We start from the raw sequence: 72089 nt of genomic DNA on the forward strand, positions 1-72089 counted from the left end.
CAGATGTTTTTTTTTTTTTTTTATGTTTCATTTTTTTCAACCAAACATTAAAACCTATGTGCCCTTTGTGTTGATATATCCAATAAAATACAAATAAACTGGATTGAAGTTTGTTTCTTTATTGTGACAAAATAAGAAAACGTTTAAGGGGCAGGAATACTTATGCAAAGCAGAGTAGATGTGCCAGCTAAGTCCAACAAAGATCCTCGGATTGGGACGGACAGACAGTTTTACCAAGCTGTGGTTCTGAGGCAACACTGCTGCAGGATGCGGTAAAGGGAATGTTTAATCCTGAGAAATCTCTGCCAGTGTCTACAAAATTCTTTGCAGCAAGTAATGCTATTTGTGTTTGGGCTTCCCTTGAGGCTTCTTGTCTTTTTATGACCCATTTATTAAATGTAATTATAGTAAAATAAGAAATGAGCAGCCAGAAGTTGCAATAGCAGAGATTTAAGTTAGTTTGTCCTCATTGATAAACACACGTGTGCATTTCAACCAGTTTTTCCTGCAAATTGGGTAAAGTGGAAATTTTTTCCCATCATATCTGTTCAGTGGCATGTCCTCTGAGAATTCCCACGATGACACAAAAACAAATAAATCCTTAAGGAGCTGTGAAATATGAAATGATGGCTGTGGTTGCTGACAGTGTTGGACAAACAAATGGTTTCAATACTGTAAAACGCTATTTAACTAGGTGACAAGCTATTTTAAGCAGTGAAATTAAACTATAAAAGACATAGTAGCAGGATTTCTGTAGGATTTTTATAAAAACCATATATTTAAACAGCATGCACATATGCTAAGTGGTGTTTTCTTTTAATACTTCCTTGCAAAACTCTGTAAATGTACCTTGACTTTTTAAAATGTAAAGAGTGTTTTGAAACAAACCCACTAGATGGCAGTAATGTACAGGAGTAAGTTCTAATAAGGACAGCCTTTATTTGGAAACGCATTAAGTAACACTTTAGGTAAAAAAAAATATTTTTAAAGCATTGTTCAGGTAAAAAAAAACAAAAACAAAGTGCTTGACAAAAGCTAAACAATATGAAGCAGAGAAAAAAACAAGCATAACTCAGTTAACTGTAAGTGCAAGTTGGTTTTAAAAACGTATCTTATATGTAATAAAGACATGTTATTCACTGGCTTTAGGTTGAAATCCAAGCACTTCAAGGCACCCTCACAAATTTGTTGCTTTTGAAAAATCTCCTAAAATTGTAATTTAAAGCAACCACAAGCCTAAGTAAATCTATCTGTAAATGCTAAGTAAATGCTTTTCTCATAGAGAAACAGTAACACATTTTGACAGCAGGAGCCCAAGTGGAGGTGCTCAGCACTTTTCTCTTTTTCTATCCCTTCTCTCCCTCTAATAAGTTCACTCATCGACGTGGCACTGCATCCTCAAGGTCTAGGAAAGAAGAACAGGAGAAGGGGACAAGAAGGAGGGCCGAGAAGAGAAGGAGGGAGGGGAGGGCTTGAAGAATGGATTCAGGTTCCTCCGGTTCACGCCGCAAATGTCCAGAAGGGAAGAAGCTTTGGCAAGGGCAGATTGCTCACCAGCACCTCCCTATGGTCCAGCAGGACCCCGACCTGCATCACAACACCTCCTCTACCTGCAGATATCTTCTATTTCTTGTTTACACTATGTTTTTTTTTGCTTGTGTCTTCAAACAGCCTTTGTTTCATTGACTCATCTTAAGATCAGATCACTTAGCATATGTATGCACACTTTTAAGAATACAGTACCTGCAAGCATAGCTGTTTTAATAGTCATCTGATGTGCATGTGTACAGGAACCACTCCCATGAGTCTGAATCCATGTGCTGCTTTAAGCTGTTTGGCAGATTGTTGTATTTGTTTGTCTGCTGCTGTATCCTTTGAAGGGTGCCCTCTAAAATGTATCCATATTCAAACTGCAGATATAAGAATTGCATGAAAAAGCCTGTTGCACTGATTGATGGAGCTTCATTTTGTGAAGCTTGATCCAAAACCGCTGTCCCATTAATCAATCCCTAACTCTCTGCTTGGAGGCATATCACACAGCTAATTGGTGCTACTTGAGGTGAAATTCCTAGCATTAATATCTGTGGTACAGCTTCTTCTCTTTGCCTTAAAACACAAATTATGCAGCTGAAAATACAAAATCCGAGCCCTTTTTTAATTCTTTTGGTCTGATCCTGACCACAAAAAGAATTGGAATGCAAAAAAAGTGGAGCAGGAACAGGATATTAAACCACACCCTACATGTGATCCAAGCCAGACAAACATTTAGAGGATCTGAGCTTTAGTAGGATTCAGCTGTTGCTTGCTTTCTTTTATTAAAAGCTTACATCCTTCAGTGCTTCAAAGGCTCAAAAATATGAAGGAACAAAGTTATTCTATTGTTCACAATTTCATATCAGTTTAACTCATACATTAAAGATTTCTTAAACTACATGAAGCGTTGAGGTGTTTCAGGTGTCTAGAAAAATAGCTATGTGCTGTACTGCAAAAGTAAAACTCCAAACATGTCCATGTGGCTCTTTTTCTCTCATGTGCACATGCACACACACACACACACACACACACACACACACACACACACACACACACACACACAATCTCTCTCTCTTTCTCCTGCAATATAGTGACTTGAACACCTCCAACTGACTGCATTTATCCTCCTAGACCAAAGAAAGAATCCTATATCTTATCTAACTTATACCTATATCAAGTCCAAGCTTAGCATTGACCTTATGTCTAAACTCTGTCTAAACCCTGCTCCAATGTCACCTTACATTGATCTTAAAGTGCCCTAAAAGGGTTTAAAACTACTTCTCACAGTTAAAGTGCTTTACCCAGAGTGACAGAGAGGTGGCGCTTGTGTTAGGCAAGCACAGAAGATGAGAAGCAGAAAGGCTGGAGGAAATAGGGAGGGAAGAGTGTTAGGGAGGAGGGGATTGAGAGAGAAACCATGGGAGCCAGAGGGACCTCAGACAAACCAGCCTATCAGTGCACCTCACATGCAGATGTAGGGTTGCACAGTTTGCAAACTTTTGCATTAGTTTGCACACTAAAATATAAACAGAATGTCTTGCTGTGTATACATAAGTTCTAAATGTACAAAGTAAGCACTGTACAGCTTGCACACACTTTGTGCACAAATGGTAATCCATGAGTGGGAAAATGCACAATGTGTTCAAGAATTCAGAGAAATTCGGTCAACACTAGATATTTGATCACGTTATACTGAATCTCCTAAATACAACTGAGTGCCTCTGACAGCTTTCAGAGGTCACCTAATTAATTAATTAATTCCACATTTTGTCATTTCATATCAGAATAAATGCTGATGTTTTGTAAAAGTCAGAGAACAACAGTGAACAAAGAGCATCATGAAGAACAAGGGAAACACCAGATAGGTCGGACATTATGTTTTGGAGAGGTTTAAAGCAAGGGTTAGGATGGAGAGTGAATGGCACAACAACAAACCTAAAAAAACAACTTCCAGATGAAGCAGAGACAGCATTAATCAGAAAGAGGCCAATGGTACCGCTGGAGGAGATACAGAGATCCCCAGCCCAGGTGGGAGAATATGAGTCATGCACTGTAAAAGTATGGCCTTTCCAGAAGAGTGGGAAGATGAAAACTGTGGAGCTAAATGTAGGGCAACCCTGGAAGAAAACATGTTAGAGGCTGCAAAAGACTTAAGGTTGGGGCAGAGGTATACCTTCCAGCAGAACAATGACTCTAAACATACAGCTACAATGGAATGGTTTAGATCAATAGATATTCATATGAGTGCCCCAGTCAAATGACAGACCTTAATCATTTTCAGAATTTGTGGCAAAGCCTGAAAAGTCAAGTTCACAGACATTCTCCATTCAACCTCATGGAGCTTGAGCTATTTTGCAAAGGTGAATGGGCAAAAATGTCAGTTTTAGGTGTGCAAAGCTGATAGAGACATGTTGCAAAAGACTTGTAGCTCTTATTGCAGGTAGAGGTAGGTAAAGGTCATTTTACACTGCACTTTTCTGATTTGCATTTGAAAAACATTTAAAAACTTTTTTTTCTTCCATTTTACAATTGTGCATTAAACAATGAAATGCCTTGACATTTGAGGTTGTCCTGTGATTCAATGTGAAAAAGTTACAGGGGTATGAACACTTGCGAGGCATTAATTTGTAATACTAAACAGTTTTCCATTTTCCTAATGAAAATTCCCCTCTGATGTTTTTTTCTTTCATTTTATAACTTCCTTATTATAGATCAATGACTACTTCTTTAAAAACTTATTTGAAAGGAAAAAAACATCTGAGGCTTCAGAGAACGGTCATATATAAAGGCACGACGTTTTTATTCTATTTTTCTTGAAAGAGCAAAAGCACAACAGTTTGAGCGTCCAAGTCAGGAATATTGCTTGGACACGTTCAAAGGTTTTTCTCACCAACTAGAAACAAAGACTGACGGTTCAGTTTATATAATTGGCAGCTTCAAGCTTCCTAAAATTAAATCTGATGGCTGTTTAAAATTAGGTCAATACTTTTTTATATTCCAGCATTTCCTGCTGCAAGCCATTTGTTTGAGGCTGTTGGGATTTACGAATAGCAATTACTGCTTATGGAAAGAGCAGGCCATGGGTCATAGCTATATGATCACAGTAAAAACTCTGCTGATCTTCTCTTATGCTTCTCTAATGTAGATATTTATTAAAATCTTTAAGTTGTTTAGTGGTTCTAAACAGGTATTATGTTGCTGGACTAAGGGCAAAAATAGCTCTTTAGTTTGTAAAGCTTGCAGACCCCTGATCTAGAGGTAGCATGGTGACTCCTGATTTTTCAGGTCAAAAATCAAAGTTTGACACACATTCTATTTGATGCATATGTTGATATAGATAGACGGAAAGAGGGTGGATCCTTAAGTCAGACCCAGAACTTACTGCAGGGACTAGGCACCCCTTCTGGCCTGGGGTCTATTTAGAAACCCCAGAAGGAGCTGAAGAGTGTTGCTGGGCTGAGGGCTGCCTGGGTTTCCATCCTGGACCTGTAAACCCGACAACCTAAACCCTTATAAGCAAAAGACAATACAGTATATAATTAGATGGATGATTTCTTTTTTCAAAGGTAGAAGTCAGAAAATTAAACTTCCAAACACAATTCAAATACTATAAGAAATATTGAAGTTCATTACTTCATTACAACTTTAATCACAGCCCCCCTAATAAAAGCGTCGTCACAACCTCATGACTGATCTTACAGTAAAGGTAAGTTATCTTCTCTGTCACCGTCAACACGTCTAGATTAAAATGTAGCAGTAATGAAAGCAATTTGGGTGGCAGTTAAGTTGAAAAGAAAATTCTCAACACAAAACAAATAATAAATGACACTTATTTTCAGTGGTAGTACAATATGTTGTCTAAATGTCTCCTGTTAGGATCATCTAACCATAGATTTATGCTGCTTTAGCTTCCATATCTCTAATGATTATTTGTTCCTCTATTTGGGCCTTGTATAATTTCTTTTTATACCTTTGTTTGCCTTTTTGGAACAGTGACCCATACTTAACTCAGCCCAGTAATTTCTTGCATTTATAAGGGCACCTATCCTTTTATTAGATTAGCTATTCTTAGTAAGCTCAAATTATCTTCCTGTAAGTGTTTTGTTATTTTTTCTGTGTGTATTTTAATGTTGCTTATTGTTGGTTAAACTGTAGAGACTGTTCTAACACAGTGCAGACATTACAGTTGCACTGACTAGCATCAAATGATTTAGGTAAAGCAGGGTTTTTCTATTTACATAAAATGCGTAGGCTATTTAGAGCTAGTTGTACATAATACTAGTGTGTCTTTGCACAGCTCAAATATTTGTCATGAAGTGAAAGAGTTGTTTGTTGATTCCACTGATCATTTTGTCTTTGAGTCAAAGGTTAAGCTTTCCTATTATCTTTCAGAAAATTATAGGATTTTCTCCGGGAGGTTGGAGAATCCCTAAAGCTTACAGGCTTTCTCCAAAAGTGGATGAAAACAGTTCAAAACCAGACAGGGTTTAGCAGAATTTCATTTGGTGCTTGTGATCTTTTTATAGCGTTCATTAATGAGCCAACATTTAGCAAGTCCATTTTTGTAATCCTCGAACAGTATTTCACCATCTCTACATGTCTGATTGACTTAGTATAGCCTGGTCCAATATCATTTTACAGGTCATTTGTCATTACAGTGTTATTGACTTTCTTGCTTAATACATATTTAACCATCTGTCTCCATGAGCATAAAACACACAAGATCTATAAACAGGGTCAAACTTTAGGAAGGACGTCCCCTGCTTCCTTACCTTCTGTGTTTTGTTTCTAACCATTAATCACAGTCTAGACAGAGTAACAGAAGGCAAATCGGGTCACTAATAAGTAAACATTGTTTAAGGAAACTAATAATAGTAGACAGGGAAGGACATGTGGGTGGCAGCTTCCTGTGGTCTGAATGTTATTAAGCAAGCAGAAAATAAGGCAGGCAAAGCTGAGTCATTAAAGGGAATCAAGGGAATTACCTTCTTAGAACTCTGCAAATCCACTTAGAAGAATTTTTAAGTTCAATCACCTCACTATCTTCATACAGTTGTGACCTGATTGCCTCAAACCTTTTACTGTACCCCCTTGAGTTAAACCTTCGTGGAACTACAGCTGCTTATTTTGTATTCTGGGGCACATTTTTACCAGCTTTGCACATGTAGAAACTAAAGTTTCTGTTTTTACAAGTCAGACTCAAGAGTATCAAATAGGTATTTGAGACTGGTCTGTACGTAGTGTGTTTTGACCCAAATAATTAGATTTTCGCCCTGGCTGTATGTTTAGAGTTGTCTGAAGGTGAACCTCCACCCCAGCTGCAAGTCTTCTGCAGCATCTAACAGGTTTACTATCCATCTTTCTATCAATTAAGACTGTCCTATCTATCCCTGCTGAAGTGAAGCCAAACCATAGCATGATGCTGCCACCACCATGTTTCTTGGTGGGGATGGTGTGTTCAAGGGTATATTCTTCCAATAGAAACAGTGTTCTGCAGGCAGGAACAACTATTCATTTTGATCTCATCTGTCTGGATCACCATTTTCCAGATGTGTGCTGTGTTTGGGCAAAGTGCAAACAAGACATCTTATGCATTCCTAAAACAACAGGCCATCCACTTGTTGCCATGTTTCATTTCTTTGAATCAGGATCTGAAGTGAGACTAATTTAAGATCCTGTCATCTGATTACATAAACAAGGTAGTTGAATAGTTTTCAGTAATTAATTCAACCCTTTGTAATGCTGCACTCTGATACCTAATTGTATTCCTTTTGCAAGTCTATATTTACGAGAGCATTGAGTAAATTAATGCTTTGACTCAATTTTAAAGACAGAGTCTGAGCCAAATTTCATAGCAAACCTTCCAATATTGGTTTTGACATTTGACGAAAGCCCTAAGGTCATAATTTTCAAATTCAGTTGCTTTTATGCTTAGGAAAACATGAACAGATGTGTAAAATTGCATGGCAATCCATCCATTAATTCTGTATTTTTATGTAAATATGACACCTAAAAATTACAGAGTTTAAAGTAGGTTTAAAAGTAGTCTTACTGTCCTTGTGGTGGTGATAAATGTTAACACACACCATGTTTTACCTTGATTTATGGTAAGAAAAATTGAAAGCAAGAAATCTGTCCTCATCTATGATGGCTCAGCTGCTTGCAAGTATATAAAGTTCACTTTTTATCTACCAGTTGAAGCTGTAAAATTGAAAGACTTGCCTTTGTCCAATGAAGCAGTAAGCACAATATTTTAATTTACAGTAATGGTTCCAGCTCCTTCTATTAAAATGTCCTGGGTAGTTTCACATTTATGACATTTTATATGACTCAAATAGAAGTGTTGAAATGAGATCCTTAAGTTTACCACAGATCTTTGAACAGTGCCGTGACTTATGTTGTCCCTCTCTTCATGGCCTTGCAGTAAAGTCTTCAATACAAAAAGAACAAAACATCTGATTTAATGAGATAATGCTAATATGCAACGTAAATTTACATTTATTCATGGGAATGTTTCATAAATAAGATCAAAAAGAAATCATCTCATTCGGCTTCACTCATTTCATAATTGCTTCTGATGAGAAACTTCATTACCAGTATAAATATCATAATATGGCATTTTAAAAGTTACTAAAATAGTAAACACAGCCACCTGATTAAAAAAATCCCCCTGACTCCAGCTTGTGCTGATCTTTTCAAGAAAAGGATTCTGAGCAGCACATGTTTATGCCAAGAATTGGGAAACACTCAGCAGTTGCCAAACATTTTCTGTTGTACAACTAGTCTGTATCACTAAATGTTTTTCAAATCTGACATTACATTGCATGTTCTTTGTGAGAGTGTCAGTCCCATTTAACATCTACCCCCCCCCCCCCATTTTTTTCAGCAGTCAGTATTTTATGTGCAGATTTCTGACATTATTGCATGTTCTTGCTGTGAGGCAACGCTAGCATTAAACAGTATTTACATAGAAGTCAACAAAGATATGCACTGGTGACATTGTTCGTTAAGAGTAAAGTTTAATACGAAAGAAATAAATTAAGAAAATAAAACTGGTCTCACTCTGACTAGTCATTGACTCAATGGTCCATTACAAGCTTCCACCAGCCTTTCTGCCTCAGGTTAGATGCTAAGTATGGAAATTACCTTCACTCTTAATGCCTTTCTGTATAAATATTTTTTAACTTATGTGACAGTTGGGAAATATATAATTAGCTATTTTAGGAATTCTTGAAGTGTAGGCTAAATGTTACACTGTTAAGCCAACAACTATCCATACCCCTTGCAGATTTAGATTTAAAACAACTTCCATTTAACCTTTACCTTTTTTTTTGTGATTGGAAACAAGATAGGCATCACTTAAAAGATAATAAAACAGTCTAAAGATTATTAGTTTAAAAAAATAAATGTTGTTTTATTTACATTTATATCCTTAATACCCCTTAATCAATGAAAAAAAAACACATCTAACAAAAAGTACAGCAATTAAATCCCCTCCTATAATTGCTGACCAGCTGTTGCATGATTCCACTGGGATTTCCACGCTGTAATACATATATAAAACGTTTGCATCTATACAACCATGAGCTCAAGGTGAAGATAGGCAGTGGTGGGCTGTTGTCTCCTGCCCCCATTTCTCTGGAAAATCGTGAGCTTCTTTGTAAACAACCATCCAATGTGAATATGGCAATGGTTCAAAGGTTAAAAAAATTGTAAAGAACTAACATGACATCTTTAAGATTGTAGATTGAGATTGAGATTGTTGTTTGAAGATAGTGGGACCCTGCTCTGGCCTTGACCCTTGTTAGACTAGCAATTAGCTTCAGCTAATTTAACTAATTTTGATTTATACTAAATGTAGACAGTAGGAGAGTTATCTGCAGCTGGTAAGATATTAACTGTTTTCATCCTTAAAGTTGCCATTATATTTGTAATTATTACTGCAAACTGTAAAGTCAACAAACCATCCAAAGGACCATACATATAGTGCAACCAATGCTATCGTTTTTTTCACTTCTCATCTAAGTAAATAATACTTCTAAAAGGAAAATATTGACTTGTTAACTTCAGAATAAATATGCACACTCATTGTTCATGGGTCTTTAACTTCCCAGGCTTCTTTTCTACTTCTGTTATGTGTCAGACTGTCTTTTTGAGGTTAAAACCTCTTGTGCAATTGCAAATGTCCTTTTTTGTCAAAACAGGATGTTCTCTGACTCAGCCTCACTGCCTTCCATAACCTTAAGTCTGTGGTCAAGAATTCCCATAATCCAGACGTCTGAGTAAGGACAGCTGCCAAAACTGTAGAATCCATAACATGGGAGGAAAAATTTACTAGTTCAAGAATTCTGCTTGCAAAACGAACTTACACTGGACATTGGGTTAGCGCTGCCAGGGGTGCTAATGTAATTTCAGGCTGGAAAACTGGTTGTGAGCGCACCTCTGTTCCAGTCTGGTCATTTTTCCCCATCAGCTGCAGACCTCAGTCTGCAGAGCAACACAATCCCGGAAAAGAAAATGTGAGGTATGTGGAAAGAATGGGGGCAGACTTTAAAGTAAACTCAGATTGATCCAAGCGCAACTGAAGAATCGTCTAGTTTGCCGGTGTTCAAAACCCGAAATATCTAGAAACTATTGAGTTCCTGATATAAGATCTCAATACTGGCTTCTAATCCTCCTGATTCTCTGCCATATAGAGGTTTTGAATGAGTGACCAATCCAGGAATATCTGATTTCACCTTATGAGAAGATACACACGATGCTTTACAAAATTTTGGAGAGCTTACAGCACTCTGAAAAGCTTCATGAGTACACTGTAGAAACATTTGACTGCATCTTATCCGTTCCTTGCAAAGCAGGTCTGCCTTTAACCACAAATAAACCATTGAGAGTCTGGGAGAGAGAAAATATGGCCAACACCTAATAGGCTCCAACAACAGTCTCCTGCTGTGCCAGTCCCTTTTTCTTGCTTGTTCTGCAAAATCCTTCAAGAAGCAAAATTATTTACAAACTGCCTTAGAAAAAAAGCATATTTTTTTTAAAACTATAAATATTTTGACTTGTTGCACAATAAAAATCTATTGAGATAAGCTATTGCGTTATAGCACAGGGCATGGTAAGCATTAAAACATTGAGTAAATATCGTACAAAGGGAGAATTTCCCAGCTTGTGTTGCATATTTTGAGTTAGGAGCTGGACCAAAGCGCTGACGGAAACATGGAAGCAGCATGATGTGATGAAGGGTATAATAATATAAAAAATCCAACAAAAACTTACAGCACAGGGATAAGAGGACATGGAGCATAGACTGGGAAACAAGCAGGACCCAGAGATGAATAATGGGAACCAGTAAGCCTATATACTGAGAAAAGAGTGGAAAATGACATTGAATGCAGAGGAACATCTAAAAGTTGCAGGTTACTGGCCCTCGAGGACTGGAGTTTGACACCTGTGCCCTAGACTTATTCAGTGTACTAACATAACAAAAGAAAAACTTTTTTAAAGGTGTGTGTCCCATCATTTCTGGCTGAAAAATAAAGGTATTTCAGAAAATTAACATCCTACTCACATTCAAACATTGTGGTGGTAGTGTGATGGTTTGGGATCTCTTTGCTGCTTCAGGCCATCCGTTTGTAACCCACCTCTATGCAGCAGGACAATAATATCAAGCACTCCAGCGATCTACCTCTGAAGGGCTCAAAAAAGCAAAATAGAGGTTTTGGAGTGCCCTAGTTAGTCTGAACACAAATCCAATTGAGATGCTGCGGCATGACCTTAAACATACTGTTCATGCTAGAAAACCCTAAGTGTGGTTGAATTAAAACAATTCTGCAAAGAAAAGTGAATCTAAAATGTCCACAGTGATGTGCAAGGCTTAGTACCAGTGGTCACAAATGCTTAATGGCAGTTATTGCCTCCAAGGATGGGGCAACTAATCATTGTAGGTTCAGCTGGCAATTGTTTATTCACATAGGGCCAGGTTGCCATATTTTTTCCTTAAAAAATCAAATCATTATTTGAAAAGTGTTTTTAACCAGTTTGTCTTTATCTGATAATACAATTAATTTCATTATTTGAAATATTTAAGTTTGGCAAAAAGCAAAAGTAGGAAGAGATCTTTGAGAGTGTAAATAACAGCACTGTATACAAACATATCGATCGGATACGGCAGGAAAAGAATTTGGCTAATATGTTTTTTGTAGAAGCAGCATGCAAAGGTTTTAGTACAAGCACACAGGTTTCCTTCACAAGCACAGATGAAATAAATTTAAAAGCTAAAAAGGGATACAGGACCACAATTATTTTGGGGTGACCAAATGTCAACAGTGCATGAAGTGTGAAAACCTTTCAGACTGGAAAACACTTCTCTAACTTATACAAAGGAAGCGTTTTGTCTGATCTTAAAACTCATCTGGTTGCCACTGTGAGGAAAACAATGCTGACTCTTTGTTTATTAAAAGCCCTGACACATGTTGCTCCTGCCAAAACAGGGTGTGCACACTGTCACAATTTATGAGGGAATATATTGCCCAGATTTTACCCAACTTGTGCTCAAATTGTATTTTTTCCAATACTTCTGAGCAGAATAAGCCTGTTCTGATATGGCGGTATAACACCTCAAGAAGTCGGGGATAGTTTTCCATTAGGTGTGCTGAAAATGTTGCCGAAATGTTTTGCAGACATTGCAGCAAGCTCTTTTAATACGACGTGATTACAATTTCCATTAACGTATGTAAGTATAGTAAAATCTTCACTTGTAATCTGTTACTGTAACATTTGGTAAAGGTTTAGCTGGTCTGCAGTGGATCCCTCCAACAAATTTGAAGTTGGGAAGTAAAGGACGAGGAAAATCAAAATCCCAGTAGGTTCTCAGCAACCAGATATCAGCATTACCCATCATCTTACAGGCACTGGTGGGTGTTCCTGTTACAGTCGAGACATGATAAAATGCAAACATATTGAAACATTTACGCTAATTTAGAAACATTTGAATACTCATAATTATTGCTTAGCTTGGTGTAATGCACCTGTCTCATTTGACTGGAATTACTAATGGGTTACTTACCTCTGATTTCAGAGTAATATCTATCGACCTCTTTCCACATAAACTGTTCCAGCAAAACGTCCTGCAGAGCATAGAAGAGGAAGTTCCCCAGTCTCTCTGAGAAGTTCATCTTGTCTGTGAGTTTGCTCATAGCACCGGGGACAAAGGAAGGTGGAGCAGGTAGTTGACCACACATCCTCTCAACATTATGAGCTATGGAGAAACGCAAAGTAAATACAAGAGGGATGCCCAAAATATCTGCAGTCGGGGATAGTTTTCCATTAGGTGTGCTGAAAATGTTGCCGAAATGTTTTGCAGGATACTTTGTCTTGTCACATCTAATCTCAGCAGTTCACTCTGGTCTTGTTTCTTACACACAGATACTGCAGTTTAATTGTGCTACATAAAAAGCAAAGTTGACCATTAGTGAGCAAAAAGCATAGGGTAGTCCTGATACAATGCCATGTATTGGTTCAGTGTCCAGATCACGCATTTTCAAATGATCAGTATCGGCATCCTTAACTAAACAGCATTCCCAATACCTCTCTCTTTCCTGTCTGATTTTGTCAGCAAAACGTACAGCTGCATTTTGTATAGTCAATTAAAAAAATTTAATCATTGTCTGTTTTCATGTGCATGAGCCCTCCTGTCCCACTTATTTTTTTGGTTTTTTTTTTTTTAAATGCACTCTACAACACCCATTAACACTACATTTGAGCGGGCGGAGGTAGGCTTGGGGTCTTTCCACACCACCATTCGCTGTTTGACGCTGTCTAATATGGCGTAGGTCATCAGATTACAGCAAGCTCTTTTAATACGACGTGATTACAATTTCCATTAACGTATGTAAGTATAGTAAAATGTTCACTTGTAATCTGTTACTGTAACATATACGTAAAATATGGTACATTTTTTAGAAAGCTTCATGGAAGTAAATAGCTTTGATATTTGTGGATGTTTTTGTTTATTCTGATCTGTAATGAAGTATTATAATGATCTATTAAGTAAACAGACCTAAAACATTGACCAAACAGTTTTTACTCACTTTGAGTATTTCAGATTAGAAGCAAAGATGGGCAAAGGCAGGAAAAAAAACAATATCCCAGGTTTTACTAGAAAACAAGATGCTTTATTATGAAGCCAAGCCCTATGAGATAAACAAGACATCAGCAATATTAATAATAATGCCCATCTTGGTTACTTATAAAGGGCCTGCTTGTTTCTTTCCCCCACTATAACACTATTATAATTTACCGATAGTACAGACATGCAAACATAAAACAAACTGTAGGAAAAAAACATAATTACCTAATATAAATCAGTAAGAGAGTTTAAATGAAAAGAACAAAATATTTTGTTTGATTTTTTTAATAATTTAATTAACTGTTCTGTGATAGTAAAGCAATGGAAATATGCATGTCCAAGAAGTGATTATTTACAATCACAGATTAAACATGTTGAATCTATGATTGATAGAAGTGCAAAAGTAACTTCACTTTACATGTCTGAAATGTATTTATACAGCTTTTTTAAAGCTTTATCTTGATGTGCATCACAGAACCATAGCAAAGCTTACAGATGCATTAAAAAACTGAAATTCAATTTACAAAAAACTATTAATCTCATTGTATAAATGACATGATAAATAAAAGTAGCATTTAATAAATGTTCAGACATTGCAGAGAGCCAACTTGTGAGAAAGAAAGACTTTTTACAGACTGTGAAGACTCTGACTTTTTATAAGAAGGTACTTCAGAAACTGTTTGCTCTCAAGAGGCATTCTAGATTGGGCACCACAGTGCCACAGTGAAGCACGGTGGTGGCAATATTGATTATGGTTTTGTTTAGCTGGGCCTGAAAAGTTGGTCACAATTTGAGAAATGTATGGAGCAAAACACAAATATACTAAAAAAAATAAACTTGAATACCTAATTTGTTTGTGTTTTCTTTGCTGAGTTTTTTTATAATTTAAAATGTGTACATTTCAAAACTGTGCAGTGCTATTAACACCATAAAATACATTTTTAGTTAGTTGGAAAGCACCTCAATTATAAATGTCACTTCAGTCTGTTACTCAGCCTTTCTCTTTGTTGTTCTACTTTTTCTGCTGCAGCATCTCTGGAAACAGAAGCTGCAGGTCTTGATGAGGATGAAGATGAGAAACAGATCTACAATGATGAAAAAGGTTAGGACATCCAGACTGTGATACTGGTACCAGGTGAGGTTGTGGGCCTGGACCCTAAGGTGCTTGGCTCCTTTGTTTCTCATGGTGAACTCGATCCAGAAAACTGCTTCGTCTCGAGGGCTCATGGGTCTGTCATGATGGATTCTGGACAGTCGCATTGCATTTTCTTTATAGCTGTGGATGGATAAAGGGAAAAGTAAAGGACTTCCTATATTTTTCCAAGTTTAATAAATGGTTACTTCCAAGTCTGCGTTTAGTAAATGATGCTCACTATCTGATCCAATAACTATAAAATGTATAAGAAAGCAGCACAATGTGGTTGTGGAAAGGCAAATACTTTGTGTTGTACCTAAGGTTTTATTTGCACTTTTTTCAAAGGTCTCAAATCAGGGAAAATCGTGCCCTAAAAATAAAAGACAAAGTGTCTATTCACACCACCCGCCTGACCTGGAAGGCCAAATTTGTACCGTTACCGAATTTTGGATGGACTAAATCATTTTAAAAGGTCACAAATGGCCCACGGACCCCTGTTTATATATAGTACATATAAATGCTTTACACCATAACCCCATGGCCATTCTTGCATTCACCCCACTTTCACTATTCAAAACTTGCAGCACAGGAACTATAAATTGTTTTATTACCAAAACATTGTGAGGCCATATGAGAAAAGAAAACAACTTACGATTTGTTGTTGATGACCGTGTTCACGGCATCTCTGAGGCTCTCAGCTGTCATGACGTTCAGGCTCACAGTGACTGCAGCTCCTTTAGCCTCCACATGCACCAAGTTGTCTGGCTGGTCACCGAATAAGGGGATTCCCAACATGGGAACACCGTGGTAGATTGCTTCATAGATCCCATTTGTTCCACCGTGAGTGATGAAAGCTTTTGTTTTAGCGTGACCTGATAGAAACCAAAGTTATCGAGCATATCAGCTTGGTTTTCATGTAATTATGCTGGACAAAATCAAACTAAATGCCAGTTCCGGATGTATGAAACAGGTTTCTTATTAACTGCAAAATACGTGTATTTACAGTTTTTCCTAGCTACTTATTTTTATGCTTGAAAATGATGAATCTTGGCAAACTAAACCAAGTTAAGATCCGTTTGTGGAGCAAACATAGAACTTTCAATACATGTGCAGAATCCTCTTGAAGAAATGTAGTACTTAAGGCCAAATAACTATTTTCAGTTGGACCATTTGGAAAAGAATAAAGTTAGCAGTGTCACAATTAGAGTTGCAGTGTGGTGTTTGTGTATATCCCATTTAGCATAATATAAAAAAAAAAACAATGATCCTAAAATGTGATGGGTGCTCTTTGTTACCCACCTAGCAAGTCATTTTGTGGGATCCACTCATATATTCTGGTATTAGAACCCAAAGTTTTGGGTTTTTCTCCACCATATCTCCACAGCACCTACAAATAGTTAAAACTGTTTTTTTAATAATGTGATTTGATGGATCATCTTTTTGCATCTTTTTAACAATGTATGTGTAAGGCATACAGATTTTGATGTCTGGAATAGACCTTTGGCTATATAAACTACTTTGTTTAAACTCATGGACTTTTATCTAGATTTTTCTGACCTTTTGTGGAATCTGAGCAAGACCTGAAGCTATCATGTTTGCCTTCTCTGTGGTCAGGTTCTTCACCATAGATCCCAAAGAGAAGACCACGATCCCAGCATCTCCAGAGCTTTGGACAAATTTTTCCATTTCCTGCAAAACAGCATCAGTTTCAGGGTCGGTGAGGCAGTTAGTTGGCGTTTATTCGGAAATTGTTTGGCTAATTATTTGTTTTATCCCAGTCATATAACAACTTTTGAAACTGTGGATTATAAGCCCACATTTGGTAAAGGTTTAGCTGGTCTGCAGTGGATCCCTCCAACAAATTTGAAGTTGGGAAGTAAAGGACGAGGAAAATCAAAATCCCAGTAGGTTCTCAGCAACCAGATATCAGCATTACCCATCATCTTACAGGCACTGGTGGGTGTTCCTGTTACAGTCGAGACATGATAAAATGCAAACATATTAAAACATTTACGCTAATTTAGAAACATTTGAATACTCATAATTATTGCTTAGCTTGGTGTAATGCACCTGTCTCATTTGACTGGAATTACTAATGGGTTACTTACCTCTGATTTCAGAGTAATATCTATCGACCTCTTTCCACATAAACTGTTCCAGCAAAACGTCCTGCAGAGCATAGAAGAGGAAGTTCCCCAGTCTCTCTGAGAAGTTCATCTTGTCTGTGAGTTTGCTCATAGCACCGGGGACAAAGGAAGGTGGAGCAGGTAGTTGACTACACATCCTCTCAACATTATGAGCTATGGAGAAACGCAAAGTAAATACAAGAGGGATGCCCAAAATATCTGCAGTCAGGTCACTTCCGGGGTATATTGGATCAGCATATAGCAGGTCATAGTTTCCCTCCTTCAGCTTCTTCATCAGGGTTTCTGATTTCACCACGCCATCCAAGTACTTGAGAGAAATCTTCATATTAGTCTCCATTAAATCAAAAAATCTATTCAAAATCTGATAGGGGTTCATTTGATCCATCTCATACAGGGAGAAGTGAAGAACTTCTTCAAAAGCTTTTTGTAGATATTTCACTGAGACGGAGACGTTAAAGGGTTCGTACAGGAAGCGGGAGGGTTCGCTGCTGTTCATGAACAGTGATGCGCTCGGGACCAGGACTGTCACCTGATGTCCTTTATCGACCAGTTCCTCCAGTACCGGCTTCATGTTGATCCAGTGGCTCGCCTCAGTGTACCACACCAAAATCTTTCCTCCATTTGAACTTTTTGTGGCACAAAGTAGCAGAAAAAGGCAGACAGAGTGACACAGCTCCATGGTGCCGGTTTGACTGCAGGAAAACCAGCTCTAATCTTTTTACGCCTGCATTGTAAAGTTACTGAATAACTAAATTAACTTTGACCTGCTGCTCTTTGCACTTAGTAATGCATGATAACTGGCTCACCCCATGGAAACTGTAAGTAATGGAAAGATAATAAGTGTGTGTGTTTAATTTGTCCCAGAAAATCCTGAAACAATATATAAAGTGAAACTAAACCCGATGTAAAAGCATACCCTCGCCCCCCAGAGAAACTTCAAAAAATGGCAACAAAGTGGGCGGTGCCAAGAGATACTGAGGGACAGGGCCAAGTTTAGGGAAGAGCAGAGGAGGTTAAGTGGGGGTGTGGTCAGGAGGAAAAGAGTAAGCAGCAGCGTAGCCAAGTCCGCTTGTTATAAGCGACTGTGAGCTTGTTTGTCTCTAAAGTCGCTTGCAAATCTGGTGAGTTGAGAGTTACCTTTCTCTGGGCTTGTTTTTGAACGTGAAGTTGCTTATTTGGGCTTGGCTTTCTTTCCAAGTGAAACCCCTTGATTATCTCCCAGCTACATACAAAAAAGCAAAACATGAGCGGTAGGTAGTTTGTCTCTTCCACGCCCCCGTTTCCTGGTTATTGCGCACGTTGACTCGGCACACCTCAAACACACTCAGAGCCCAGAGTGACAGGGAAACGAGTGACTAGACAGCTTGAAAATGAGTTGCAGTATGTGGGGAAAATACCCGAAAAATATAAAATAGGTGTCTTTTCTTTTAAACAGTTTTAAAAAGGTTTTTCGTTGACTGTGTTTACTGTCATTTTGCTAAGCATATAAAATGCACATTTGTTTTGATCAGAGTTTAACTATTCAAGTTATTTGAACAATTTAAGTTATTCAAAATCTGTATAGTTTAAGCGATTAGCATACTTTTGCTGTTGCTTATGTATAATGCCATAATAAATGTATACATTTGTGCTGTTTACAAGTGGTCTCTGTTTTAATCAGTGTGGTGGGTTGCCCGTTGGGCATTTTTGGGCTTGTTTTCATAGAGCTGGTTGTTTCTCTCGCAAAATCTGGTAGCACTACCTCACACTCGCTATTGCATATTTTTACAGAGAAACCCTATATACACAAGCGCGCTCACAATTACACTCACAGGTGTTTGGATTCAGGTGTTAACAGATGCACAAATGTTATATATTGAGCCATAGTTACATCTAAATACATCTTGCATTCATTAGTACCGCATAGGTTTCGGTAACGTTGTTGTTATGTGTTTTTGCAGGCATAGAAGCACTCTTCTAGGGTGTTCGCTTGTATTCTCTTCATCCTATTGGCCTTCTATTCTTTTCTTTTCTCCCCTTTACCTTTCTGCCCCACCTCGCTCTCTTTCTTGTTTTTTTTTTCCCCTTTCGTTTCCGTCTCCGTGTCTATTGCAATTAAAATAATCCCAAAGCAATTTCTAATAAAGTTGTTTTATATAAATCAATCGGAGCATTATGACGTTAGTAGTAATGCATAGGATGACCAGGTACAGGAGCACACACAGGTGTGAGACATGGGCAGGATAACAGGAGCGTGGAATGAAAGGACATGTAGCCATGCGGCAAACAGGGTAATAACCAAGAGGAACTGGTGGAGAGTAATGACAATTAGAGAGTATAAATGCTGAGGAGGAGTGGAGAATGAACCAAGGGAGTTAATCAGAAGGGAATGAGAAGCAGTTGGTGCAAGAGGGACTTCAGGGAACTGAGGGAGAGTAACAGAAAACATCTAAGTGAACTGAAATAAGTAAACAATGAAACTGCCAAAAGAACAGGCAGGAACCAGATCTAAAAGGAAATACAAAACTAAAACATCTAACATAGGAATCCAGGGAAGTAACAAAAACCTAAACACCAGAATGAATCTAATAAACGTGAATGAACTGAAATAAAGCATGTTAAGAACATGTCAGTGCAGAGAAAATAAACAGAAAACAAACTCAAAACCAAACACGGGCAAGTTATGACAAGGACACGTTTAAAAAGTTTCTTTAAATTCATCTATTTAATGTATTTTATTGGGATTTAATAGAATAGAAACAGGTGTGCCCAACTGCAGTCATCAAGAGCTCCTCCCCTTCTCCAACACACTGAATCAAATGAATGGCTCGTTACAAGGCCTCTGCAGAGCTAAATGACATGCTGATGAGGGAATTCAGCCATTTTGACAGACATAAAGTAGTTCAGTAGTTGAGTAGTTCTGCCTTCTGATGTCCTCTAATTAGTCAATAGAGTTCAGCTGTGTGTAATTCAATCTTAGTATAAATTCAGCTGTTCTGTGGAGGCCTCAGAGGTTTATTAATGAACAAACAGCATCACGAATACGAAGTAACACAGCAGGGAGAAAGGTGTGGAGAATTTTCCTTTTGGTTTAAACATCTCAGGGAACTGTTCAATTCTAAAATGAAAAGTTGGTGGCAAGCAAGAGAAGCCCACCAAGACATGACAAGGCATTTAAAGTGACAAGGCAGGACAAAAATACACTGTTTTTCTAATCCCGTTGTGTTAAATGGTTGATGGTTTATTTATAATCCACTCACTGATCATGCAATGTTGTAGGGTCTTTATCTTACGTAATGGCGTTTTTCCAAATACTTTGGATATTTTACATTTAAAGAAACTAATTACAGGACCCCAAAATCAGCAGCTGGACAGGAAGTATCTCAGTTGGATTGTAACATTCGATATTGCTTAATATGTCTCTCAGTGGGTGTGTATGTGTGTCTCAACATCTGTTTATCTTGTTGTTTAGCAGCTGTGTTTTTTCCAGTTGGATGCAGGCTCTTTTAGTTTTTAATGTAATTTAATGCTCTTTGTTGTCACAGAGATCTCGCTCTTTACCAAGTTCCATCCCTATATAAACATTTTCTTTTCATCTGTAAAGTTTTTAAGAAGAGCTGATATGGAAATGTGTAGCTCTGATGCAGTCAGAAACAAACTAGCAGTCTTCTTTGCCATGCTGATCTAACAGCACAGTGACAGGGTTGTCTTGGTAATATCTTTCCCAGGCAGACACTTTCTGCTTTAAATCAACTGAATAACCGCCAAGGAGCCCTGAACTGCCTGGTGAAGACATTAGCCATTTTATGGTGCCTTTTTCACCACTGGATTGAAAACTGTGAAACTCTGAATTCACTGTGAATAAACACTGCAATATAAAGTCTCAATTACATGGAAGAAAATGTTAGGATTGGAGTTGAATGTAAGAAAACGACAAAAAGTATGCTGGCCATACCTTTTTGAACCATTAGTTAAAGATGTGTAAAAAGCCTGAAAAAAACCTCATCTTTTATTGCACTGGCATGATCTCAAACTAAAAATGTTAGAAAATTCCTTTGATATACTGTAAATGTAAGTGAATCATTATTAATTTAACTTTTACATAGATCAGGGTTGTCTGGCAATACAAGTTTTTATTTCCATGGTGTATAAATATGGTATGACAAAGAGGCCTACTTCTCTTAGGCACTCTTCAGAATGGGAGAGAGATCATGCCACCAGAAGTGTGAGAAACAAGGCTAGAAAAGGATCCGGGTTTTTCGAGCCACGACATATTGTAAAGAGAATGGAAAGGGAGGTAAAAATAGACATGTCCAAAGCTTGCAGTCACCTTGGGGTCACCAAGTCTTCATAATAAGCATTATATACCACCTAATCAGCTGTTTGGAAGTGGTGTGGGATATATGACTTACAAGAGCCATGTTAGCCTCATTAGACTGCATAAATCAGGCAGCAAAATATGTAGCCTAATTAACAATTTTCATGCATGTTTTAGCTGCAGACTAACTAATTAAATTGCTAATCCACATCCTCAGTATGTAATAGAGTTCTGCAGAAGCCTGAACCCTGATGAAATAAGCTTTCATTTGATTTAAGGCATGCTAAAACATTTCTTAACATAGATTTTTTTTATGCTCTCAAAATAAAAGTTGGCTTTATGTAATTCAGTGTTAGATTATGCTACAGAAGTAAAATCTGAATTTCAAAGCCTTTCATACACCTCTAGCAAAAGCAACAATAAATGTGGCCAGCACTGTCAATGTGAAATATGACTGAGTGCACAGGAGGTGATATAAATAGGTATAGATAACCAACTTCTGCACCACAGACCAATATTCACTTAAAGAGGCACACCTGTGAATAATACCATAAATCATTGCATCTGTAAAGTGTGATTAATCCCAGATTCCTCTTCTTTTGAAATAACTTCACCACAGTCCAAGAGTTCTGCTATAAATGCCCCATGGGCATGCAGTCACATTAAATTTTAGCTCAGTCCTCTGCGCAATACTTGAAGTGTGAAAACAGATACAGACAGTCTTAAAAACTGACAGGGCAATTAGAATGAATGAAGCAGAAAAAGTTGATCCTCCTCTGAAACTGAATTGAACAGGCATTATAATGAGCTGCTAGAGAAGAAAATTCCAGGTGTTTGTTTTAAAAAACTGATTTAATGTGAAAAGAAGGATGAATCATGAAACAAAAAACATTTTAATGGAATTTAGTGTATTTTATTCTGATAGTATTGTTCCCAAATTCTATTATTTTTCCTCTGTCTACTTCAAGCAAATTGTTCATTTTTGTCCTATAAAGTCTAAATGCTGCTTTTTTCCTACCTGAGTCTTTCTGTCAGATTGCATCTCATTCTGGTGGTTGTTCAACAATCCTAATATGCTGAGTATACCTGCTTGAAATGCTTTGTCAAAAAGGATTATGTCAGTCAGTGAGGTTTTATGACTGGTGCTAATAATTATGCTCACACTAATCATTGGCACCATTTGAACGGATCTGTACAAAAGTCCTAAAAATCTTTTTTCTTATTCTCTATTCTTTCTTGTAACTGTTAACCTCAAAAATGTAAAACAAAAATGACTTAAAAACATTTATTATGATTCTGTTATAAATTGTTTATCAACATGGTGTTTTTTCCCAAACTCAATAAATGTCCTAAGATTAAGTGTCGGCTTTTTTCAAAATTTCTCTCTGTAAGATAATGCTCTTATAAAATATTCATTTATTTTAAGGTTTTTCTTACACAAGGGTGCCAATAATTGTGAAGGATGCTGTAACCTGCCGCCACAAGGAGTATAATGAGTGAAAATGAATGTAGAGTATATGAAACACATCCTTTTTGGATATCAATGTGTCTAAAGCTCATTAAGTAATACAACTTATGGAATTTTCCCCCTGTTTTCATTAAAATGAATGTCTTCACTCTAACTTTAAACATAATTACACCTCAAAAGGTAATGTTTTGGGAAAATAATGAGCAAAAAAACTAGTTTGGCCATTTTAACAAATGTTGATGCAAGACAGGAAGAACTACAAAACATAGTCTGCAAACAGAGTTTGGGGGATTAAGAGTAACTATAAATGCTGTAATGGAGCATTTATTTTGTTTCCATGACATCTGATCTGCAGAAAATAAATTAAATAAATGCAAATTTCAAAGGTCCTTTCAAAGAAATGCTTGGCATCTGACATTTCAGTTTAAACACAGGCTGCTCTGGAAGGGTCACATTTACTTTTTTGGCAGACCAGAATGCCGCTTGGCTGCTTACCTAAGTCCAGTAAATCAGAAACAGATTGAAATGGAAAGAAGGAAAATTGTCCTCCAAACATATCTAGGTCCACTTTAAAAGACGGATAATGTCTTAGTGATCATTGGTAGCTTAAGTGACTTAAAGTTTAGCCCAAATCAGGTTATGTTTTTGGACCTATGAGATAAAGAGAAAAATATGTTACTCCTCAACAAATAATCTCTTACACAAGAAATCAAATAATTGTTCTCATGACAAGCAACAGCGCTCACTTCTCTACCATGTTTTACAGAATCTTCTACATCTTTTTAATTCATGCTTCCTTTATATTCTGTACCAGGGTTCTCAAACTCAAGTCTTCGAGAGCTACCATCCTGCAGCTTTTAGATGCATCCCTGGTCGAATACACCTGAATAACCATTGCTTTACCAAACTTGATGGAATGCTGAAGAGGTAATTCAACCATTTGATTCAGCTGTGTCAGAGCAGGGATGCATCTAAAAGCTGCAGGATAGTAGCTTTCAAGGACTGGACTTGGAGACCCCTGCTCTAGTTCAGAAACCTGATTCCAGTTCTTTGTTTTAAAACCATTCAAGTCATAATAAATCAGTGTTTTAATACCATAATAATCATGCAGTGTTTGGTCAGGTGTGACCTTTTTGAGGCACTGATCAAATAACTACAACTGCACAAATTACCACAAGTTACCGAAGTTTCTTTTTTGTTGTTGGTGAGCTTGCCCTCTGTGGGTGCCAATTTTGGCATATCCTTGTCTATTATTACAGGATGTTTAAACTTGGCCTGGTGGAAAGAGTGGCATCTTTCATTTCACTTTCTGCTCCACAAGAGACTGTCACCATGGATTCATGAATAGCTACATTTCCCCAGAATAGTCTTTGTGTGGAGAGACATTATTGTCTACACATATGAGGTTGTTTTATTGCAAATGTTTTGTAGTATTCAGTTAAACTAAGTCATTTCATTCACTACACCTTTAGTGCAACAGTAACTGTCAGACTGGCCTCATCTCAAACAGGAAAAATACCCATTAAATCCATAAAATGTCCATGTTGGTGTGTGGCCCAGTGCAACTTAAAGAAACAGATGTAAACAGGGCTGCAGCCCAGAAATTATCATATGAATAAGTATCACCACACTGACTCTGTAATTGGTCCAAACAAGGTCATTTCCCACAGTACTGCTGGCTCTGGAACCATTGTCAGCCTGTCAGAAGCATAGCTTGTGCCTCCTCTCCACGTTTCTCTGTGTATGCTCTGTTTTGTCCATCACAGCTGAGCCTCTCCATTCAGAGATGGGAATGACAGATCTGCTCCATCTCACTGCTGGTGAATCACTTGCAGAGTCTGGAATGGGATTTGTACTTAGTTCTGCACTCATCACCTCCACGGTTTTGCCTTGGTTTATCAGAGATGGATAAACTCTTGACTCTCAAAGCAAACCATGCAGGTATGCTTGTGATATGTTAACATGTATAACCAGGAAATGAACACAGAAGAAACAAATTGAGGCTACAGAGGTATTTCTTGTAAATCCAACCACATCAAGGCATCCTGTGGAATGACTCTCAAAATGAAACATAATTTTCAGCTCATTATGGTGAAGCAGAGTTAGCTGACCGCAAATGACATGCAATGCCTATCCTGGTATGTGAGAACAGCATAGAAAGTTGTTCTTCCCAGTTTTAGAGTTTCTGTTGTTGCACACCAGCTCAGGTGTTTTTTGATAAATGCCACCTCAAAATTCTTTGTGAATTATTGATATAACTGTTGTACTCACATCAATTTTGTTTGATGATGCATTTGATATTCTGCTTTATCTGTAATGCATTGCAAGTCTATCTTTTCACTTTGTCTTTTCACTTTATCAGTGTAAAGCCACAGTTCCTAGGTTCCTTCAGGTCTGCAGTAAGACCCCAAAGTAGGTGGATCCTTTCACAACTTACTGTCACTGCAACCAATTTAATAAGCTGAAAAAAATAATGGAAACTTATCTGAATTAGCTTCAGATAAAAAGTATATCAGTCCTGTTTTTATCCATTTTTATAAATCCTTGTCTGTGTATATACCTACATAAACTGGGTACCCTAGGATTACCAACCCATGATAAGATGCTACTTTTGCAATGCATGTATTTGTGAAATGTCCTCTCTACTAAATATTCTATTGGATCAATGGTTGACTGTATCATAAAAAAGTAGAAGTAGTTGAAACTAACAGAAACTCAGCCTTGGAGCAGTAGTAGGTAAAAGTACTTAGAGGGGACAGCACAGTGTCGAGAGGTTGCCAACTGTCTGTGGGGTCTATAAGGACAGGTGAGCGGTACTTAGCTTACTGCACTGTGCCCACTGTAACGTTTTGTGGAGGAAGGATTATGACGTGGAGTTTTTTTCAGGGGTTAGGCTTGGCCCATTAGTCCCCTTATTCTCATCCAAACTCTTGAATGGGTTTTGCTTCACAAGCTTCTTAAGACAGTGGTAATATCTGGTGCTTGTACATCTGTTTTTACCACTTTGTCTTCTTTCCACTCAACCTTCCATTAATACGCTACGATAATGCAATCTGGGAAGAGCCAGTTTATTTATCAATGACCTTCTGTGGCTTATCCTTCTTGTGGAGAGTAAAATCTTTGGGTTCTTTTATCACTGAATCTCGTTCATTAAAAATATTTTCTTGTCTTATGTAATCTTCACAATTTTCAATAATTGAATTTTGGGTTTTCCTTAACCTTTATAACTGAATTACTAAAAGAAATTAACATTTCAATGATATTCTTATTTTTTTAAATACTCTTGCACATCTGTTTAAAAAGCACCAGTTGAGGAATAAGGTAAATTACAAGGTACAGTTCTTTTCATTGCAGGAGAATCAATTCAGGTAACAGCCAGATAATTGTGCTGCTCTTCATTTTTAGGCAAATCTACTGCAATATATAGCAAAACAGAATTAAGGTCATAGGTTGATATAGACTGCTTCAACTTTATCCTTTTGTCTTGTTATAAAATGTGCAACCCCTCAATGTCTTTTCTACAAACACACAATCTGAAATCCCTACATTTATTGTCAATATGAGGCACTTTTTCCTTCATCTGAGTAGTTGTAGTTTCTCTGTTGTTATGCTGTCTCCAGAATGAGATAGTCATATCAGAAAGATGAGTTGTCAAAAAATCCTATTGTCAGTTTGTAAGTTATGATCTACAACATCATTCTGATTCCAACAAGAAGCAAAAAGGCACAGATCATAGAGCTTTAAAAAGATATCCGCAGCTCTATGACCACAATGTGTCACAGTAAAATTGTCTTCATACAGCAACAAAAGTCTTCCTCCATCCTTCATAGATAAAAGAATGCAGACAGGGTTTTTATCCTTCCATAATCACATCACTGAAAGATGTGCCAGGTATGATCTCAGTGTTTGAGTTGGACAGCAGGTTACATCCAGTTAACCAAATTATGTCGTAATCTCCCTGGCCTCTGGCCTCTTTCTATGCTCGCTTGTCTCCATCCATCTTTCATTTGGGGACACTGCGTTTAGGACATTGTGGTTTTCAGGTGGTAAATTGAGTTTTTGCAAAAGCTAAAGGTTTGCAGAAAATCCATGCACACCTTTAACTTAGTTGGAGAGTTTTGCTTCTCCAACCAAAAACAAACTTTTAAAAGGCAAAGATGGTCAGCTTATTTAGAGTTAAAACATGTATCGGTTGCCCTTTATTGAAGTAGACAAGGTTAAAGTTTTATGGAAGCAGGTTTGATGGATTAAGGGGGCAGTGTTAAGGTATAAAAGAGTTGAAGATAAGGGATAAATGAGGTAGGTAGTAAATGTATTGAATTCAGTACTTTAGGAGGAACAGTTAGTAACTTTACAACTGTCAGAAATCTGGCTTTGAAGAAAATTGGGATTGTATCAGCGGGAACCCTAACTGTAACACTTGAACCCTTAAAGACCCAACTATCATTGTTTCCATTACAACAACACAGAGATTGAGCCTGTTGCCAACTGAAAACTGATGGAAATGTTACATAACTGCAGAAGTTAAACTTGATTTGACCTAAAACATCAGAACTCAGTTTACACTTAGCCACACTAATGGCTTCAAGTCAGGATGATGAATGAATTTTGGTTCACTGGAGGTCAAAAACATCTCCCTCATCATGCTTTTGATCAAACATGCACATGTCCACATTTTCTATTTAATCATTAAGTTGCTCATTAATAAAAGGCAAGTCGTTTAGCTGTTCAGTTACATTCAGTACCAGCCTGGTAAATACTGTGCTGTTCAGGTTCAACCAGCAGTTTTATGTTTTGACTTGAGCTCCTTGGACACCTGACAAAAAGCTCACCAACACCCACCAACATCCGGCCTTTGCTTTCAGTAGAAATTCACTCCCACATCACAGGAATCTACAATGATGCTGGGTATGAATCTCAGCTTGCTAGACATCACACTTCGACTACATTGGCACTGTTTAGTCTATAATAAACTTTTTTCTATAAGTTTATGCTAAGGATCAATACACTGTAATTTAAGTTAAAGGTTTTCACTTAAATAAAAAACTGATGTTTGTTTGTTAGGATTTGAATCATGTGGTTTTATAAGAAAGGCTGATCTGGAGGCATTTTCTGCTTTCACTCCTCAGCGGTGGTGCAATAATCTATGGTGTTTATAATATATTTATTTAGAAAATGTAAGATACTGCCAGTGGTTTGGTGGAAGTACGTCTTATCTCACAAAAATAAGCAACACAAAGTTATGATTTCAATCTGTAGCTGGGAACAGCATTTTCTGTTCATTTACTTTTCTAGGAATTGTTATGATAAAACATAATCTTTTAAATATACAACACATACAACAGGACATCTACAGTTAGTAGCAACCCTGGTAAAGATGTATGCAAAATTTAAATATTCTTTAACTGCAGTAACCCATACATGTGTGGGTTCTTCCCATACGTCCTGGACTGCCAACCTGTGCAGGGTCGCCAGTCCAGGACGTTTGTCCTTTCCTGCCATCAGAAACGTAAACAAGTGTTTGTTAAACACTACTTGGACTGTATCTGACTTTGTCATGTTTTGATTGATAAAAAATTCAAATGCAAAGCTGAATTAAAGTCAAGCTGAGTACTTTAATGATAAAATAAAAAGACTTGCAAAAATTTGTGTACCACAAGGAGACCAGAACAGGACAAGGAGGGGATTGGTTGTCAAACAGAGAGGAGGAGTATGGCAGTGAGGGGAGGCAACGTAGGAAACCAGCAAGGAAAATAAGAGTAAACAGGAGTTTAAATACTCAGGCAGGGGTGGGGAAATGGCAAGCAAACCAGAAGAGCAATCAGGGGAGATGTGGAGCAACTGTGGCTAAGGGGAGGCAAAGCAGCTGAAGGAGGGAGACTAATTAACACCGCTGATCTCAACAGAGATACAAGGAAACTACAAATCAAGGGAAAAAGATAAGAGGAAATCTAAGAGAATAAATATGAAATGTTAACAGACCACTAGAATAAAACACAAAAGAATGAACTAATAAGGAAAGCAACTAACAATAATGAGCATAGAGGAGTAAACGTAACAAAGCAAGACCTAAAGATCAAAATGAACAGCAAACCTCAGTATTGTGACAATGTGCTCAATCAGATAAAACTAGGTTTGAGCTTTTCTGCAGAAACAGCTCCTAAAACTAAGAATAAATATAACAAAAAGCAGCCAATGGGGGGGCGCTAGTGAGTGCCAGGTGAAATAGACGCATTTCCTCCAAGCTCCTCTCCCTACTTAAAATTATTTGGTCAATAATTTTACTTCGAGTAGTTCACCTGACTTTAGTGCTTTCTTGCCACTGTCTAAAAGCTTCAAGATGCCAAAACCACCAAAACCCACAATCACAACTAAGACAGAGGGTGAAAAACAACTAGAGAAGGATCCACCAGAGAGAGAGACACATGTAGCAAAGCTAACATAGCTAGAGACAATGCTGACAAACCGTCGAACATCCTCCTGGCAATCCGACTAATGTTGTTTTCTAGCTGAGTTTAACAGACACATGGTGACTCCAACACCCTAAAGATAGAGATCACTAATTCTTTTCCCAAAGACTGATTGATTATTTCTTACTGGATTCAAATTCGATACCAAATATAATCTCCTCTTCATATCATAATAATTACATTTCTGATCACTCACCAGTTACACTGGTTTTGGATATTAACTTCAAACAGCAGTCATTTAACTGACGGTTTCACCCAACACTGTTGTCTGATTTAAAGATTAATCTGTTTGTTTCTTCAAAGATTACAGTTTGTGGAAATTGATAATCCAGAAGTGTGAAATTCAATGCTGTGGGAAACTTTTAGGTTGTAATTGGGGACACATTATTGCTTTTGAAACCACAGCTAAAGAAGAAAAACGAATACAGCTTGTGGAAATTGAAAAAGAGCTGACTTGGTTGGAAACCAGCTATAAATCTAACAACCTAATGTTACAGAGAGCTCCCACACTTAAATATAAATATAATAGTATTTCAACTGATCAGGTGAGACCCCAACTGTTTGTATTAAAGCAAAATTATTTTGAGACAGGGGTGGAAAAGCCCCAGAAGTACATGTCAAAAGCTAAGGGAAGTGTCTCAGGCTGGATAGCTCATCTGGATTTCGAAAACTGAGTGAAGCAGCGAGAGAAGCAATGGAGGCTAATATCACCATCTAGAAGCTTGTCAATGTTATAAAATCATTCCCAAATGGCAAAAGCTCAAGGCCAGTTGGTTATGGCATAGAATTATATAAAAAAATATTTGAAGGTATTGGCTCCTCTCTTGCTGAGAATGTTTATCCATTCATTTGAAGTTCAAAAAGTTCCTAATTTGCTTTATGAAGCCAATATCTCCATATAAAAGCAGGAAGAAATAAGACTGACCCTTCAACTTTCCTTCCTATTGTGTTGCTGAACACCGATATGAAGATTCTAACAAAATTATTAGAAAATAGGTTAAATAAATACGTCGCTACCATTATCTATGCTGACCAGACAGGATTTTCTTTCTTTAATGTTAGAAAACTAATGAATAACTATGACAAAGAGGAAAAAGTGGCAGTTCTGTGTTTGGATGCAGAGAAAGCTTTTGATCAGCTAGAATAGCCACATATATGGAGAGAAAATCTTCCAAAGGATTCTACAGTAATCTTTAAATTAATCATTCTCATAAAAGTAGAAAGGTTAAAGGAAGAAGGAGACACACCCTCCCTCTTTCCATGATAGGTCGTTTGAATTTTCATGGTAGGTAGTGTAATTGCTATTATAATGGTCACCCTCCCAAGATTTTGTAAACCTCTTTAAGAACCTCCCTATTTTTTTAACCAAGTAATTTTATAAAACTCTAGACTCTATTATCGTACATTTTATTTGGGGCTTTAAGGCTCACAGAATATCAAAGACTCATACAAATCAAGGCAGAAAGGTGGGCTAGGCCTACCTTGCTTTTTGCACTACTATTGGGCAGCAAATCTACAGGCTCTAATCTATTGGCAGACGGTTAGGATATTAGATATGATATAATGGACAAACTCAAGTCTTTTCAAAACATCTGGTAGCCATTTGTGGACCTACTAGTTCAACAGGACCGTAATCCCTCTTAAAACATGACCTCTCAAGCAGCCACCTCCTTCGTTTATTTTTTATTTACATGGAGATATTGGTAATAGTGATGCATCTGCTCCACTGTATGTGCCCAGCTTTGTTGTTTTATTTTGTTTTGTTTTGTTTTTTGCAACTGCCTCCATTGTATTGTTATTTGTGTGGTTCTTTGTACAAATTTGGAAAATTTGAATAAACAAAAAAGGGGCCCATGCACATTGTTAATTTCAGTGGAGGATCTGTGATGCTCCACTGAAATGTCAGGTTGGCTTTTTCTCTGTCAGTGGCTAACGCCAGGCAATAAAAGTAGTCACACCACATCTTAACAGAAACATTTCATTCAGGGGTTTGGATCTGATACTGACTGATGTAGTTATCTGAAGATACAGCTAAAAAATAAACTTGGGAAAAGACTGAGAATAAGAATCTTCTACCTCCTCCATGTTGTGCATTCTACTTTGTTTCAGCTAAACATCCCCAACAGATCTATAAGATTCACTGAATCAACCTAAACTAACTTCATCAAGGTAGTTCTGACCGCACCGGTGGATCGGCTGGTACAGTGGTGCAGTCAGAACTACATTGAACTCAACCCACTCAAGACTGTGGAAATGGTGGTGGACTTTCGGAGAACACCACCCCCATACATCCCCCTCACCATCCTCAACAACACTGTATCGGCCGTGGACCATTTCAGGTTCTTAGGAACCACCATCTCTGAGGACCTGAGATGGTCTTCACACATAGACACTTTTTGAATAAAGGCCCAGCAGAGACTGTACTTCCTGAGGCAACTCAAGAAGTTCAACCTTCCACAGGAGCTGCTGGTCATCTTCTACACTGCCATCATTCAATTTGTCCTGTCTTCATCCATCTCAGTGTGGTTTGGCTCATCCACAAAACAGGACAGGTGCAGACTGAAACGAATAATCAGGAATGCACAGAGAATAATCAGGACTGACCTTCCCTCCATCCAGGACTTATACAGGTCTAGGGTCAGGAAAAGAGCTGCTAAAATCTCTGCATACCCCACACACCCTGCACATAAACTGTTCAGAGCTTTACCTTCAGGCTGCCGTTACAGAACACTGTTTACTAAAACCAGCCGCCACAGAGACAGTTTCTTCCCCCAGACTGTTTCTCTGTTGAACATTCAATAGAGTACAAAACAACAGCATACAGATGTTGCAAATGCACCTTTTTATTATATATGTGTATATTGTACATTGTAAATATGTATATTGTGTAATGCAAAAACAAAACCAAAGAGCAAAGTGTACCGGAGTCAAATTCCTTGTTTGTATGTACGAACTTGGCAATAAAGCTGATTCTGATTCTGAGATGCAGACAGCGATTAAATATGGTAATGTGCTGAAGGGAGGCACTGGTTCCAATTTATTCAGTTAAACTTAAACTGTGTCTTTATGTGTTTTAGTATTTTGTTGAGGTTGTCCATACCGAGGCTGAGTGCGGATGAATGAGATGTCCTGAAAGAGGAAAACGGAGAGTTTGTGTGCCGTGCTGTCTGCAAAGCTCCTCAGGACCTATCATTACCAGATGTCACTCTAAGGGTGGCTGCTTAAAACCCTAAACTCCAGCTCACTGCTTCTTTTTCTTCCATTCCTGCCTTCCTTCTTTCTTTCTTTCTTTCTTTCTTTTCTCACTCTCCCTGTCTCCTTTCCACTCCTGCAGCCCTTATTTTTTTCCCTTCTCTCCTTTCCACTTCCAGCTGTTTTTGGCTCCGAGGAGCAGGAACGGAGGGGAAGTTCTCCACCAATTGTCTTGGTCCTGAGAGGAGCTTGTTGGTCGGACCCCACCCTCCTTCTGTCTCTCTTCTCTCCCTCCTGTCCCGTTCGGTCTCTTCTCCCTCCTTGCCGTTTTTCTCTCCTCCCCCTGTTGTGAGAGAGCACACCTGCTTGATTTTGGCTGCACGCTCTCTGATTCAAACAACCCCACAGGTCGCGTTAGCCACTTCTTACTCTCATCCCTCCACTTGACAGGATTTTGGAAGTCAAGCTCATCCCACCGGCTTCTACTCTTCTTGTCTGGCTTCCACTGAGAACAGGTAGGTTTACTCCTCTATGTCTGGGAAAGTGGAAAATCTGGGGTTGATGATAAGAACTTTGGTTTTCTTTCATTGCAGTGGATAACTCTCTTGATATAGTTGCAGTCTTTTATAAAAGGGTTTAAGATAAAGTCAATTCAAGTGTGTTTCTTCATCTTTTACAAGCATTACATCGCTTCTTCCTCTCCTTCGTCTGTTCTGTTTTGTAATATTCCAGATATGTTGCCAAATTCTGTTCTCACAGCACTCATGATTATGTGAGCAGAACCCTTAATCAGTTCAGTCTGTATACAGGACAAAAAGAGTCAAGAAAAGAGCCGTGGCTGTAGGAAAGGGGGTGTGGTAGAGCTGATCAGGCTGGTACCCAACTTCTCTGGCACAACTGAATTCTTTTGGCCTCTCGATTGTCTTTAAAGTATTCATAATTGAGGCCTATGTGATGTTTTGGGATTTACAGAATGAGCTTGAACATTTCTTGTTGGTTTCTCTGGAAAGTGTTGGCTTTATATGTGATTTATTCCAAGTTAACATCTAGTGGCAAAAGAACACTGGATCATCTTTTGCATTAAGGCATCATAAAGGCAAAAGCAGGGACAAAGACAAAACATCTTAGAGGATTTCATTTTGTCCTTTAACTTAACTTACAGCTGGTCAGTGCTTTACATAGAAAATTATTATCTTTTACTTCTCTCACTTTGAATTTCAGCAGTCCATTTTAGAATTTAGATTTTATGCCAATTTATTTTATTTACCCCAATCTCTTATCTTTCTGATCAGTGATGCCTGGTTATTTTCAGCAGAAACCTTCTCTGCAGAAATTGGCCTGGGGGGGCTGAAAAGTAAGAGCCTTTGAATAGGAAATAATTTTTTTTTACCTGGCAACACACACAGTGCCATTAATCTTGTAATAGTACAGCTTCCTCCATCAAAGAGATGTCTGAAAGCTTCCCAGCAAGCCTCTACACAACTCTCTGCTAACTCATTACATATCTTTTGCCCAGAAGGGGAAACAAATAATGTGGTTCAGCTGTAGTGAATAAAGGGAAACTGAGCCAGGCAAAATGGGATCAAAAATAGCACTTTGAGTTAAATAAAAGCTGGAAAATGGCAGCATTATGGCACTAGAATAAACTCAAGGCGATGGAGATGAGACAATAGAATTATTTGAAAAGGCAAGGCCCAGATTCTTGCACAGAGAGGCTGCATTTTTTCCATCTAAGCTTTATTTTTCCAGGTCAAAAAGAGCAAAACAATTGTGATCAAAAAGACAGCAGCCATAAGCTCTCATTCATCTGCCTTACTTTGCTCATTAGAATACCAAAAGGTTCAACATTTCAGCCTATCTGCACAACCAAAGTTTTGAGGGTCAGAAAAGAAAAACAAAAACTTAAAAAAAGGATAGCACAGAGCACAAAATGGGAGGAGACTCAAAGAGAAGAAAAGGAAGGGATGGTTGCTCCACGTCTGTGCAGTGCAGACTGATAATGAGATTGAGGTGTGATGGCAGGCTAACGGTTTTTCACACAAAACAACTAAAATGTGGTTTAACAACTGGCTATCTCACAGGCATGTGTTGAAAGCGCCATAATGATCTTGTAGTTAGAGCTGGCGGCTCTAGAAAGGAATCAAACTGATTTTGGTGGTCCATTGGTGTTCATTGGCTGGATGTTTTTGGGGCAAAAACATCGAGAGCACCCATTGAAGATCAGGCCTATTTAATGATATTCTAAGAAGTTTCTCGGGCTGGAATTGATTGTTGGGAATCTCTTTGCATAGTTTTAAATAAACAACTTGGAAAACTGCTTCCTCAGGATGAGGGACTGCTGTAAAATGAAGGACTTGATTCAATCAGTTGGGCTTTGTTAGATGGGTAAGTTTGTACCAACTGTCATTATGTAATGAATAAAATTTAACAGTTTTGTATTATACTTATTATTGAACCAGACTGGAAGTAATTGTAAGTAATTACTTTGCTGGAATTAACTGGATTAATTTAATTATACATTTCTGAATACTGTCTTGTAAAGTGTCGTGAGATGAATTGGGTTGTGAATTGCTATATAAATAAACTGAACTGAACAGAAAGTCTTTAAACCTAATGAAACATTTCAACAGTGATGACCATTGACTCCTCAGACGACAGTCGAAATTGTGTTAAGACAACCACGTGGGAGGGAAACTCACATTCATTTGCTGACAGACTTAAAGGACCTCACATGTTTTAAATGTCCTGTGGCCTAGTAAATACCTTACAGTGATTAACTGCCGACAGATGCTCTGCAGAGGCAAATGCAGGCCTTTGGGGAGGTAGAGGAAAGAGGGAGGTAGTGCACAAAGTTGAAGGCTGGAAGTTTATTTATGGTTTGTGTGTTTTTGTCCATCATAGTTTGATTTTAAGGTCACTTAATCTGGCATCTCATTAATTTTTTTAGCTTGAATATATCAATTAAAGGATGCAGCAGTAAATGAGAGAAAGTAGCCAGCAAAGAAAGGAGAATTACTTCCCTCCCTCATGCAAATGTCTGTATGCTTCCTGTCTGGGACTCATTAGTAATGCTAGGGCCAGACTCAGGAGAGAGGGGAGAGAGATATGAGAGATGCATGCAAGAAAAAGGAGGAGAAGAAGGGAGAGCAGACAAGGTGGCTTCCATCACAGGAAATGTCACCCTCCACCCCTTTTTTTCTAGGAAGTTGTAAAATGAATGATACATTGCAGCTGAGAGAAAAAGAATAGTAGTTTGTTTATAATTGCATTTGAGTCTTGCTTGGAGTATGAGACTTCCCAGTTTCCAATAATGTTTTCAACCTGCTCAGCCAAGGAAAAGAGCATTACACACCAAATAGAGTTGGTAAAAACCAAAACAAAAAAAATGGTTTTATGTTTGGTCTCTTGGTATGGTAATCAGATAACAGAAAATAGTATATGTATATGTAATAATGCATGTATCAACCTTACACAGAAACAAACTCAACATAATTATTTTAGTGCCATATACATATCATGTCTATACTTAAAAAGCCCAGTAGCTTAAGAGTGAAATAATATAAACACACTACAATATTATTATTATTATCTTCAGATTATTAACTCACTTACCGAGGATATTTGTGATGCTACAATATCTATTTTTCTTGACAGTGACAGATATCTTGTCACAAAAGTAGTATCTGCTGGTCAACCCCAAAATACCGCTCCAACATGGGGTAAGCTGGGTTGGAAAAGCTACTAATGTCTTGACAATGCCTAATTTAAGATGGCCATAGCTTTATCATTGTTTTTCAAGATATGTCTGACACATACAGCTACAGTCTTTAACAAACTCACATTTTGCTCTTGTTGACAATGTATATATTTACTGAAAGGGAGTTTTCCTCTCCACTGTCATGCATGCATGCTCCATATGAGGGATTGCTGCAAAGTCAATGTAAGAGACTGTCCACTGTCGCTATTTGCTCATCGAGGAGGCATGAATGCTGCAAGTCACTGACTTGATGCAATCTGCTGGGTTTCCTTAGACAGAAAAACGTTTAACCAATTTGAATAATAAACTGAATCTGTCTGCACTGTTTGATAGTGAGGATTAATTAGAATGTGTGTACCTGACTTAAAATCTGCATGATTGAATTGACTTTATAAAGTGCCTTGAGACGACATGTGTTGTGAATTGACGCTATATAAATAAAACTGAATTGAATTGAATTAAAATGTTAGCTGAAGTGCTAATCGGACACTAGGAGGTTTTCATATCTCTTTGATTATGTCTGGTAAATATTCAGCTTCTTACATAATTCGATGTGGTTCCAGTTAATTGTGTGTAGATAAAACTAAGAGGAAAGGTTTTTCTCCTGCTTCATAAACTTTGCTCTTTGCCTCGAACATCTTAACAGTTAATGACCTTTGTTTCAGCTGCTCTCTGCTTAGCTATCAATAAAAACTATCAACTGTCTGAGGACAGCGTGCAGAGCAGATTACCTCATATAAACAAATAGGCAACTGCAGCAGACAATACAGCTAAACTGTCAATAAAACTTCTAGATTGCATGGGAAAATCTAGATTAATTACATACCTACAATAAGATGCATTATTATATCGGTTTGCTAGTTGTATATAAAAAATATCCCGTAGGTTTTTTTTTCTAAAGTAGCTGCTAAAATTAAAGCCATATGGTTTGCTGAGGGTACATCAGACATAAAATCCCATAGTACACCAACAACAGGCATTTGGACATGCTTACCATCAAGGATGCATTTGCAGCCTAGACATACTAATTCTGGTTAGGGATCTGTTTTCTTTGGTCCAGTCCTGTTTTAGCACCATGCTTTGTACCTGTTATACTGGAACCAATGATGGTAATCAGGTTTCCTGGAATGGTAAACCAAAAAAAAAACTAATTACCTAAATCTCAAAAAGATGAGTTGTTCAAGAACTGTATGATCTTAGAAACTACAAGAAAGGGATGAGCAGTGGAGAATATTCTGTGAAAGCCTACTTAAAAATCAAATTGGATAAAGATTAACCTGGTTACAGCTAGGTAAAGACTTGATAGGGTCTGCTGGCAAAAAATGGTTATAAAGAAAGGTAATATGTTTTAGATTGGGTTGTAGGACAGAGGTAGTGTGTTATGCATTGAGGTTCTCAACATCTTAATGAAAACCTGACAATCAAGCATGCTGAAAAACAAGCTAGTCAAACTACATGCAACCAGTTGGTTTACAAGAGCCAAAGACCTGACACTAGTTTGTGGAGGATGAATGAGATTTTTTTTGCCAGACTTCTAAGTGAGTGCCAATGTGAATGTTATGTCCCTTTGAAAATCGGACAAACACAGTGAACAATCAAATATAAACTGTATTGTCTGAAAAGGGTGGGCTTGTACAACTGGAACGGAAGCTCTTAGAGAGGTTTCTGCTTTCTGAGGTGGTGCTTGGTATAAACCTTTGAGAACTGCTGTTCCAGCATGTTGTTTTGACATTGCTCTGGGCTAAGTACACAAGAACACCCTTTGCCAGGAGTCTATGCGTGTGCGCATAAACAGGGTGAAAAGAGCAAGGTTTTGGCCATCTTCCCAGTTCAGTGGACATGTGTGACTCGACTAGTAATGAAGAAACCCCCGCCTGGGGCACAGCAGATTGTCTCGTGTATTGTCTCCATACATTCATCCCAACTTAACCTAGCTGGAAAGCTCTGAAAGCCATGGATTTAAACTATATTTGGAATTTTAATCTTTGTCAAAACCCTTTAAATGAACAATTTTTTACAACATTTCTCTTGACATCAAGATTTAATTTTTTTAACTGCTCATTCACAAAATTTGACATCCATCTGTTGACTTATCTACTGTCCTCTACAGATTGGGCTGTGGAAGTAACATGCCAAAGTGGAACTTGCCTGGAGAAGTCAAAAAGGCGAGGCACCCAGAAAGCATCCTGAAACAGTTGCTCAACTCTGTCCTCTGTCCGGATGGCTTATTTCCTCACCTTATCTCTAAAGCTGAGCCTGGTTACCCAACAGTGAAAATTTATTTTAGCCACTTGTATCTAATGACCATGTCTAATGGTCCGAATATAGACAGACCCATAAATCAAGAGCATTGCATTTTGGATAATCACTTTCTTCCTGGGATGGACAATTGTACCAATAATTCCTTATAGCCATAATCCTAATAACCAAATCTTCTGAAGCTGTGATTGCATATTGTGATTACATTTCTCAAAAAATGTCTTGTCATTATCACCAACATGGTTATGAGTTACAACAAAACTCCAGATTGTTGTTTTTGCAAGAAAGCTGGAACCATTAATGCAAACGATGGAATTTCTTGCCTGCTTGTCGAAATGTTAGAAAACATTTGACAGATTGATGACAAGACACATGAAAGAACATTTGAAATGTAGCACCAATAAACATGTTTGTGTGCATCTGTTTATCTTCTCGTGGCCCAAGGTCAGAGCAGGGAGCAATGGTTCATTAATCCAGCAGTCAAACTATGTTTTTATCAAACATAACTGAAACAGAACACTACCAGGCCAGATGTTAGTGTTTTACAACTTTTAATAGCTCAGTGACAAGACTGATGCAGTTGCTTTGGCCAGCACAGTTTTACGCAACATGGAAAGCCAAACCAGTCTGACACACACTGATAGAAGAGATGCTTATTTTTGTTCAGCATCTGTGCCTGGTACCAAGTAGGCATCGCAAAGATAAAATATCCAGTGAACAGAATCTATGAGCTCCATTTGGCCCAGGGATGATCTAAACATCAAACCAAAGTTAGGGAACAGAGCACTACTGCCAAGTCTCCTGACAAAGTTTTGGTTGGACTGAACTTTAGGCTTTTCTTAGATATGAAAATTGAACATTGCCAAACTTAGTCAGCCTGTCAGACACTGAATTAATCATTCTGCTGGATCTGGTTTGGGGTCAGTTTCTGGTTGGAGTATGCCATGTTTCCAACTGCCTGGAAAACTTGCTCCTGACTTAAAACACTAATGCATAATTTCACATTCAGACTCACAAAAGACTGCTTTTTAAATTATTTTAACTGTTTTTCACAAGATCCTTGAATGAAAGTGATTTAAAACTTTAACATACTGAAGCCGTACAGTTCGACAAAGTGCCGGCATTTGTGGACAGAGACTATAATTACTGCTGGGGCATAGAGTCTCTCTCAGCTCTGATCCCAATGTTTGACCTGACGCAACCCTAACCTGCATTTACAATTGTCAGCATTTCCATCTCACACTGTCTTTGAACACTTTAAAAAATGTAACTCATACCTTTCCTATTTTCTTCTAAACATTTCTCTCTATTCCCCCTCAACAGTCACACATGAAAACCTTCATCTGAGAAGCACTATGCTGTATAAAGTGCTTCTACTACATATTCATGTTGAAAAACCCTCCAATGTGGCTGAAATAAAACAATTATGCAAAGAAATACTCATGCACAGCAGAGTATGTTGTAAATAGGCTATATTGCAAGATTACTTATAAAACACGAGCTTTATTAAGGTGTTAAAAAAGGTAGCACACAAAAAGGTAGCACACAAGACAAAAAAAAAAGTCACAGCACATTATCTTTACAGATCATTTAAATGGACTGAGTGTTGCTTTTAGGCATGTCCATGGTCAAATGCTGGTCTTGGGGAGGTTTCCTCATCCCGATCATAATGTTTTGGGTCAAGGTACACTGCAGTTGTGGCCCAAACCAGCCCTTCAATTATTGTGGCACTGCTTTGGATGGAACAGCTTTTGGCTTCTTACTAGTGTTTTATTTTTCTTCTTTTGCAATTCTCTGCTTTGTAAAAGAAAGAGATCTACTATACGTGGGTGTATGTAGCTACAGAAAAAGGTCGGAAATTTGTACGGATGTTGTTTGTGCCTTCAAGACAATATACGCCTGAGGCATCTTAGTTGTGGTGAAGTTTAGAAATAGACAAGGAAGCATGATTCACCCATGGATTTCTACTTCCACAGTAAATAGATGCTCTCTGCTGTGTTTGACACACACTACTAATATAAAATGTTTGGCAGAGAGACAATCTTTGTGATTTATGACGTTTGAGCAGGAGAAAACGTGGAGCAATGGTATACAGTTACAGCCATGCAATTTCCTGCAATGCATCCTTGGTATATTTCTGTAAAAGTTAATGCAGATGTTGCAGCTGCCAGTGGTGGCTTTATCGGCTTTGGAAGATTAGATAGGCATTACTATCCAAAAATGTGAATAAAGAAAGTGGATAAATTGTAATTTATGTTTTTTTTTATGAGTCAGATGAGTTCAGTCAATGTTTAACTATTATTGTTAATGTCAAAATGAGTGCTTAGTCTAGAGAAAGGAATAGACAAACAGTTTACGGGGAAAAAATGAGTCCTGATAGAGTGTATCCTCCGTTAAGGATAACTGCTTTTATAGATGTTTCATTTCACAACAAATGTTACATTTAAAAAAAATCTAGGATCTTTTTGGGAGTTAAATAGTAAAAACACATAAACCATCAGAAATCACGAAAACTCAGTAACAATGTAAATGGAATCCATTGCTGCCAGTATGTCACCTGTTGTTGTGAACTGCCAGTCAGCTGGCTAAAGGAAGACTGCTACACTTTTCTTATGCTTAAAAGAAAGGCAAATTTGATGTTTGGAATTATTTCCAGTCAAAAAAAACAGACAGTCATGGTGTGGAAACTAAAGGAGCCAGAAGAATTTCATACTGGCCCATGCCTTAAGGCAGAAATTATTTTCTCATATACACTGGAATTCTAAAGCATAAAATGAAAATACTTAAGCACAATTATATGTGCTATTTAGCAGTAGGTTGTTAAATAAGTGCTTATTGACCCAAATTGATTTTTTTTTTGTTATATTGAATAAAATACATGTTTTAAACAGGATCTGGTTTTTTTATGCTCAGTGTTCACCTTTTTCCAAATTACATCAGCAATTTATTTTTAAATTGTCATTTTTCCTGCTGTCAGATTGTAAATAATACTGAAAAAAAAACATTTTGGAAGAACAACTAAATATATGTTTAAACATTTTCTTTAAACTTCATAGCATTCATATAGTGCTGAGAAGTTTATGCTCTGCTGGGTTTGAAGCTGGAAGTTCCCAGTCCTAAACATGACAAGAACGGTCCCTGAAGTCAAAACTCCACAAAGTGAAACTTTCCACTGAAAGATGCAGGTGCACTTTTGAAAGTTTGATTTGATTAAACCAGAGGCACACAAAGTACTGCAGAAACCCCATCTGGGAAAGTGTTTTAGTGTTTGAACATAAAATACCCTTTCTCTGCCTTTGATGCCACTTGTAGCACCATCACACAAACTCCAATGGTTTTCTGACTTGCAACTATAATGCAATCAACTCGAGTGTGATGTATTTCCCACATCCAAGTTCCAACTTCTAAGGCAAAAACAGCTGTCTACCAAAAACAGACCAACATTGGACAAACCAAACTTTAATTCTAAAACCCTCATGAATAATCTTGTTAGTCCTTTTCTGAATATCACTGCACCAGAAACAAACCTTTAAAGAGCTGATATTGTTTTGTAACTAATCATTTCCACTGTGTCATTGCAGACTCTCTGCAAGCAGCACCATGAGGACCGCCTGTCTGTCCTTGCTTCTGGTCACTGCCTGTTGGGCTCTGCCCTTCCATCAAACTGGCTTCCTAGACTTCATGATGGAGGATGACGCTGGATCAGGTGTGACACCTGATCCTAATGGGTCAGGCCCCTCTGGCGAACCTGTAGGACCAAAGTGCCCATTCAGATGCCAGTGTCACCTACGTGTGATCCAGTGCTCGGACCTCGGTAAGACAACACACCTCCAAGTGATGGCTCACATAAAAAAAAGAATAAAAAAGTGTAAATCATTTTACATGGTTTTTTACAAAATTGTCTCCAATGCCCTTTTCACAGTGATTCTAAATTGCACCATGGCACCACTACCATACAGCCGTCGTAATCTAGTGGGAAGCGGGTCTAACCAAAGAAAATGTTGCAATTATCCAATTCTGACAACAACTGGTACCTATTTGTTCACCCTGTTATAACCAAGAAAAGAGGCCCAACAAAACAAGAAACTTAAAGAATAAAGTTTCAGGACTTTTTGTACTCAAAGTAAAAGAAAAACATTAAATGAAACCCACATATATGTACCACAGCGCAAGTCAGGGGTATGTAATTTGTCAAAGCGGAGTGACCATATGTTGATGAACATTAATAATGTCATCCACCTACTTATATACAATGACAAGTCCTCCCCACAGTCCTAAGTGGTGGTTGCCCTTTAGATAAGAGCATAATACAGTCAAAAAAGATTGTCGTAAATATATGTGATATATAAGAATCTCTGCCTCTGTTTTTTTGTGAGGAAATGTGTTTATGATGACCACTACAACGCTGTGTAATGACTTAGTTTCTTTAGTGCAAACGTGTCATTTTAGAGCATTATGTGCCACCACCACACTGTCAAAACAGCTAGGCTTAATTTATGTAATCCAGAGAAATCAGCATTCACTAAAAACTCCTCCAGCCTCATTATGTGAACTCATTTGTTAGGTTATCAATCCTACATGTTGATGGAGCAGCTGCTTTGTGAATTCCAGGCCAGAAACCTTAGGATACAAAGACATTTCAGAAATGCTGCATTGTTTTTTGCTTTTATGTCCATTTTGTTAGTGGTCTTCCATTTCACTCTTTGTCCCAAATCTCAAAGTACTAAGCACAGTTTAATGGATCAAATTCTAAGGTGAGACAGGCAGCTGCAGCAGTTTTACTGAAATGTTGCTGAGCAGAGTCACAGGAATGTTTTAAAAGCAGAATAAGTCACAAACTCCTGATAGAGCCGCCCACCCAAACCCTACTCGGTCATTTGAGGGGCGTATTGGGTTACTTAGTTCTGCAAAGTTCTCTAGAGAACATGAGGCCATGTGTTAGTAAGTTAATTGCTTGCAGATGCTCTGAGTATTGCTTCACTTCCTGTAACAAATGCATGATTTGCTCTTTCTGGGAAATGAGTTTTCTTAAACATAGGGGAAGATTAAAGCTTTTCCTCAAGTTTGGAAAATCCTGAGCCACCCTTCAAATAATTCAAGATGTTCTTAGTGTGAAGCTTACTTTACAATTAGTCATCTTTTTTGCTTCTGCAAAATCTAAACAGTGTCTTCAATTATTATATTTGGTGTTTGGAGCTTCCTTGTTTAATAAAATGTATAGAATATACAACAGTTTGAGTCATCTCCGCAAACACGGTCTAAGAAATAGCACTCACTTAGATTAGATTAGATATCTTTTTTGGCTTTTGCGTTGTTTAGAACGGGAGAGGCATGTTCTTCAAGAGCAAAGATTAGGAAAAAGGGAGATGCTCCCACAGGGGATTCTGTGAAGATGAAATAAAATAGAAGAGGACAGACAGGAGATGTTTTGGATTCAGATGATGAATCAAAATGTGAATTATAATACGACTAAATTAACAATCAGAAGGGCAGATGTGTGAAATGTTAAAGCTAAGGACAGCTTGAGTTAATAATGGTCAATTCCATTGAGATTTTTCACCACAAAGACATTGCCCTTTGCCCGGGTTCTTCACTACTACATAAGCACTGCTATCCCTGAACCCCCATCTGCTTCCCAGACCTCCGGGCATGCACACAAAAACACACACTCCCAGGCTCAAACTTAAGCAAGAATAAAAATTGTTGTTGAAACTCACATAAGCCCAAGCCATACTGAGGAACTTGCTCACAATTTTAATGCATATGGTTATAACATTCAAAATCAAAAATGACAACGTTGAAACACTGTGATTGTCAGCTAACTTTAACTAAGAAGGAAGACATTCTGCAAAGTGACGTAGTGAACATGTTTCTGATTTGTTTTATATGTTTTCACATCCAAACGTGTTTGGATCTTTCAGGATATTTTAAGATACAGCCAAAACAATTGACAAAAAGCCAAAAAAGATTATAATCTACAAAAAATCCTGCCTAAGTGAAACTTTCAATTGAGCAAAAATATTTCTTCACATCTATTTAGATGTTAGGCAAATATAACATGAGTAAACACAAAATTATGATTTTGTTTATTAGAGAAAAAAATGCCCCACTATGGAATAAGCGGTAGAAAATGACTGAGAGAAAAAAATCTATTCAAACTGACCTGGCCATGTAGGAGAAAGTAATTGCTCCCTAAACCCACTTTTCTTTGCAGAGTTCATTTAATTGATAGTTGGATAGTTTTTAAACATTTAAGGTCATGCCATAGCATCTCAAATCAGACTTAAGTACAGACTTTGGCTAGACCACAACAAAACCTTCATTTTGCATTTTAGCCATAGAGAGGTGGACTTACTGGTGGATCACTGTACTATAGCAAAACCCGAGTGTGCTGGTGCTCCAGGTCAATTTGCAGGAGTCCCAAAGTCTTACAAGCAACTTTGTAACACTTCCCTTACTGATAGACATCAATGACACTGTTTCTTAATTTCTTTTAGAACAGGGGCATGATGCGTTGCTTTTGAGATCATTCAGCCTTTGTGTTGTCAGACTGTTATGTGATTTCCTTATTCAACAGATCAGGCAGTAACCAGACCTGGTTGTGGCTAGTGAAGCTGAAATCAGCTAAAATTGGGTTAATCAGAGGTAATTGTTTATTTACAAGAGGCATTTTGTTATTTACTCAGGGCTAGATTGGTTTGGATGGCATTTTGCCCTTAATAAATGAAATCATAATTTGAAAACTTGACAGTATGTTTGAGGTTAACAAGATTGAAAATGTAAATGTTTGAGCACTGTAAATGTCAGCCCAAATTATTCTTAAAGAATAGGCTTCTGCAAGTTGATGGACTAAACAGCTTTAAAACATCCAAACATGCATAGATCTTTTACAATCTTTGATCATGATCAACTTTTCATGACCAATCACTGAACCTAAACAAAAAATCAGATAGTTATCTGGTGAAAATGAAACCTTCATTCAGAAAATCATGCTTGATATTCTTATCATGGTGTCATCATCTTTGTATTGCTTTTGGTGTGCATAATTCTGTTCATAAATGTCTAAAAAGTATGTTTTAATGTCCAAATCAGCCTTAAACAATGTACAAAGAGAGGTTTACAGGCAGTATTCTATGTATTGTTGTGTCTTTCCAGCTTGATGTTAATACAAGAAAAAAATGATCAGGTTTGACTTTTCTGAAAAAACGAATATACGCAAGCACAGAGGTAAGGGATGAGACATGCTGTAATGATAGCAGTGACCACAAACAGCTGTGATGGTTGCTGGATCATTCACTGTCAAGCTGGAAAAGCTGACAGAAAAAAAACAACTTGGAAGTAATGTTTGCCTGTAGTCATCTCAAGTTTATGGGCCAAAACTTAGGTAGACCAGAGACACGAAGTAAGCTGTTCTTTGTTAAACAGTCTATGCCACTTCTTTTGAAATATAAACTCCCCATTTTGAGTTTTTTTGTGGGCACTGGAACATATCTCCTGTCTTTGTCAAGTTTTTAAAAACAGCACACTCAACCAGATTTTAGGACTTTAAAAACAGATGTGATTTTCTATCACCGAATGCCAAGTATAACAGTTTTGTGTGACTTTGCGGTCCAGGTATGCAGTTGCTTATTTTCTCCAAAGGAAATTTGTTTTAGGGTCAATTTCCACCATATGTGCCTTCATGCACAAAAAATAGTTATTTATTCACCCTAGAAAGCCACTGTTTTGAAAACTTTAAAGACTAAAACAACATTCCATGTATTTTTCTTCTTCTTTGAGGTAAATATTCATTAAAGAGTCGAAAACAGCTATGCATCTCTTTAGAGTTTAGATAAGGCAAATGTTTGTACAGCATGATTAATACGCAGGGTAATTCTTCCATTGCACTTTCAGTAGAACAAAAATTAAACATCTCAGGTTTTTAGAGCCAAGGAGCATAGAAACTAAATGCTTCCTCCCCCTGTTGCATTCTGGTCCTATATAAACTCTTAGTATACAGATAAATACCTGAGCAATAAATGTTTCATACATGACAAGCAATGCTGTTATGTATTTATGCCCATGAACATTTACTGCTTTCTAGACAAATACAATATTTTCATATCTCTTACCTTACAAACAGAGAGCCCCTGGGGTTACCTCTAGACTGTTGTAATGTGACCTATCTTCCTGGTCTTGATATGGACTTTGGCAGCACCATTTTGGACAAGCTGCTGCTAATTTGTTTTGGCACCTGTAAAGACACCATTACAGTAACATAAGCTACTAAAATAAAGAATGCACTATTTTTTTCTGTGTCCTGTTTAGGCAGAAAACTCTTTAATGGCAATGGTTTTATGATGTTAGTTGCCTGATTTTGTGATAGACTATTACTTAATCTAGGTTTCTGGTATGCTGTGTAGGTTTTTAGCTTTTTTAGCTTTCACTTTTATTTAGTATCTACATGCTCCTCTTAGTTCAGATAGTGACGTTGCCCAAAAACGGAGCTCTGAGGAACTCCAAGTTTGATCTTTGTTCCCTTGGAGGTATTGGCACCTGACACAAAGTACAATTATCCAAGTCTGACATAACAAATTTAAGACAGTCCCAGAAAATCCCACCCACTTCTCAATCATCTGTGTGATCAACTGTGTGAAATGTAGCACTGAGATCCAGTCATTTTAGGATGGCATTATTGGGGCCTTTGCACTAACACAGAGGTGTCCAAAGTGCGGCCTGGGGGCCATTTGCAGCCCTTGGTGGGATCTTATATGGCCCCACCACCTCAATTTAGGATTGGTAAAAATGGGACCCCAACACAGACATTTTATTTTATTTGATTTATTTTTGAATGAATGTTCTTACTGATTTAAGGAATATAAAGCACTTTATAACTGTTGTTTAAAAAGGTGCTATTAAGATAAACTTTTATTACAGATGATCCTGATGGACAGTTTTTGTCTTTTTTTGTCATTTTAAGGCTGAGATTTTCCCAGCAATTTGAAATTTTCTTTCAATGGAAACTGTTAGTTACAACACAAAGTTTTTGTCGTTTCTGAACCATGTTTTTTCTATTTCATAGAAACTGGGACACAAACGCCCGGCAACATTTACTATAGAACAGATTTTAGCACATATATTCAATAAACTTGCCAAAATACAGCAAGCTTTTTCACTTGAAAATCAAAAAAACCTTTTCTTTACACCAACAAAATAAAAAATCTGACTCTGGTATGTGTTTCTCTTTTGAAATTCACCATCAGGTCTAAGGGAAGTACCTGCGGACATTCCTGACGATGCCACTTTGCTGGACCTGCAGAACAACAAGATCACTGAGATCAAAGAGAATGATTTCAAGCACCTGAAAGGATTACATGTAATACATTAACATTTTTATGTATTTATAAAGTATCTTGTCAAAATATTTGGTGTTATTCCTAGCAGTACACACACATAACTACGGTTGTGCAAATTAGAACAAGTGAACGCAGTGAAAAATAACTTTATTATTTTGTGTTAATTCAAATATTGAGCAACAACCTTGTGTAGCGACACATTCCTGCCACCAGAATTTGATGGTACAAGATGCCTCAAGAAAACTAATTAGTGAAAGATTTATCTATTTTAAGAAATAGTTTCAATCAGACTTGTCATAATTGCTTATTAACACAGCTCTCAAAACATCAATGGCAATTTAAGCAAATGTGCCTAAAAACAATAGACCTGGGATATGTAGAGTGGTAAACACAAGTCAAATCTTAATCTGCTTTCCAATATCAAACCTCAATCCAGCTTCAAACTGAATTCTTGGTTAATCTAAGCAGAAAGACCTCTATATTTCAATCTAATTTGTGCTGTCAATTACAGAAGTCTCTTTCCATACCTTCCATACCTGTTACCATCTTTTTTTTTTAAATGGTAACAGGACATCTCGGCCATGTATACAAATGGACAAGGACCATCTTTTTTCTGTAATGCACATCGTGGTTTTGTTTGGCTCATTTAAATTGGATCAGGGCTAATCCTAATAGTAAATTAATAATCTTTGTAATAATCTAATTAATCTTTGTAGCAGGACTATCACGGTGGCTATTCATTTCTATTGTGTATCTGCCCTGCATCTCAGTTGTGTAAGAAGATACATAGCTCTGTCTTTCTGACCATGTATCTGATGGTACAATATGTCTAACGACATGAAGCAAAGCCAGACTCCCACTAAACATAGAAAATAATTTTACCAAAAACAGCAATGGAATTATATTCCACACATTTTCCATTGCTACTGACTTTACACAAGTACTTGCAAACAAATGTTGCAGCAATGACTTCATCAACATCACTTAGTCGACAAATACATCAGATATAACAGAGTCGCTACTTTATTCTGATTTTCTGTATGAACTGATGAAGATTTGCTCACCTCAGCATGCCAAATGCTGGAACTGTAGGGAATGATACAAAGATATCACAAAGTGATATCTCTGTATCTTGAAAGATGCGGTATATTGTTTTACTCACTTACTTAATTTTAAGCCAAACATAACACCTGGAAAGACTGCGATATCTAACACTGCATCCTCTCTGATTTTCTCCTGAAAAAGAGAGAGGAATAATTCATTTGTACTGGATTTAAATACATCAAAAAGCACCAATGAATGAAAAAATATTTCATGAAAAAATGTTAAAGAGTCATTCTAATTTAATCCTACTCATTTTCGTGTTTTGATCCACTTTGGAAACAAACTTTTTGTGGCAATTGTGGTTTCACAGACTTGGCAGCAGGAATACACATTCTCTATTAAACCCTTGTATCTTATTTTACTGCCCTTTCTCCATATAGGCTCTGATCCTTGTGAACAACAAGATCACCACTATCCACCCAAAAGCTTTCAGCCCTCTGACTAAGCTGCAACGCCTCTACCTGTCCAAGAACCTGCTGAAGGACATGCCTGCCAACATGCCTAAAAGTCTGCAGGAGCTTCGCATCCACGAGAATGAGATCACCAAGATCAAAAAGGCCTCCTTCCAGGGCATGTCCCAAGTCATTGTGATGGGTATGAGATGAAAAAATATTTAATTTGTGCAATTTAAATTCATTGTCCACTTAACTAGTATTACTTATAATTGACACATTTAATCCCACTTTTATGATACTATGGTTTATGGGTGTCTAACTGAAGCTTGGCAACAGGACTGTTCCGATTTCTGCATTTTATTAGGCATGTGCCTGCAGCATGTTATTATTTTCTGGAAAGCTGAGTATAGACAAGTAACTGCTCAAAACATTGTGGTAAAATGTAATGGAAGAAGCAAACTTCTCATTAAACCAAGAAACATTTGAGTGACCTTGTTCATTTCAGGAAGATTTGACAAAAGGACAACAGCTTACCCATTTAATGAATTAATCCATGATTTTTCAGAGCTTGGATCCAACCCTCTGAAGAGCGCAGGAGTCGAGGCTGGGGCTTTTACTGACCTGAAAAGGGTCTCTTACATTCGAATTGCAGACACTAACATCACAGAGATTCCCAAAGGTAAAGATCCTGTGCTTGTTTCCACAGCTAAAAAACAAACTAGATTTAGAGTCAAATGCCTTCAAGTTATGTCAATCAAAACATATTTTATCAATTGAAATGGATAAATGGATTGATGATTGTTGTCACAAATGGCATCAGTAAATCATTCTTTGTGTCTTACTTGTGATCAGATCTCAGTTTATATTGAGATTAACCCTCCAGTCTGCACAGTCATGTTGTTTAATGAGCAACAAACAGGACAGTAGCTATGTAGTCATATGGGTCTGTAGTGATGACAAGTTATACCAACACTTTGAGATAAGATATGGTTTTTAAAACCACAGCTTCACCTCTCCCACCTATTGGCGGTCAGCTGGCCCTCTTTCAGCCAGCTGATCGGCTGACCAACTGCCCGGTAATGGTAGTAAGAATAATCATTCTGTTATTAATAAAATATATTACATAATGTTGTAGATACTAAATAAAGACCATGAAGAGTGATATTTTTATTCTGAGTTATACTGAGAATCACATTGCCAGAAACCTTTAAATAAGCTCAGTGCGAACAAGTCAAGCGGGCAAACAAATGGTTGATTTGCATTGTTGCAAACTGATGACATCGATGGCCAGCTCTATGCTCATTAGGGATACGGATATTGAATGTTTAAAAAAATCTCTATATTTATTCAGAATCAGTGTCTAAAATAAAGGCTGAGAACCACCTGCTTACTTAGTTCAAACAACTGTAATGCCTGTGAAACATCAGTTGGTTAAGTGTACCTTGTACTTCAGAACAACACATTTTGTCTTTGCTCAAGTACTTTAGCTTTAATTCAGCTGTAAAATACTGAAACACCAGTTCTGAGGAACACAAATATGTGCGGCTTAGATTCACCAATTCTAAAAATCACTTCCAGGACAGACATGACACATTCATGGCTTTGGATATGCACACACATTTGATTTATTCATGGTAGCAGCATAAATTACCATAAAAATGTTCCATGAATTTAGAGTTAATTTCTTCTACTGAAAACAACAAAAATGAGAAGCTCTCTTAGTTCAAATTTTGCTGTTTGCCCTCTGAACAGAGCCCATGACAAGTGTTAAGATTTGATAAGACAGAAACAGACACTTTTTTATAACTGGGTTGAAACTGTGGCATAATGTTACATTATTATGTGTCAAGTCCTCAACCATGTCTTGATGGTAATCCATTCTTTTGTTGGTTGGTAGGTCTGCCTAGCTCTCTGTCTGAGCTTCACTTGGACGGAAACAAGATCACCAAGGTGACATCCAGCAGCCTGAAAGGCATGAAGAATCTGGCCAAGTAATAAGAATTATGCTTCTCTTTGCAGCTTTGTTTGCAGCTTTGCTGTAAACTAGCTATCTGTAGCAGCACACAGTAGCCACAGTGAACATTTTCAGAAGCATTGAAGCTTAAAGCTTTGCTTGCTTATAAGCTTTCTTACATCACTCCAGTGTTGCTAGAAAGGTTTTGTCATTGAAAGCAGTATGTGTATAGTGCTTAAGATTTCAGCTGGAATTTTCCATGTTTTAGTACATTGTATACATATTTTCCTACAGTAGCTTTATCTTTCTTTATTGGCTAACTTAGATTTTTGCTAGAAGAAGCTCACAATTTTACAATGTGACTTCATTTTGCAAATTATGGAGGCTGTGGTCCTTTGTATTTTGTTCTTTCAGACATGACTCATCTCTGTGCTTATTTTTCTTGCAGGCTCGGTCTGAGCTACAATGAGATCAGCTCTGTGGAAAACAGCAGTCTAGCTAATGTACCACATCTGAGGGAGCTGCACCTTGACAACAACGCTCTGACCAGCATTCCTCCTGGCCTGCCTGACCATAAATACATCCAGGTACACACTGGTTTTGGAATTATAAGCATTTCTGAATGCCAAAATATTATTAATTTGGGTGTCATTACACACATTTTCCCATGAGGGTTTAATAAACAAAGTGCACAACAAATATTATCTGTCTGCAGTCATTAAAAAATAGGACATCCATTAAATATTTTTGTTCTTTTAAAAGAAACAGACATATTAAAGTCTATTTTTTTTTTTTTTTTTGAAGAGAAACAAATTCAATTACAGGAAAACGCTTATAACAATTCACTTTTTCTTAAATCGCCCTCTGACACCCAGCAGAATTCATGGTATATTCTCTGATGGATATCTGCCCACAAATTGTTGCAGCAATCTATGATACTTCCAGCTCTATGCATCACATTTAGTGTGAGGTTCTTATCAGGAAAAATCATATTTAGTTTATGCCAATTCTTGTTCTCTATTTAGCTTTCCAATAATTCATATTTAGACGTATTTGCCTAAAAATGTAATTCCAGAAGTCCTGGTCTTTGTCTACATGCTCTTTGGAAAACTTTATTCAGGACTTGTGTTTTTCATGCGGTGCCAGAAAATTTAAATGTTGCAGCCTCTTTCTGATTGTACAGGCATGCGCTTTCATTTCAAGAGCAAGAGCTTGCTGTGGATCCCCTGATTACCTTTTAGAGTTTTTAGAGGCTTCTTTTAGCATCTTGAAGTCTGCCTTCAGAGCAACCTTGTTTGGACAGCCAAACAAGAGCATGTTGGCAGTTCTCTTAGTGTAGACTTCCTTACAGTGCAAAAGCTAATTTCAAATTTTTCTGAGACCTTTTTAAATCCTTCACAAGACTTATAAGCTGTGAAATAATTTGGACATTTTGAAGTAAGGTTCCCTGAAGTTATTATCTGTAATAGTTCCTTTACCTGTAGCAAAGGGATGTTATATCATGGTGAGTTTGACAAAAAGTTAATAAATCCTCAGAGCTCTAAAAGGCTAACACATTAGGGTTTCAAACAACTCAAACTCAAAATGGTTGTGCTAGTGGGATACAATGCAATATTAGCGGGTAATGACCGTCTACACTTTCTCAGGAGACTGTTGTAAAGCCTGCTGCTGTTCTATTCAGAAGCATAAACACTTTTGATAAACCTATCCAAGGCTGGAATGTAATAACCTATCTTTTCTCCATGGACTTCAGTGCAGTGTGTCTTCTTTGTGTTAAAGGCACCAATTGATGCACTGCAGCAATCCCATTGTGCATTTCTGTTTATAAATGGAGATTTTAATCCCACAGTTGGCTTGGAAATGACTTAATGTTTCTCTCAGAGAAGGTTTTAGAACTAGGTAGAGATCAGGAGGTCTTGGAATCTCTACTCAGACTCGCAACCTAGTGATGTATGAGCATTATATATGGAGGATTCCCAATGTTTGTCTTACCTCAACAATCCATTTTGAGACATATCATCATTTTTATTTACTTCTTCTTCAAAAACCTAAATTATAGCTGTATCTATCTCATTTACTAACCGCATATTGTAATTATTTAAATCCCGTCTCCAGGTGGTCTACCTGCATGCCAACAAGATTGCTGCTGTGGGAACAGAGGACTTCTGCCCCCCTGGCTTCAACACCAAGAAGGCCATGTACTCCGGCATCAGCCTGTTCAGCAACCCCGTACCTTACTGGGAAGTTCAGCCGGTCACCTTCCGCTGCGTCTTCGACCGCTCTGCCATCCAGCTCGGAAACTACAGAAAGAAGTAGAGCTGAGCTGCTCCACGAGAAAGAATGTGTTTATAGATGAGAGCATGAACGTTTTGTGTGCGTTAAACCATAACCCCACAACACTGATTCCCACTACTTCGCTTTTCCACCACTGCCACCGTACAAATTCTGACGGTATTAATCTACACTCTACTTTCAATGCTGTAGCAGACATAGACCGTAAACACAACAATCCACTCTCAATATTTAGCTCCAAGGTTTGTGCAGCAGTTATACACACAGCTTATAGTAAACACTAGCACATTATGGTGGCACTCACACACAACATATCATTTGTGGAACCAGTTAAGAAATGCATTTACTTTGTTTTTCTGTTTTTGCATAGATGTTTTAACACATTAATTTGCATATATTAATTATTTCAGTGGATCAACACAGTGATGAACCCAAACCAAAAAGACAAATCACTCAGTGGAGCAATAACAAAAATCCCACTTGGTTCAACTTTTTCAACTTTTATTCATGATACTACAGCTGGCCTGCAGAGCAGGCAGCAAGACTAACCTGTGTTTTAAACTACCATCAACAACTGACTTTCTGGTGGGTATTAGATACTCCCTGTGTAATAGGAATGGCTTTCAGAGTGTAACATCAACAAACTGCACAGAGCTCAAGTTTTTATTTGTATTGTATATACTTCAAATAGAGATAAAAGCAACCATGTCTTGTTCCACATTGTGATTTATTTTGCTTACAGCAATGTTTTTAGTTTTAAAATTTTCTTCATCTCATTCCATCCTGCGTTTTTCTCCCTAGCGTTTTTCTCAACACAAGGCGAAAATAGCTTCAAACATTTAGAATAAACAATATATGTCTTGAAGTGAAGCCACTTCCAAAGATTATATGCATGCTCTTGCTTTTTACCTTTCAACTTGAACAAAATGCTTTTGAATTCATTTGTTAATGCGCTTATGTATTATTATTTTTTTTTTTTCACTTGTCCTTCCTCTCTTTAACAGTCATGAGAAATTGGAGGGTGTATCACAAGCATCCATGTTGGTGTGAATGTTGTATGTATAGACGCTGTATATAAATGTTGTATAAAAACTTCTCAATGCTTAAAGGCACAAGGCACTTACCTTAGCTCAGACTTAATATATCAGCAGGAAAGGTGTTTCTCTTTTTACTCGGAGCAGGGGCTCCAGCTAAGGTGTCCTGAACAAAATAAAAGTACTAATAAAAAAAGTAGCATTTTTGTTTATAATTGAAATTTCCTGAATTTGCATTCACTCAGTTATGGGTCGATTATGCAACATACAAAATATACAATTTTTGAAAACAAGAATTAGATTGATTTTCACTAACTGACACGGTATAATTCCGGCTCAATATTTCATCACTGTTCTTATCAGAAATGTTAGAGGTTTTTTATTTGGTTGATTTTCTGCTATGGACCCAGCTTTAAGGCATAATCCATACATTTAAAATAGGGTTAGGTTCAGGGCAATTCCAAAAGATTAATTTTAGCTTTTTTTATCCATTTCAAAGGATTCATGTGTGTTTGGTATCATTCTGATGTTGAAAAATCCATAGTCTCCAAGTCCTTTAGCTTGAGTTAGTTATCTGTATTAACAATTTAAGCAACTTTGTGCAATAGACCAGTACCACTGGTCATAAATTAAACACACAGGATGATTCTACCACTGCCATGCTTGAAAACTGACAAAAGGTTTTTTGAGAGTAAAAGTCTCAACTCAAGTCCTTTAAACATATTTCTTGCAATTGTGCCGAAATAACACATTTCTCATTTGACCACAAAACCTCTCCCCATGGTTTTGAATTTCCTCCCCAAATCCCCAACCTGAGCTTTATTGAAATTTTGTGGACTATACTTAAAAGACAGGTCTGTAGTTGGAAATATATCAAATTAAATGATCATATCTTTAAAGAACCGTAATCAATTTTCCAGTCAAACTAATGCCAAAATATTGTTTATGCCTAAGAAAAAGTGTTTGGTCAAGGTGTTACTAAAGTGCCGTATAATTGAGTCTTTATGTATATTTTGGCCCTGTTTAACTGTGTAGATTAGAAAAAATACATAATAAATTCAAACGTTAGAGAAACTAGGTTAAAGATGTGTTTCATAAAAAAACATCCAAACCGATGTTTCTGTTAAGACAAGGGGTCTGTCCAGATGATGACTACCTATATAAATAAACTAAATAGAAGGTCATCTCCACATATTTCATTCTGATAGGAACTTCAAAGTTGTCCAATTTACTCTCCTTTCTATCATATCCTTCCTTTGAACAAAGCGCTGGTTTCTTGCCATATGGAAACAATAAGTCACATTACAGATGTGTCTTCACACCACAGAAACTGTAGCCCTGTCAGAGTAAATATGGGCCAGATTCCTCTTCAGTTACACAATGGAATCAGTTCTTCACTTACAAAAGTGCTGCACAATGAGATCTGAATGAAGCTGCAGTAAATGTTGGGACTCTAAGTTCCCTGGTATTTTAGCTTTAATCAAAAGAGTGTGTTAAACAGAACTGAAGTGGCAAGGCAATGTTGAACCAACATTACTATATGCTGCATGATAATAAAATGTATTTCGATGCACGTTTAAAGAGCTATTTTCGCAAGCTATTTCAATATGCAGAAGCCAACACTCTGGGAACTCTCTGGATATTATATGCATCTATATATACAGACAGTAAACACATTGAGTATAGAGTGCTCAGTCCACCATGTCTTTGGTTTGTGGGAGGAAACCAGTGCTCACAGGGGAGATCACCCAGACTCAGAGCAAACGTGCAGAGCTACACATTTGATTAAACATCTTATTGCTTTAAGCTTTAACTTTTCAGCAAATAAACTTATTTACCTTGACATTATGGTCCTCAAAATGAGTGAAATCAGAGGGCAGATGATGTAAAGTAAAAGTTATACTATCATAGATAAACTCTACTCTCTTATTCAAATATTTCAAATTCGGAGATACATGTGTTTGCACAAGAACCATTTCATGCGTTCACTACAGATTAATTATCCTCCAGCCATTTATGATACTTTATTCTGAATATTTACACTAAGCAAAATAAATTAGATCCATATGACATTTACTAGTTGTGACTTGCGGTAAAAAAACAGATTAATGTATCATATTGATGATTTAGTACCTCCATGCATCAGTTTTCCCACCGGCCTTTAAAATGTGGCATGTTGTGCAGACCTGACATGTAACCACAATTTTTTCTTATTTAATTGCTCACCTCTCTTGGTTGACCACACATAGGACATGTTTTCATGCAGTAAACCATCCGATCCTGTGAGCATGAGTTTGTTATTTTCTTATCTTAATTAAAAATTATCAAAATTCTTTTTTGTATCTAGGTTTAATTATATTGTCATGTTAAAATCGTTTTTGTTGTTGTTTGGATACAATAATTTTCTCAACGATTTCAAAATCAAGGTAAGAGGTGTGGGATTCCACAAAACAGATACTTTTAATACAAATGTGTGGACAAAAAAACAGCTTAAGCATTTTTCCAATTTTAGAATTCTCTCCATCTGATGAGACTTTGGACTTCTACCTCCTTTGCAGCAAGACAAAGCATTAGTGTTTCTGTTCTGGAGCTCATCCCAGGACCTTTAGAGGGAGTTCAGCTCAGCATCATGAATGCACTTCAATCTGTTGCCCCCATGTGGTAATTTTCAGACCAGCACTCCATCTCTGACTATCTCTTTCCATAAATTGCATGCTGTAGCGTGGTCCAACTCAAGGATCTGAACAGACATTTAACTCCTGGACCCTATAGGCACTTATAGCTTCTGGCTTAAGGCTTACTTTAAGTATTCCTGTGTGTTTAGACATGTGTGTCGGAGAGCTTCAGCCCATGTGTAACAACCAGGAGAAGGAATAGCTGGACTGTGAGACTGTTTCAAAAAAATCTCATTTGCACACATTTGTTTCTAAGTGTGTGTTTTCACATGTGTTTGTAGGTGTGACTGTGTGTTTTGTATGGTTGCACTTATGCAACCAAAGCAGCCAGAGCTCTTAACCTTGTCAAAACAGATGAGAGGTAAAATTCTGAAAGACAAAAGCAGACCTTTGTTTATTTTCAATCTGTTCACAAATTACATCACAATTGTAATGTACTTTTAACACATGCCTATAGGTATCCACAATGTGATTCTGAAACCCTAATACTGTCTTTAACACAGCAATTAGTTTTACATAGGAAATAAAAACAATGACCTTCAGTTGGTTCAAATAACATTACATCCCATAATTTGTGGATTTAAAAAAATTAGGTCGATTCTGTGATGTAAGATGTCTTAGACGAACAGGAGCGGACGTCATGGACGTTAAGTAGATCTCCGCCTCTGATTTTATCAGCCCCAGGTCACTCCTGCAGCACATGTGAGCCCATGAGACTTATGGTGAGAGAATGGCTGGGCCTGCCAGGGGATGAGCCTCTGTTTAAAGCACAGTTCTTAACACATGGCAGCGAGGCAAGAACAGAAGGTGGTGTCTGGGTGCCGTCTGAGGTTTTATTAGAAGCTCTTGTGTGTCTGCGCCAAGGAGCCCAAGAATATCCTGTTTGCTAATATACTTGCTTGGATCTCCATATGTGTACCTTTTGACCATGTGTGCTCGAGTTTCTTTGCCTTTTCACCATGTGATGGAAACATGTTTTTGTGTTGTATTTACACCAGACGCATAACGTTAGTATTTAACCTTCTTATGCACACTTTCATTTTTTGTCTGTGATAAATATTCTTGATTAGCAAATTATACAATGGGCTGAGACAGATGCTGTTAAGGAGGAAAACGTACAATTTTCTTAGAATTTCTTTGACAGGCCTTTGAAGAATCTGAATGTAAACTTCGTCCTCTATCTATTTGTATTTAAACAGGAAAGAAATAATTTATTCTGCTACAAAAATAATCCTACATATTTCCTGTTATAGTAATCGAAGGAAGTAACAGAAATATTACAAGAATGATCCAAGAACCTCTACAATGAATAAACTAAAGAACATATGCAACAGGAAACAGATCTCTTAAGAAAGTCAAACTCCTAACACAGATGAATCATGACAGTAACAATGTCAATATGTTGGGAGATTTTGGTAGCAGTTGGTGCAGATTTGTCAGCTTCACATCCAGGATGACAATCTTCCGTTTGTTGGGTTTGAATCCCAGCCTGGGGTCTTTCTGCATGGAGTTTGTATGTTCTCCCTATGTATGTGTGGGTTCTCTCCAAGTACTCCAGCTTCCTCCCACAGTCCACAAAAAATGCCTGTTGGTCTCTCTAAACTGTCCCTAGGCATGAGTGTGTGCATGGTTGTTTGTCCTGTGTATCTCTAAGTTGCCCAGTGATGGACTGGTGGCTATTCCAGGGTGTACCTTGCCTCTTGCCCAATGACCACTGGAGATAGACACCAACAACCCTGCATGGATAAATGGGTATAGACAATAGATGGATGTTTGTTTTCCTTTAAATTGCGTCAAATTATTGAGGTAAATGCTTTTGTGGGTTGAGCAGCAGAATTGAGCATGTGGGCTGTGCCCATGAAGAACTAGCCAAATCCTCACTGCTAATAAACAGTTAATTCTGCACATAGTTCTTATTTGAGGTTATTTGAAGAAACTAATGATATTGGTAATTTAATAATTTATTAATTTAACAAATACCGTCTTCATAACTCAGTTACTGGTAACTCCAGCATGAACAGGACACTCAAATTGATGTTCAATGGGGTTGAGGTCAGGACTGCACGCAGGCCATTCCATCCACTCCACTCCCAAAACCTGGAGATGGTCTTTGATAAATCCTGCTCTGTGGGGGCAAGCATTGAGATCTTGGAGGACAAAGTTCTGTCTCTAAGAATGGAGATGTGGGATGTTTACTTTTTGCTAAATTTGATCTCAGTATCTCTCTCTGAGATTTTCTTTTTTTAATGACAAGCCTTGTATTTTTAGTGAGATAGATGCCACCTTACACTAATGCCCCTTTTCCACTGGCTCTATTTAGGCCAGCTCAACTCCATATATCCTGTTTTGCAAACATTTCCATTACTGTTTTTTACATGCTCAGGAACAGATACGACCTGAGTATAGGGACTACATGTGATGTGATATATGTGATCCAGATAACTATCCCATTGGATTATTTTATACATTGAAAATACATATATAAGAAATTCTTGCATATACAATAATACAAATATTTGTATTTTGTTTATTTATGTTTTTATATTCTATTTATTTATTTAATTTTTATCATTTCAGGCAGATTAACAGTAACATTAATAGCAGCACAGAACACTACACTGATAGCTGGAGCCTCGGCTCCAGCCATCAGTGAGCCCATAGAAACATAACGGGTTCCATGTCAAGAAGAGTGAGACCAAGTGGAGTGGAGCCATGTCACCTAAAAAGAGCCAGTAGAAAAGGGGTCTAAGGCTTTGGAAATCCAGTGAACCTCAGTGAGAGCCATTTTCTACAGATGGAGAACCTTTTAAAGAGGTACGCTGGCTTACCAAAATAACTCCAATAGTGTATTGATGATTCATCCAGAAGGTCACAACAGAACCTATACATTCCAAGAAGAAAACCATTGCTTACAAAAGAAAATAAAGGCCTGTCTAAAATTTGTGAAAACCCTTCTTGATAATGACTTACGGAAAATTTTGCTTGGAATTTTGGAAAGTTGTGCATCCCATTTCATCTGATCTAAACTAACAGCATTATGAACAAGAGCATCAAACTGACAATCAGACTTGACGGTGGTAACAGGACTGCTGATGGTAAGTGATGGAACTATGAATTCCACACTCTACCAGAAAAATCCTGAGGTAGAATGTCTAGCCATCAGGTTGAGACCTTAAGCACTTATAATGCAGCAAGACAATGACCCAAAGCACACCTGCAGGTCCACCTCTGATTGGCTCATAAATGCAACAAAATGAAGGTTGTGGACTGGACTAGGTGCTGGAATGGACCAGTTCCTCAACAGCAATGTAACAGAATCACTGTCAGATATTGAGAATGCTTGATGGCCGTTGCTGCCGCTAAGGGTGCTTCCAGTTTTTAGACTTAGGGGGCATTTACTTTTTCACATAGGATCTGGTAGGTTTGCATGCCTTAACTGCATTTTCTATGTACTCAGGTTACCTTTGTTTGGTATTAGAAATTATGTGATTATCTCAAACATTTAGATGTAAAGCAAAGGGGGTCAAATACTTATTCACAGTACATAGAGACAAGCATTTGTTATGGTGCATAATATATATAGATTAAAAAATCAACATCAAACATAAAATTGTTTTACCTGGCATTATAACTTTGACTTTGCTTAAGTAATAACCTGAGTACTAAGAAAACACAATTAAATGTTAGTGTCTGGAATCTGGTCCAATGGAAAGAATTACAGACTAAGACTCAAATCTTGAGACATTCAGAAAGAGACAATGTGACCTAGCAAAACTGACGACATGTCGGGTTTTTGTCCCTGGAACAATTTATGTGTGTGATCACACTAAATACTACCAGTAACGGAGGTAAAAACACAGCAACCTCAAGGAAATAAATATTTGTGGCTGTGCTGACATGAAGTGACAGAAGCATAAACTGTGTCTTAACCTAGTAAAAACAGTTTATTTCCATAGCACATTTTAAGGAGTAGTTATTTGGCATTTTTGCAGATATGGGCTTAGGGCTATGGTGATTTTTATACTTTATGTCTAATCAAAAGTTTAATATCAACTGATTAACTGTGAGATGTAATAGGAATCATCATGCATAAAGCTTTTAGCTTGGTTTATATTAATTTAATACAGCATTTTAGCGTTGTAAAAATCTAGTTCAGTTTTATGGTCCAAATTTTACTTCCTAGGTTCAGGATGACTGGTTAGAGTTATTAGCTGTTTCAAGCAACTATATAATTAGATTTTCATATAACAGAAACACGTGTATCTTCCACCTGGACATTTATTTAACTTACAAACTTAAGCTTAAATCAAGTACACTTTCCAAGTTTATTCTGATTTTTCGAATGAGAACTGCAGGAAGTAGATTGTAAATACCTAAACTATGTAAGTGCAGTGAGTAAATTTATTCTAGAAACTATGACATTTTTTCAAATCCACAGAAAGAGAGCTGAGAACAAGTTGAAGTTAAGCCAATAAATCTTTTACAAAAATTACAAAATTGATTGAAAAATAATGGTGGATTGTGGTGAATGTTGGCTCAGTGGTATAGCAGGTGCACCATATATGGAAGCTACAGTTCTCGATGCAGAGTTCGATTCCCTGTCCTGGGCAATTTACTGCATGTCTTCCCCTTCTCTCTCTGCTCTTCTTCCTGTCCAGCTACTGATGAATAAAGGTCTCAAGAAAGATATAATTCTTTTATTTTTCATCCAGGGGTCCTGTCAGAGCCTAATGAGGGTGTTGCTGATTCACCACTGTTGTAAATGCAATTATCCACAAATTTCCCCCCTATACTTCTAAAACATTTACATTTAAGAGGTAGATTTCATACAAAATATCCCCATTTCACAACATAAAATCTTGTTCCCTCTCTGACCAGCTTTCCAGTTCATGATCAAGAGAAGCATCCCCACAACATGATGCTGCCACCACCAAGTTTAATGGTTGGCATCCTGGATCTAGGATGATGTGCTTTGTAAGTTTTCTGCCGTACATTGTGTGCCTGTTTTTATTTTATTTAAGCTTTATTTATTTATTTATTCATTTATTATGAGATCCAGGATCTCATTTACAAGAGGGACCTTTCTGAGGACAAAAGATCTGACCAGAGCAGCTTCATTTAAGTTTGCTGTGTTCCTCATATGGCTTGTCGCAAACTTTAGCCAGGATTTCTTGTGGCTTTTTTTTTTTTTTTTTACAATTTCATCTTTTAAAAGATTTCTCACCTGAGCTGTGAATCTCTGCAGCTTCTCCAGAGTTACCATGGGCCTCTTGTCAGCTTCTTTTATTAATGCTCTTTTACCAGTCTGTCAATTTAGGTGGACAGCCATGTTTTGGTAAGGTCTGGAGTTGTGCCATACTCTTTTCATTTTCAGATGTTTGATTGAAGAGTGAGATGTGAGATGTTCAAAGCTTGGCATCTTGTTTTCATGATCTGATCCTTAATTAAATTATTCAATTTCAATTTCCCCTCTCTGCTGTGTTTCTTAGTTTTGTGATGCTGTTTGTATACTAGCATTCTCTATCAAACCTTTGAGGCCTCCACAGAATTGAAATTTATTTATACTGAGATTAAACTATGACTATAACGTTGACTGTTTACTAATTAGGTAACTTCAAAAGGCCCTTGGTTGCACCAGATTTTAACTAGGGGTATCAGAGTAAATGGAATGCAAATAAAAATGAAAATAAAATGTATGTACTTCTTTGTGTTGGTCACATTGAAGTTTGTGGTTTTAATGTGATAAAGTGTGGAAAGGTTCAAGTGGGATGATAAGCTTTGCAAGTGACTGAATGCTGAGCAAGAATCAGAGGAATGTAAGTTTTCCACAGATGATAAGAGGGGTCTGAGAATGTTATGCGAGTAGAGTACCGGACAGCACTGAGACCAATTAGATCCAGGTGTCAGTTGTCAGTATCCACTGATGTTGTGCAAAAAATCAACTCACAATAAAACAGAGACATTTTTGACCACCGCACTTACCTTTATTGCTTATTGTTTTGACAATAATTCTGCCTCTTTTACAAAAACTATTCAACAGATTTTAAGTAAGTTTAAAAGAAACATTCAGGGCTAATGGTGAGAAGTATCATGCAGAAGGCTCACACATATGGGATCAATTGGATTTGCTTTAACTTATAGTGAATATTTTTTCTTTTCAAAAGAGAAAGAAGAAATGTTTGCCTCAGGTCTTATGAAAGTCTTCCCTTGCTGTTTCTATTTCCTTTCTTTGTCAGATTTTCCAAAGCCTGGCATGCAGACTGTAGATTAATTTATTCTTGTTGAGAAGCAGCATCTGGGTTGCAAACTGGCCAGAGATCATTTTACCATTTTTTTCCACAGAACTTCTTCTCCTTGTCTACATTTTTCCACAACCAGCCCCTCAGACTGCAGGATTTGTTTTTGCTTCCAAACATGAACGAATAACTGAAGCGGAGAGGACTTATAAGTGTATAAGGAGTTTTGAAAAATTATAGGTTAATTTAAGAGAAACTTTTAAATATTAATTGTTGCACCTGCACTTGATTATTTAACAGCAGTATTTCTTGATGATGATGATCCACTCTTACATTCCTACTGATCACGCCCTGACTCCCGTACATCGAGCCTCCCATCTTCTCCCTTTCCCTCCCCTTTCGCCTTCTGTTTCTCCATCAATTCCCGTCACTCCTCCCCTTCTTTGCTTTCTCTCTGATTTTCTCCAGAGACTTCTAGTTTTTGAACATCACATTGTTCTTACCTCCTGGCCCTTCACTCAAAAAAAAAGAGAAGCACAGGTAAGCTTGCACGGATTTGAGATTTCCTCTTTAAATATTCTTCTTTAATCCTGTTTTCCGGATGGAAGTACTGGGGCTGCAGGGCATGGGATGGTGCTGCAACAGAGAAGGCACAAAATAACTTTACCAGTACGGAAAATGACTCCTACAAGTTTGATGATTTGCATTTTGGTAGCATGGTGTAAAATGTACAAGTTCATGAGGTTTTACCATGCCTTTTTCCGACTTTAAAGAGTAATTCCTCATTCTTGGATCCAGAGTCTTTCTGCCTTTTCCATGGGTCTGGAATTAATCAGTCTAGGAATACATTATCTGCAGGCTTGACTTTGTGCATTTTTCATGTTAAACAAAACATTTTGCTTTGTTTTTTGATTGTCTTATATATATATATATATATATATATATATATATATATGACATTATATATATTAATGTTTTTAAAAGTTAGATAGAATAAAAGCCAATGAACATTTGCATGAACAGAGTTTGTTCACTTCTGATACATTCTTGATTTATTTAGTTTTATTTAGAATTCAGATACAATTATGTGGCTTTATGACGGTGTTCAAGAATTACAAGTTCCCAACTGGTTTGCATGTGGAGGCATATGACTATAAAAAACACAGAAGAGTGGGTGTGGCCACTGTGTATGTTGTGCAGGTATGACACCTTTTCTCATCACTGACAAAAAGGTTGTGTTTCTTTATTTCCTCATGTTTTATTGTTAATTGCTATAACTTTCACAATTAAACGAATTGTCAAAACCAAACTTATAGAAATGCCTATTTTCCCTGCTAAACTTCATTCTACAGTGTCTCAATAAATTAGAATATCAAAACATGAATTTATTTCAGCAATATGATCAGAGTGAAACTAATTTATAGATTCATTACACACTGATGTACTTTAAATATTGTTTTGTTGTTAATTTTATTTATCATAGCCTACAGCTAATTTAAAAAAACAAAATTCAGTTTATTAGAAGATTACAATATTACATAATCTTCTTTTCTTCTTTTGTCTTACATAATACTAATAATAAAATTCAAAAAATGATTTTTCAAATGCAGAAAAATTGGCCTAAAAAGTAGGCTTGTATACTGTACAGTATATGCATCAATATTTGATCAGGCCTCCAATGCACTATTGCAGAGTGGCATTTAAGGTAATCAGTCTGTGGCTCTTCTGTGGTGTTAATGAAGCCCAGGTTGTAGTCCATGTCCAAGGTCAACTGTGTGTAGTGGTTCTTGAAACACTGACTCTATTTGCAGTCTCCTCCAAACTCTTTAATGGAATTTTCTTTACAATCATCCCAATCTTTTTTCTATTCTACTTTATTCTTCCACTCAACTTTCTATAAAAATGCTTGGATACAGCACTCTGTAAACTGCCAGCTTCTTTGGTAATGACCTTTTGTGGCTTACCCTCCTTGCTGAGGGTGTAACTGACTGATGTCTGATGGACTCTGGTCAAGTCGGAAACCTCCCTTAGTATCTGTAGGCCACAGCATGGCCATAACACAATTCAATTAAAAGGTCTTTTAAATAATGTTTAACTCTAATTCATAAATCCTTGAAATATATCACTGTGAAATGAATCTATAAAATTAGCTTCACACTTCGAATTGATTTACTGAAATAGAAAACCTTTTCAAGACAATTCATATTTATTGATATTCACCTGCACAAGACGGGTTTCAATAAATGTTACTTAGGTTACGAGTTTTACTTTTCTTGTTTCTGGTTAATGTAACCTTATCATGTTTTTTGCCAGCTTCATGTTTTCCTTTTCCTGTCCACAGAAGCCATGTTTCCTCTCCATGTGACCCTCTTTGTACTTCTGGCCAACCTTGCCCTGTGCCAGTATGATGACTATGACTACCAGCCTGTTTCAATGCTTGGGCCATCAGGACCAAACTGCAATAAAGAGTGTGATTGCCCAATCAATTTTCCAAGTGCAATGTATTGTGATAACCGCAAGCTAAGGTTTGTCCCTATAGTTCCATCTGGGATCAAGTACCTGTATCTCCAGAACAACTTGATTGAAGAGATCAAGGCAGGAGTTTTTGATAATGTTACTGATACCCTGCGCTGGCTGGTGCTTGATCACAATCAGATAACCAATGCCAAGATAGAAAAGGGCACAATTGACAAACTGACAGCCTTGGAGAAGTTATTCTTCAGCTTCAACAACATAACAGAACCAGCCATCCCTCCCTCAAAGTTTCTTGAAGAGCTAAAGATGATGAACAACAAGTTGTCCAAGTTTCCCTCTGGACTCTTGACTGACAAGGTGAATTTGACCTCCGTTAGTCTTCAGCACAACGAGCTAACCTCTGAAGCCATCACAGATGCATTCAAAGGCCCGAAGAAGCTGCTGTCATTGGACGTGAGCCATAACAAGCTGAGAAAGCTGCCAGCAGGAGTCCCTAGTTCACTGGAAATCCTCTATGCTGATTATAATGATATTGATAAAATCGGAGCAGGGTATCTGAAAAAACTACCCTCCCTCCGATACCTGAGGGTATCCCACAACAACCTGGAGGACTCTGGGATTCCTGCTGGAGCATTCAATGTCACTTCACTCTTGGAGCTGGACCTCTCCTTCAACAAACTCAAGTCGATTCCTGAGATCAACGAGCAGCTGGAGCAGCTCTACCTTCAGGCCAATGAGATCAACAGTAAGTTTATACTCAGAAATTATACATATTTTAGTGCAGAATGATAAAAGAAATTCCAGAAACCAATAAAGGACATCCAACTCCATTTTAGCCAAGAATTAAGGACTGGCTATTAGTTAAATGTTGTCAACGAAACACATAAATAGTAGTAGTATTTTCTTTACCCTAGGCTGCCAATATCCAAAGAAAGATATCAGAACAAGAGCAATCATTACTGAATAAGATCTACGGTGAATAGGTTTGGAGGATGGCTTTACTGTGTACCATCAGAACCGTATCAAATGTGACAACACAAAGTCAATCAATCAGTAAGTCAATATTTATTTATATAGCACAGTTACACAAAATAGAGTGACCAATGTGCTTCACAGGTAAAATAAAAATATTAAAATGATAAAAGCAATAACCAACAAAACACGATGTCACAGTTAGGATAGAAAAGACAATATAGCAAAAGCAAAAACAAAAACTCCTATATAGTGGCTGATCCCACTATATATGGAGTTGAAGTAGTCCAGTCTAGTGGTAATACAAGCATGAATGACACTTTCAAGGGCATATAGAGCTTAATTTTGTTAATCAACCTCAAATGATAAAGGTAGTCACAATCAAATGAGGCAAGAGGACCCATAAGCTGCTACATTCTGTCAGCAGGTCAGATTAACCAAAGTGAATCACCTCAATATTGGTTTCATTTAGACACATAAAGTTAAGCTTCATCCACAGTTTGACATCCCCTAAACAGTTTAGCAAATTCTCCACCGATTGATTATCTGTTTTTTATATGGAAGAAACCTCCAGCTGTTCCTGTCTCGATGTGAGCTGCTATCTGCTATGATCGTCTAGGGGTTTGAGAAGGTGGAAAACAAACACAAAAGAAAGCTTGTGCATAAAAGCGAGTCTTTATTGAAGTGAGGTAGTGGGCCTCCTTCCTAGAATTGGTCAAATTTGGACCCCCAGCAAATGAAGCTGATACAGATGGACTCTTTTTGCAATGTTTTGGGATGAGATGTTCCATGAAAAGTTTCTATATTCTTAAATGGAAAAACATTTGGTACAACTCAGTATTTTTCTTTTATTTGCCATGTTTTATTACTTTTATTTTAATGTCACAGTAAGTCAAAAACAGACTTGGGCCGGGAACAGATACAGATAGCAAAGGTTTTCAGACTGTGGTGCAAAACGTTTGGACACCACTGCTTTAGAGAGTCATGAGCTAATAAAGGTTTTGCAAATTACTTCAATGTATTGGCAATTACAGAACCCAAGAAAGACAATTTTTAAAAATATATTGTTATGACATTATCTCAAGGTAGTGATGTTTGTCTTGCAAAGTTTATGTTTTAATAGTATCATCTTGAAAAGATAGAGTTTATTTTCTTGGAAATAACAGGTTAATTTAGCCATTTCAGTGTAAAATCACAAAAGAGTAAAAGGGTTTCTTCATTAATAGTGATCAGGATAGTCATGTTACCAAGTGATTAAAGCAGAACATGTTGGATCAAGAAACCGCCAGGAAACAGACTTACACTTGCTTGTCTTGACTGAAGGGATGAGTGTTTTTCCTTTTTTCTCCTTGCCATTTCATATTTTGCAGTTTTAGTTGTTTCATACCCATCTTTTTCAGGTCTGCAAAGGATAGTTTGCACCAACGATACATCATATTGAACACACCATGGGGATTTTTCATACTTGCTTTCAACCAATGATTTAAACAAATTTTAGAGTCAACTGTGAGATGACGGGAATAAGTGATTGAAATCATATCAATCAGAGGTATTTTGGTTTGGATCTTGAGATGGCCAAATATTCAACAAATAATCTTAAGTAAATCCTGTCAAAATTAGCAGCTACAGATACAGTCAGTCTATCTTCCAAAGTCAATGTTTTGATAAAACTATTTAAACCACTACACAAAGCTTTTAATAGGTTGATAATGATAATATACAGCCATAACTATATTGACCATAAATAAAGTATAGAAAGATTACAAGTTTTAAAGGCAATATGTGTAATGTTTATCAACCGTTTTGGTTCATCCACAGAGTTTGATCTAGCGAGTTTCTGCAAGTTCACAGGACCCCTGAACTATTCACGTCTCAAGCATCTGCGTCTGGATGCCAACATCATCACGTACAGCGATATTCCCCCCGAATCTGCAAACTGCCTGCGTCAAGCTTCGGATATCATGTTTGAATAAGGACCTCCATCCAGTCTAGGAGTCCGCCATCTGCTGCCATGACAACTTCAACCCAAAGCTTTCTGGATTTAGATCATTTCAAGTAAATCCTTTCGTATGTCTCTGCACGTCTTACAAGCATTATGCAACTATGAAATATTTTTCATAATTCTCATCTTAATTTGTCTGCTGTTACAATTTTTATTCTTAAAAATGCATTTGTAATGCATCTTTCAAAATATACATTCAAACAAGAAATGTAATTTCTTTGGAAATATAATAAAAAAGGACACACACACTTTAAACATTCCAACTTTGTATATAAATATGCCGAATATAAACACATTGGAATGTCATACTTTCTCCAATGTTATAGTTTAGTCATAGAGTAATTTTGTAATCTGTTATGTTCCTTGTCTGTATGTTAATAATATATAGCACAATCAAGATAAAAGTACATTCTCAGATTTCAGTATGTAATGTTAGGAAATGTGAAATATCTGAGCAGATTCATAGCAGCCATATTTTAACAACTTGAATGTATTAAAGTGGTTAAAAGGAAAATACCAATGTTGTGAACTGCTTCAAATTGAACCTTTTTTTTATCAACAGCTTGAAGCCCAATAACTGTTTTGTTTTGATAAACAAAATGCCTACTGTACATGAAAATAACTTTTTGAAGCAAACAATAAGTAATATACATTGCCATTGTGCTTAACGTTTCATCCTTTGTATACTTGTAATAGGTAATAAATGTTCAATAACTCATGTCCAGATTTATTTTTCTTCTTGCATTCAGTACAAGTTATCATGCACAACACTGATTAGTGTACAAAATGTTGCTACTAGCACCCAAAGATACTGCGGTTTAGCAGTACTTTACAGCTTTTGCGGTAACACTTTTTTCTGTATTAATGTTCCTTGCCATTATAAATACTTGATGCATGCATTATATCAATATATTTTCTTGCTCATCCTAGTTATATTTTGTACTCATGTGGTAAGATAAGACAATTTTCAGGATGTTCCCTGTGCCTGAATCAGCATGTTATTAAAATAACAACATAAGCACAATACTGTTATCAAATGATAAAAATTAAAAATGTTTATTATAACTAAGCATATGCAACAAAAGTGTGTTGACATAGCAGAAAACTTTGAACTGCCTAATTTAAACATTGCTGATTCTCAAAAAGTTATATAATGATTCCAAAACCTTCGGTCTGTACTAGACCAGATAAGTGCAAAATGATCTCCCCAGAAGGAGAAGGAGTAATAGCTGACTCCCTGTGACGTAACTGTTTGAACAAAAATGCCGTGTTCCAACATGGCGGCCTTTACCACACGGATTTCCAGCAAGAGAACCAGATGGAGGGAAACAACACGCAAATGTCTCCTTCCAGGGAGCAGACATAACTCTTCAACTTGGATCCAAAGGTAACTATGATCACGCCGATCATATGAACAAAACTAAATAATGAATTGCTGTTCGAGTACCCAGTATTCATTCATAAAAAGGATGTAACAAGACAAGCATGGCTTGACTTTTCTTCTAAGGCCTCCAGGAGCAGCCCTAATTGAAGCGCATTTTCCCCCAAGGCCTGAAGAAGAAGGCATCGGGAACGCAACATTGCACGCCTTCCTGCATGCATGTCCAGGTAGCAAGAGCTACTCTGCCGCACCGGGCCACTGAAATTGCTGCAAAGTGCTTTTCCTCAGCACAGTTCACAAATGAGGTAGTGTTTGGGCAAAGAAAATTAGTTTAGAATGAAATAATGAAAATAATGTTTGTTTCATGATATTTGGTTTTTGTTTGTGTTGGGAAAACTCAGCTAAGTGTTAGCAGACTATTTCATCAGCTATGATGTGTTCTGCATTGTGTTTTTAAAGTTAAGACAAACTTTATTTAAAGGGTGGTTTGTCACAGATCAGCCATAACGCGCCGTCAATAGCCAAATGCGCCGTTATGCATTTTGATCCTTTTATTTATGTAATTTTTTTTTTTTTATGGTATTTTTAAGGTACATGTTTGATTTTAAAGGGATGATAACACGCTATTAGCTTCTTTTCTTAGCTTCAACCGCTATCAGCTAAGGTAACACGTGATTTATGACCACCATCTTATGACTCCATTAAGAATCATTTATCCTAAAAAATTATTTAGCTTCCAATCTAGGAAAATACTAGATATTATTTCACTAAATAAAGGCAGTTAATGAAATCAATTAAGACTCATTTATCCAGAAAGGTTTGGTTCTTATTGAAAATTACATTTCCTAAAATATTATTGTACTAAATAAAGGCAACTAATTAAACACCATTGAGAATTAGTCATTAGAAGGTTGGTTTTATTCAGCAAATCATTCTATAAATTATTATTTTTATTAAAATAATGTTTTATCTGATCTTGCATTGTGAATAGTTGTTTGAATGTATACCAATTATTGTCTAAATTCTAAGACACACTTAACTTCATTTCCGGATTCCTGAGAATAATCCTTGATTCTCAAACATAAATAACATTGAATGGTAACGTCGCATCACTTTATTGGTCATGGTTTTCAACCATCTATGATTCAGTTGTTCATATTGTATATAGTTGGTATTCCTTATTCTTTCATTCTGCTTGGTAGTTTAGTTGGATTGTTCTAGTATAGTAAAGAGTTTGTTGATTAAAAAATATGTTTGACTTGGAGTTGACTTATTTTTGTTAATAAATTCTTGTATTATAAGAAATTGTGTGGATTTATACCATGTGTATGCAGAGCTTTGCTGTTCACTAACGTTAGTCCTTGGCTCATACCTTTCACTATTCTCCTAATACCGCTGCCGTATTAGGATGGTATTCACCGGACAACACTTAACAGACCAAATTATTATTTAATAAGATATTAAAATACTAATATTAAATAATATATTCATAATAATAATCACGACACCTAATACCAGTCAGGTGGTAAACCAAATCTGCAGTCTCCACACTCCCATAATCGTTACATCATGCTACATGTTTGCTTTAACAACTTTTTCTACATTTCACATGTTTTTATGAAGTCATTTGCACCAATTCTTAATCAAGGGTAATTCCGTACCTCTCCCTCTTTTGTTGCCCCTATTTAGAATCCTAGAATAAAGCTACTGCTGTCTGTGGCTAGACAATAAAGTCCTTCATGAAGCAGTAAGCCTTAAATCTTCCCACTTCAGACAGTGAGTGAACATACAATCAGCTCTTGTAGCATTGCAGCCCAACTTCAAAGTTTATCCTTCATTCCAGATCATC

The 72089-nt window shown here is 37.2% G+C and overlaps 3 protein-coding genes across 3 annotated transcripts; 2 read left to right on the forward strand and 1 right to left on the reverse strand.

The window, feature by feature from the left end:
• Positions 1-13684: 13684 nt before the first annotated feature.
• LOC124882708 (UDP-glucuronosyltransferase 2C1-like) lies at positions 13685-17855 on the reverse strand. The gene is made up of 6 exons (XM_047389210.1): positions 16904-17855; positions 16613-16761; positions 16353-16484; positions 16095-16182; positions 15448-15667; positions 13685-14936 (listed from the first exon to the last, which is right to left on the reverse strand). The coding sequence occupies exons 1-6, from the start codon at positions 17619-17621 to the stop codon at positions 14648-14650; spliced, it is 1596 nt and encodes a 531-aa protein (XP_047245166.1). The 5' UTR covers positions 17622-17855; the 3' UTR covers positions 13685-14647.
• Positions 17856-32443: 14588 nt separating this feature from the next.
• dcn (decorin) lies at positions 32444-54698 on the forward strand. The gene is made up of 8 exons (XM_047389982.1): positions 32444-32884; positions 41967-42199; positions 47628-47740; positions 49205-49418; positions 49785-49898; positions 51117-51210; positions 51622-51760; positions 53289-54698. The coding sequence occupies exons 2-8, from the start codon at positions 41986-41988 to the stop codon at positions 53487-53489; spliced, it is 1089 nt and encodes a 362-aa protein (XP_047245938.1). The 5' UTR covers positions 32444-32884; positions 41967-41985; the 3' UTR covers positions 53490-54698.
• Positions 54699-63793: 9095 nt separating this feature from the next.
• Positions 63794-69577, forward strand: lum (lumican). Its single transcript, XM_047389170.1, has 3 exons — positions 63794-63950; positions 65752-66630; positions 68676-69577. The coding sequence occupies exons 2-3, from the start codon at positions 65757-65759 to the stop codon at positions 68828-68830; spliced, it is 1029 nt and encodes a 342-aa protein (XP_047245126.1). The 5' UTR covers positions 63794-63950; positions 65752-65756; the 3' UTR covers positions 68831-69577.
• Positions 69578-72089: the final 2512 nt, after the last annotated feature.

Source organism: Girardinichthys multiradiatus, chromosome 17, assembly GCF_021462225.1.
Source record: "Girardinichthys multiradiatus isolate DD_20200921_A chromosome 17, DD_fGirMul_XY1, whole genome shotgun sequence".
Taxonomy (NCBI): domain Eukaryota; kingdom Metazoa; phylum Chordata; class Actinopteri; order Cyprinodontiformes; family Goodeidae; genus Girardinichthys; species Girardinichthys multiradiatus.

Excerpts from the sequence above, each read along its gene's own strand:
- dcn (XM_047389982.1), top strand. The coding sequence starts at position 41,986 with ATGAGGACCGCCTGTCTGTCCTTGCTTCTGGTCACTGCCTGTTGGGCT. Across the intron at positions 42,200-47,627 it reads GATCCAGTGCTCGGACCTCG|GTCTAAGGGAAGTACCTGCG; the intron begins GTAAGACAACAC and ends ATTCACCATCAG. Across the intron at positions 49,419-49,784 it reads GTCCCAAGTCATTGTGATGG|AGCTTGGATCCAACCCTCTG; the intron begins GTATGAGATGAA and ends ATGATTTTTCAG.
- LOC124882708 (XM_047389210.1), bottom strand. The coding sequence starts at position 17,621 with ATGGAGCTGTGTCACTCTGTCTGCCTTTTTCTGCTACTTTGTGCCACA. Across the intron at positions 16,762-16,903 it reads ATATTACTCTGAAATCAGAG|GAACACCCACCAGTGCCTGT; the intron begins GTAAGTAACCCA and ends CGACTGTAACAG. Across the intron at positions 16,485-16,612 it reads CAGCTAAACCTTTACCAAAT|GAAATGGAAAAATTTGTCCA; the intron begins GTGGGCTTATAA and ends GCTGTTTTGCAG.
- lum (XM_047389170.1), top strand. The coding sequence starts at position 65,757 with ATGTTTCCTCTCCATGTGACCCTCTTTGTACTTCTGGCCAACCTTGCC. Across the intron at positions 66,631-68,675 it reads TCAGGCCAATGAGATCAACA|AGTTTGATCTAGCGAGTTTC; the intron begins GTAAGTTTATAC and ends GTTCATCCACAG.